The sequence below is a fragment of the Lagenorhynchus albirostris genome, chromosome 2, assembly GCF_949774975.1.
Source record: "Lagenorhynchus albirostris chromosome 2, mLagAlb1.1, whole genome shotgun sequence".
Taxonomy (NCBI): domain Eukaryota; kingdom Metazoa; phylum Chordata; class Mammalia; order Artiodactyla; family Delphinidae; genus Lagenorhynchus; species Lagenorhynchus albirostris.
This window is the reverse complement of record NC_083096.1, coordinates 170,511,929-170,567,920: the sequence shown is the minus strand read 5'-3', so window position 1 is coordinate 170,567,920 and position 55,992 is coordinate 170,511,929. Positions and strand designations below refer to the sequence as shown.

General features: G+C 49.7%; 2 protein-coding genes across 2 annotated transcripts; both read left to right on the top strand.

Annotated features, from left to right (window-relative positions):
• The first annotated feature begins 8,970 nt into the window (after positions 1–8,970).
• On the top strand, positions 8,971–11,440 carry FAM43B (family with sequence similarity 43 member B). Its single transcript, XM_060141212.1, has 2 exons — positions 8,971–11,014; positions 11,131–11,440. The coding sequence occupies exon 1, from the start codon at positions 9,384–9,386 to the stop codon at positions 10,368–10,370; it is 987 nt and encodes a 328-aa protein (XP_059997195.1). The 5' UTR covers positions 8,971–9,383; the 3' UTR covers positions 10,371–11,014; positions 11,131–11,440.
• A 22,849-nt stretch (positions 11,441–34,289) lies between these two features.
• Positions 34,290–54,515, top strand: CDA (cytidine deaminase). Its single transcript, XM_060141210.1, has 4 exons — positions 34,290–34,454; positions 45,254–45,365; positions 50,479–50,536; positions 54,003–54,515. The coding sequence occupies exons 1-4, from the start codon at positions 34,301–34,303 to the stop codon at positions 54,117–54,119; spliced, it is 441 nt and encodes a 146-aa protein (XP_059997193.1). The 5' UTR covers positions 34,290–34,300; the 3' UTR covers positions 54,120–54,515.
• The last annotated feature ends 1,477 nt before the right edge of the window (positions 54,516–55,992 follow it).

The following is a 55,992-nucleotide window of genomic DNA, read 5'->3' as shown; positions in this document are numbered from 1 at the left end:
TCCATCCCTGGTTGGGGAGCTAGAGCCTGCATGCTGCAGCTAAAAGATCCCGCACGCCACAACTAAGACCCGGCACAGCCAAATAAATAAATAAATCCTTTTTTTTTTTTTTTTTTTGTGGTACACGGGCCTCTCACTGTTGTGGCCTCTCCCACTGCGGAGCACAGGCTCCGGACACGCAGGCCCAGTGGCCATGGCTCATGGGCCCAGCCACTCCATGGCATGTGGGATCCTCCTGGACCGGGGCACGAACCTGCGTCCCCTGCATTGGCAGGCAGACTCTCAACCACTGCGCCACCAGGGAAGCCCAATAAATATTTTTTTAAAAAAGAAAAAAGAAAAAGAAATCACCCAATGTCATATCCACAGTATCTTTTTCATTACTCAGGTCAGCCCTATTCAGGGTGGAGGGGGCCACACACAGGCACGAATACCAGGAGGTGAGCCTCACCGGGAGCCGTCGTGGAGGCTGGCTCCAACAGGAACGTCTTACACATCTCCACCTATCTCTAGGTGCCCCACGGTGTCCAGTTTTGAACTCAGCACCCACGTAGTACAATGACTCCTATGATGGCAGAATGTCCAAACCAGAAGGGACTGTGGCGATTAGTCCAACTTCCGCATTTGTCAGAACAAAGCTGCTGAATAAATGCATAAATAAATATGAATTAATTAATCGATTGGTATGCACTGAGGTGCGTTCACATTGCCAGGGACAAATGATAATGAGACCAAGGGAATGCGACACACGAATCTTGAGCACAGTAATGAACCATCAGAAAAGTACTGAGGAGAGATTTTCCTTAGACATGGAGCATTGAGATGAAGTCCCCATTCCTTCCCCAAGCCTCACTAAAATGACAATAAAGGAACAAAAGTGGCATAAACTGACAAAGAAAAAGGAGGCGATGACAGCCGCTGAGAGGCGTTAACAACATGTTGGAGGATGTTGACAAGGGATAGCAAGCTCAGTGGAGTGCAAAGGATGGAAACCCAGAAAGAATCAAGTCGTGTCATGCTGAGGAGCCCCAGAAACCCAGGAACCCCACGCACCAGACATCTCTGGTGACAGCAGGTCAGATGTAACAACCGAGGATCAGTGAGAGCCCTAGGTACCTTCCCCTCTCCGGAGCAGCGTGGAGATCCCACCCCACCCCTGCACCAGAAGACTGGGGCTTTCCTCTCTGGGGAGACGGACCCAACGCGCCTCTGGACTGAGGACCCCAGGCGTGGCCGAGGGCAGGGAGGCACCATCCTGAACACGGATGAAGTGGCAGCCCGCCTACTGATCAGTGAGACCTCCAGGAGGCCCCGTCTCTACTCCACCCCCAGAATGCTGGCAGCTGGGTTTATACATCCCCTCCCCCATGGCCAGGAGGCTCTAGGAGTTCTCCCTGGGGACCCTGGCCAGCCCAAAAGAAAAGACCTACAGACCTCAACATTGGAGGGCTGTTAAAAAAAAAAAAAAAAACCAGAGCTGGATGGTGGTTAAAGTGGTAAAAACAGATTTGGGGGGGAGGGGTGAAGAAAAGTGGGTAAAAACAGATTTTATTCAGGAACGACTGCAATAGAGAAACCTCAGGATGGAACTGGGGTCAATTCCAAATACAACAAGAACAAGGCGGTATTTAGAGCCAAGAAGCAGGGAGGAGGGTCAGTGGAGGGCAAATTACTAAGAGGAAAAGTCAGAGCTAAGAAGGGATTCTGCCTAAACCCACTTGACAGGATCTTTGCTGAGGGCAGACCCAGGTGATCAGCTATCAACAGAGGGGATGATGGGAGGGTGAGGAGTGTGATCAGATATCCAGGGTGGGGGATTCTGTCTAAACTGACTTAACAAGATTCTTGCTAAAACTGGGTGATGCCGGAGGGAGCCTAGTCGAGAAAAGGATTCAGAGGAGCCTGAGCCAAGTTTGGTCAAGGAGAGAGTCTTTGCCAGGGTTTCTTTGTAACCTGGCTGTGTGTGTCATCAGATAAGGAGGCCCATATATGACAAGTCCTGTTCATCCCCCTGCACCTCCAATACACAGAGTTTCCAATCAGTGTTTGTGCCTCTCAGATAGGGCTAGACGATAGTGATTACCAGACATTAGAGGAAAGCTGTAAGCATGACAGTCAGAGATGTACATCTTTTAATTTTTTTGTTTGTTTGTTTTTAAACAGGGAGAAAGAACTCAGGGAGAAGAGCAATGCATGAAACTGAAAAAAAAACTTTCAAAAACAACTGTCATGGACTTTTCTGGTGGCGCAGTGGTTGAGAGTCCGCCTGCCAATGCAGGGGACACGGGTTCAAGCCCTGGTCCTGGAAGATCCCACATGCCATGGAGCAAATGGGCCCGTGCGCCACAGCTGCTGAGCCTGCGCTCTGGAGCCTGTGAGCCACAACTACTGAGCTCGCATGCCAAGAGCCCGTGCTCTGCAACAAGAGAGGCCACCACAGTGAGAAGCCCACACACTGCAGCGAAGGGTAGCCCCCGCCCACCACAACTAAAGCCCACGCGCAGCAACAAGACCAAATGCAAAAAAAAAAAAAAACCACCAAAGAAATAAAAACAACAACAAAAAACAACTATCATTAGAAAACCCTAAAGATTCCACAAAAACCTTAGAATAAGTAAATTCAGCAAAATGACCAGATACAAAATCAACGCACAAAACTACAAAACTCAGTTGCATTTTATTGACTAGGCATGAACAATTTCTGAAAAGGAAATTAAGAAAAAAATTCCATTTACAATAGCATCAAAAAGAATAAAATACTTAGGAATAAACTTCACCAAGGAGGGGAAAGACGTGAACACTGAAAACTACAAAATGTTCCTGACAAAAATTAAAGACAACACAAATAAGTGGCAAGACATTCGTGTTCATGGATTGGAAGACTTCATATTGTTAAGATGCCAATGCTACCCAAAGCAATTTACAGATTTAATGCAAACCCTACCAAAATCCCAATGGTATTTTTTTTTCAGAAAAAGAAAACTCAATCCTAAAATTCATATGGAATCTCAGAGGACCCTGAAAAAGAATAAAGTTGGAGGTCTCACACTTCCTGATTTCAAAACTTATTACAAAGCTATAGTAATCAAAACAGTGTGGTACTGGCATAAAGACAGACATATAGACCAATGGACTAGAATAGAGATGGAAGCAAATGCTTGCATATATGGTCAAATGATTTTCAACAAGGGTGCCAAAACCAATCAATGGGGAAAGAACAGTCGTTTCAACAAATGGTGTTAGGAAAACTAGATATCAACGTGCAAAAGAATGATGTTGGGCCCTTGCCTTACATCATATACCAAAACTAACTCAAAAATGGATCAAAGACTTAAAAATAAGACCTAAAACTATAAACTCTTAGAAGAAGACATGAGGGAAAGCTGCATGACATTGGATTTGGCAGTGATTTCTTGGATATAACACCAACACGGGCAACAAAAGTAAAAAGAGACAAAGTGGACTACATCAGAATTTAAAATTTCTGTGCATCAAAGAGCATGATCAACAGAATTAAAAAGCAACCTAAGGAACAGGACAAAATATCTGCAAATCATATATCTGATAAGGGGTTAATATCCAGAATCTATAAAGACCTCCTACGATACAACAACAAAAAAATAAATTTGGATAGCCATCTCTCTAAAGAAAATATACAAATAGCCAACAAGCACATGAAGAAATACTCAACATCACTAATTAGGGAAATGCAAATCAAAACCACAATGAGAGGGACTTCCCTGGTGGCACAGTGGTTAAGAATCTGCCTGCCAATGCAGGGAACACGGGTTCGAGCCCTGGTCTGGGAAGATCCCACATGCTGCAGAGCAACTAAGCCCACGTGCCACAACTACTGAGCCTGTGCTCTAGAGCCTGCAAGCCACAACTACTGAGCCCACGTGCCACAACTACGGAAGCCCACATGCCTAGAGCCCATGCTCCGCAACATAAGAAGCCATTGCAATGAGAAGCCCCCCCCACACCGCCACGAAGAGTAGCCCCCACTTGCCACAGCTGGAGAAAGCCCACGCACAGCAACGAAGACCCAATGCAGATCCACCCCAAAATAAATAAATAAATAAATTTATTTTTTAAAAAATAGAATTACCATATGATCCAGCAATTCCACTTCTGGTTATACACCCAAAAGAATTGAAAGCAGGGTCTCCAAGAAATACTTATACACCCAGGTCCATGGCAACATTATTCACAATAGCCAAAAGGTGGAAGCAACCCAAGTGTCCATCAGTGGCTGAATGGCTAACAAAATATGCTATATACATACAGTGGATTATTGTTCAGCCTTAAAAATGATGGAAATACTGACACATGCTACAACATGGATGAACACTGAAGACATTACGCTAACTGAAATAAACCAGTCACAAAAAGACAAATACTGTGAGATTCCACTTATATAATGTACCTAGAGTACTCAGATTCATAGAGACAGGGGGTTGAATGATGGTTGCCAGGGGCTGGGGGTGGGGGTGGTGGGGACCGGGGGAGAAATGGAGAGTTGTTTTGTTAGTACAAAGTTTTGATTTTGCAAGATGAAAAGTTCTAAAGATCGGTTGCCCAACAATGTGAATATACTTAACAATACTGAACTGTACGCTTAAGAATGGTTAAGATCGTTAAGTGTTATGTGTATTTCACCACAATTAAAATTTTAAAAAAATTTGAAGCAACTATAATTAATATTTTGAGAGGAACAGGAGATAATATGTCCATGAACAAGAATAGGATGCTATAAAAAAGAACAAGAAATTGCTCTTAGAAGTGAAAAATTATGAGAAGAGACATACCCAAAAAAATCCAAATAGAAAAGTTGGAAGATAAAGTTGAGGTAATGTCCCAGAAAACAGAACAAACATTTTTTAAAATGGAAAATTGGAAAGAACATTTTGAAAAATTAGAGAATCAATCCAAGAAGCCCAACATCCAACTAAACTAGAAAAAAACAAAAACAGAAATGAAATGGAGGGAATCAGCAAAAAGAAGTGTCCCCAAAATTGATTTTCAGATTAGGAGACTGACTTCCAGATTGAAAGGTTCACCAAGAGGTGCCCATAGTGAATGCACATCGTTTGGAACTTCAGACCTCCGAGAGGTCCTAAAAACGTTCAGAGAGAACTCAAGTCACACGCACAGGCTCGGTATCAGAGTGTCGCTTGACTTTTCAACAGCAACCATGGGTCAACTCCTCAAAATCCTGAGGGAAATTTATTTCCAATCTAGAACTCTACACCCAGCAGAACCAGCAATCAAAGCTACTGGAATACATGCTCTACCAAAGCAAGGAAATAAACTCTGTTTGGGAGCGGGGGTGGGGGGGAAGGCAGAAAGCAAGGGAACCAGAAAACAGGATCCAACACAGGAAAGAGTCAAAGGAAATTTCCAGGGTGGTAGTAAAACAAGGTCCCAGGACAATGGCTCTACAGGTCTGTAGGGTAAGCAGTCCAGGTTGGAGCCCCGGGAGGACGCCTCAGGAGGGGTGTCTCTAAGGACCACCTGGTGTGTTCAACCAGGTAGAGGGACATTTTACAGTACCTCTGGACAGTTGGGGGATGAATTAGTGATGAGTACATAAGGAAGTTTGTTTTGTTTTGTTTTGTTTTTGTTTTTTAATAAGGTGATTAAATACCTCTAGAAAAGTAAAAATGTTGTCCAGTAAGGAAAAATGAAATCATAACACACTTCAAGGTTCAGCTATGAACAATAGATACATAGACATAATACTTGAACACTGAATACTGATGCCACAGCAACAAAATGATATAACTAAACTGAGAGGAAGGAAGGGAAAATAATGTGTGGGATGCGGGTAGATGAAATCTTCACCTTCCATAGAAGAGAGGCAATAGATAAAGTTTCAAAAAGTGGGAAATCTGAATTAGGTGTGTTATTTAAAAATAAGGAGGGGGCTTCCCTGGTGGCGCAGTGGTTGAGAGTCCGCCTGCCGATGCAGGGGACACGGGTTCGTGCCCCGGTCTGGAAAGATCCCACATGCCACGGAGCGGCTAGGCTTGTGAGCCATGGCCGCTGAGCCTGCGCGTCCGGAGCCTGTGCTCTGCAACGGGAGAGGCCACAACAGTGAGAGGCCCGCGTACAGAAAAAAAATAAATAAATAAGGAGGCATATGACAGAAGTTCCATCTAAAATGCATGAAAGAGGGGTTGTCTTTGGAAGTGAGACTTGAGACTGGGGAAAGGATGGGGTAGGGGACTGATTTTTTAATTACACGTCTACTATAAGGCAGTTATATGACTTTTTCAACTAATACCAGTATAAATATGCTAGAGCTAAAAATTAAATTGAAAAAAGAAAAAAAAAGTCCAACTACATGCCAGTCTGTGAAGCAGTGATGATACTGCTCTGGTACAAAGCCAGGAGCTCCTACCATGGATGGGAGAGAAGGGAAGGAAGACTTAAGGGAGGGGACAGCCTTGAGCTCTGCCTGGATGAATGGGACCAGGCCAGCCTCTCCAGTCTTCTGAATAGAAAGGACAGTGGGAGCTCTAGGGCAGCTGAACCCTTCCAAGGAACAAGTTTAGAGGAAGAGGAGCCGAAGGCAGGACACCAGGCCCGAGGGTGTCAGGAGGAGCCCCTGAAGGGAGGAGTGGTCCCAGAGCCGGTGCCAGAGGGAGGAAGCCCCTGCAACGGAGGCCAAGGTGAGTTGTCCACAAGGTAACAAAATGGCTAACGATGTCAAATGCTGCTTTGTGGTCCAGAGGACTTAACATAAACACACCCTTGCAGGACGTCCCTGGTGGTCCGGTGGTTAAGACTCTGCACTTCCACTGCAGGGGTACAGATACCCCTTAGTCAGGGAACTAAGATCCCATATGCCGCGTGGCCAAAAATGAAAATTAAAAACAAACAAACAAACAAAACATACCCTTGCACACTGTGATCTCAACGCAGTCCCGTGTAACCCTCCCCACACCCACCCCCCGCCAGGATATTCCAAAAGCAGTGGGAACAACAGAAGCAGGACTAGGTGAGCGAGCCTACACTAGGCTCCCAAGTGCAGCGCCCCACCCCTTCCTGTTCTCTGAGAGGCAGGAGGCTTAGTTACGGGGTCGAATGCAGGCAGTGCTTGGGACACGCTTATACTAAAGAAATGGCCATTTAGCTGAAATTCAAACTTAACTGGGCTTCCTGTGTCATGATACATTAACTCTAGCAACCCCAGGAGGCTACGCCTTCCCAAAAGCTTGGAGATATCTCAGCCTTGCAAGCGGAAACTTTGCTCCTGGCTGCTCCCACCAGCCTCCTGATGCTTGTGGGGAAGAGGACCCCGAGGCAGTGAGGTCCAGTGGGTGGATCCTTGTGCCTCTCAGAGCCTGTCCTCTTATGGAGAAATAAGGCCATGGCTATGGCGTGGGGACAGTAGGAGACCTCCATGTCCTTCTGGAGTGATTTTTTTTTACCACAAGCATGTATTACTTTTATAATCAGCAACAAGCCATAAAGACATTTCCACCTTAAAAATAAAATAAAATGAGGCTGCAGTGGACCAGGTCATCTCTGAGGCCCCCACTGAAGCTAAGATTCTGCAGTTCCAAGTCATTTCCTATTCTTTATTTGCATGTCATTTTAGGAGCGTTCAGTGAGGCAGCCTTGGGAGGGGGAGGGTTGCTTTTATCCCCCCACCCCCCCACCAGGAATTCTGAGCCCAACCGGCTGGCCTGGGGCGAATGCGGCCAGGCTGTCCCCACTCTGGGAGGTCACCTGGCTTGGCCTGGCCTAGCCCAAGCCTCTGGGCTCATTCCTGACCTGGAAGCCTCCCCAAATGACCTGTTCTGAAGCCACCGAAAGGGCTTGGGTGTCGGCTCTGTAGGAGACTCCTGGGCCCCAATCAGAGCAGTCCTGAGATTCTAGGGAGCTTGTGATTTAACAGATCCTGAAAGGGGCAGATGTGTCCCCATACCCAGGGACAAGTATCTCTTTGCCAGTACACTAGGACCCCTCCCTAGTAAGAGGCCCCACTGGAAGGTCTCAGGGGAGGGTGGAAAACGCCCCGTCCATATGCAGCATACGGTGGACTCACAGAAGAGTGAGGGTCCTGTCGTGGGTCACCCGAGCCTGAGTGGAGCCCCAGTTCCACCTCCTGTCAGCTTTGTGACCTTGGGCAAGTTGCTTAACTGAGAGCCTGGGTAGTCCTGCGATAATGACATAATGAATGCAAACCCCCGGAGGTGGCGGCCGGGAGGAGGAGAGGTGGTCACAAACAGTAGTGGTATCTATTTAATCCCGGGAGAGTCAGAGGCTGCCGTTTGGCCAAAGGAGCTTTTGATCTGCAATTCCCACAGACCCAGGACCACTCTGGAAGGTTCCCCACCCTCCGAGAGTACCCTCCCGGCTTTAGTCCAGGCGAGAGCCACTACCGGCTGCTGGAGCTGTGACTGGTCTCCCAGCTCAGGCGCAGGAGCCTGGCCCACGACCTTGGAAGAACCTGGGAGAACGCTTCACCAAGCGACAGTACTTTTCCATTGCACTGCTCGGCCGCCTCATCTGGCTTTCTGCTGCGCAGACAAGAGGCCAAGTGAGCCAGGCCGGCCCATCAGGAACCCACCCGAACTCACCCTCAGAGATGCGGGTAGGGATGTGAGGGGCAATGGGAATCCTAGAAAGAGGAGGGGGATACCGAACGCTCCAGGAGGAGCTTAGAGACCACCAGTGAGACCTGAGAAACTTGCGTTGGCAAAGCCCTCCGGTGGATTTCAGGAGATTCCTACCTCCACCCCTTCCCCTCCGACGATAATGATTAAACCCGATCCACCGCGCCTGTGCTGGGTCTCGGGCGAAGAGCACTGCTAGCCTGCGCGGGGGAGGAGAGAGAGGAGGGCGAGAGGAGGGGACAAGAGAGCTAGCGGTCCCGCCCGGTGATGTAGGCAGCCCGGGGAGGTGGAGCCGCGACGCGTGAAGGAGTCCCCACCGCAGTCGCGCTCTCTCGGTCTACCCCTCCGAGCAGCCAGCCGCCAGCCCCGGCTCCGGCGACCTCCCTGCCGCCGCAATTTGGGCGGCGGGGGCCGTGGGATTCCCCCTATTCGTGCCTGAGGGGCGTCTCCTCCCCGCCCAGCCCCTGCCGCTCCTTGCTTCCCGGACGGCTGGAGCGACTCCCGGGGGACGCTGTTCCCGGACGCTCGGCCGCCGCCCGGGCATCTCGGCTGCCAGCCCGGCTGGGCACCGGGCATCTGCGAAGCTAGCTAGCCCTGCCTGGCACTGGGCATCTCTGGGCACCGACTGTCTCCGGCGCCGCCCAGCTTCTCGAAAGCCCGGGGCCGCGGGCTTCTGCGCGCCCTCCCTTCCCCCCGGCCGCCGGGCAGGACGCCCGTGAGCTCGCGGCGTCCCCAGCCCCTCTGGCCGCCGCCGCGATGCTGCCCTGGAGACGTAACAAATTCGTGCTAGTGGAGGACGAGGCCAAGTGCAAGGCGAAGAGCCTGAGCCCGGGGCTCGCCTACACGTCGCTGCTCTCCAGCTTCCTGCGCTCCTGCCCGGACCTGCTGCCCGACTGGCCGCTGGAGCGCCTGGGTCGCGTGTTCCGCAGCCGGCGCCAGAAAGTGGAGCTCAACAAGGAGGACCCGACCTACACCGTGTGGTACCTGGGCAACGCCGTCACCCTGCACGCCAAGGGCGACGGCTGCACCGACGACGCCGTGGGCAAGATCTGGGCGCGCTGCGGGCCGGGCGGGGGCACCAAGATGAAGCTGACGCTAGGGCCGCACGGCATCCGCATGCAGCCGTGCGAGCGCAGCGGCTCTGGGGGCTCGGGGGGCCGCAGACCGGCGCACGCCTACCTGCTGCCGCGCATCACCTACTGCACGGCGGACGGGCGCCACCCGCGCGTCTTCGCCTGGGTCTACCGCCACCAGGCGCGCCACAAGGCCGTGGTGCTGCGCTGCCACGCCGTGCTGCTGGCGCGGGCGCACAAGGCGCGCGCCCTGGCCCGCCTGCTCCGCCAGACCGCGCTGGCGGCTTTCAGCGACTTCAAGCGCCTGCAGCGCCAGAGCGACGCGCGCCACGTGCGCCAGCAGCACCTCCTCGCTGGGGGCGCCGCCGCCTCGGTGCCCCGCGCCCCGCTGCGCCGGCTGCTCAACGCCAAGTGCGCCTACCGGCCGCCGGCCGCCGATCGCGGCCGCGGGGCGCCGCGCCTCAGCAGCATCCAGGAGGAGGACGAGGACCAGGACGAGGAGGCGGAGGAGCTCGAGGAAGGAGCCCCCCAGAGCGAGCGGCCGGAGGTGCTCAGCCTGGCCCGGGAGCTGAGGACGTGCAGCCTGCGGGGCGCCCCGGCGCCTCCGCCGCCCTCGCAGCCTCGCCGCTGGAAGGCCGGCCACCGGGAGCGGGCGGGCCAGGCGCGCTGAGAGCCGAAGGGACAGGACTTGCGGCCCCAGACCCGGCCGGCCTGATTTACAGCCTCTAACCCCGGCCCTGCCCGCTACGGCTCCCCCTGGCACCCCGGCCCTTGCCTCCCTCGTGGTCTCTGTTGTCGGCGCGAGCCTCATCCTGGCTCACGGTGACGCCTGACACGCCCTTGTATTGGGGAACCAGATGGGGGAGCAGCAGAATTCAGTGCTCACCTCTCTCCCCACCTGAGTCTCCCGGAGCCCTCCACTGTGGATTTGCCCCCTACGCTTCCCACCAAGTCTCTTTACCCATAGACCACGCCCTCCCTCCCCAAACATCCTCTCAAGAGAAGAGGGGGAGACGTTTCCAGAAATCCAGGAGGGTGGCCTTGGATCTTGGCCAGGTGGAGGCAGTGACCAAGCTAGCCTTCCTCCCTGGGATGAGACCAACCCTGGGGAGGCATTCTTGTAGGGGGAAGAGTAAGTAGCCCTGGAGAACTGAGGCCAGGCCCAAAGTGGCAACTGAGTCTGCTGCCATACACACAAGGAAGACTTCTCTATACCTGGCCTCTCTACCCCTTGGAGGACTTCTGGGACTTCACTGCTCTGGCTCTGGAGAAGACTGGGATGTTCCCACCAACCCCAACCACAGGCTAGGCCAGGTAACAGCTCTCTGCACCAGACTGCTGTCCAAGCCTGTGCCCTGGCACCTGCCACCCCCCACAGGACTCCTCACCCCCCATCGTTCTGCATACCGAAGTGTGTGGTTCCCCCCTAGGTGCCCCACAACCAGGACCAAGACGAGACCTCCAGAGGAGGGAAGGAGGACCTCTGGCAGTGCTTGAGCGCACTGACTACCCAGAAAATGGACACAGGAGGGATGCCCCCAAGTTGAGGCTTGTCAGAGCACGAGGGTCCTGACAGCAGCTGGATTCTCATAGCAGGATGAGGCAGGAGGATGCGGTAACCCAACAGAGAGAGCGGGCCCCTGCCCACGTGTCTCTCAGCAAGGCCACTAAAAGCCCAAAGATCTATGTGTCACCAAATGATCACTGTAAATAAAGTGTTCCTGCTTTTTCAGCCTGTCACCACTCCTGTGTTGTGTTTGATGCCAGGCCTGCTGGGGGTGAAAAGATTATCATCAGAACCTTAAAGGGCAGGAGAAGACCCCAGGAAGTATCCCCTTTAGCAGTTGGAGCCAACTCTCAGGATAGGGGGGGACGAAGGGGCTGCTGCCAGGAAGCTGTTCCCTTCATGTCGGGAAAGGAGACAGTAGCAGGTGCCTCGCCTGCACGGCACCTGTGCCAAGCCTGGAAGGGGTGTCAGCTGTCTTTCTCAGCATCCCGGAATGTCTCTCTGCCTGGGCACCAAACACAAGTGTCTCTGGGACATTTGGCAGGGAGGGGGCACTGGGCTGGGGCCTTCTCATCAGCCATGTATCTTTGAGAAGATTCATGTGTATGTATGTCAAAGCAGGTGGTATTTGCTGGGTCTCCTCAAGGATGTAAGGGAGAGGGGTGGGCAACCCAATTTGCTTTCAGAGGAGCTGGAGAGATCTGTCCAGACCATTATAACAGCAGGAGTCCTGAGCTTGGATATCTTCTTTATTTCTGTGCTGAGCTGGGCACTGATCCCAGAGTTGTCCAGAGCCCAGACGAGTGGCCTCTGCAATCGCCAGCAATCAGGATTGTTCTGTTTCCTGGAGCTGCTGGAACAGAGGGTACCACTGCCGCTTCGCCCTGGAGGAACCCAGACAGGATCGGGGGGGGACTCTGAAGGGGAAATCTGGGCTTGACTTCACTAGTTTTGGGGGTGACAGGGATACCCTGCATGTTCATTGCTTCCCTCTTATGCATTGCCAGGGGATTTGTTGGTGTTTCTCCCCATATACAGAAGGAGAGAAGGAAGTGGGAAGATGTCAGCCCCGGGAGAGGAGGATGGGCTGCAAGGCAGCCTCTGGGGTTAGAGACAACCTCACCCAGAAACAAGGTCACAAGCACACCCTCTTTAATCAGATGCTTGCAGCAGAAATTTACTAAATGCCTGCCTTGGGACAGGCACTAAGCTAGGTCCTAGCGGTCCAGGAGTCCCTTCCCTGTGGCTCTTATATTCTCAAGTGAAATGCGTATAATTAAAAGAACACTTGCAATATAATAATTCACAAGCACGCTCCCAGCCTTAGCCTCTGCTCCTCCACTCTTCTCTGGCAGCCTCGCAAAGCATAAACACACACACACACACACACACACAGAACTGCCTCCTTCCTTTCCTTGCTCACAGTATGCTCGCCAGACCTGGAGTTAGAAGACCAGAGTGAAGGGACTGTCCCTGCCTCCTTACCAGCTGCATGATGTTAGGCAACTCACTCAGCCTCTCTGAGCCTCACCTTATTATTGGTAAAATGGGAGGGGGCTAATATCTACCTGACAGGCTGATTATAAGAATTAAATAGAATCATGTCTGTGAAGAAGCTTTGGCAGATAATGAAATGCCCAGCACATGTGAAGAACAACCATTTTACCCATAGGATTCTTCTCTTTACATTAGGATTTTTAGTGTGCCTTCCCCCCACGTCCACTCCACTCTCCCTGGCAACGGTGATTATAAGTTGTTTTCTCTCTCTCTCTCTCTCTCTCTCTCTCTCTCTCTCTCTCTCTCTCTCGGCCACGCTGTGCAGCTTGCGGGATCTCAGCTCCCTGACCAGGGCCATGGCAGTGAAAGCCCGGAATCCTAACCACTAATCCTAACTCCCACAACTCTATTCTCAATGTGTGTGATGGAGGAAGGAGCTGGTCCCCCTTCCCTCCCACAGTGGGTTGAGGATGAGATAAACCACAGGGGAGCCAGCACAGTGCCAACTGCCACCAGGCTACAGACTGGGTATTGAGGGCAGCCCCAGCCAGCAGGCCCCAAGCATCGTTGCTACCAAAGGAGGAAGATGCATCCTGGAAAACCAGACCCGCTCCACCTATGCGCTGACTGCCTTTCTCCCCCGATCTTCGACACAAGCTCAAGATCCCTGAGGCATTGGGCAAGCCATCTGGCGTCCCTGTGCCTCTTTTCCAGCACCAGATTCCCCACCTGTAAAATAAAAATGGGAGAGTTCTCCCAGTCCTAGGTTTCCCAGGGGTGCCCCAGGAGCTGCTGTGGGGAGTGATGGGGAGACAGAATGGGGAGGCCGCCCCCCACCTGCTTTAACTGGAGCATCTCCTCTGTTTTCCCTTTGGGGTTTATGGGATTCCAGTTGAATAATGGATTTTTCTTTTTCGAGTTTTAAACACTGGGTGAGATGCCCTTTAAACTTTCCTTCCAGCCCCCATGCTGTGTGTGTCTTAGGTCCACTGGGTCAACTAGGCCTGAGAAGTAACGCTGGAGTGTGAATGTGTCAATGGAGGGCTTTCCGAGAGCAACAGACAGCCGGGGACAGCTCAGACAGTGTGTCTCAGCTGGGCCAGCCTCTTCCCGGGACCTCTGGGGCCTTATTTCCTGCTCTCCTGATCCCACTCCGGAGGCGCTGGCTTGTGACTGCAGTGACTGCGCCACGGCTCACAGCTTAGAGGATAAAGCTGGCCCGCCGATGCCGTCCTGATTCCTGGTGCACTTGTTCTGCACGTGGACATGCTCCCAGGCCCCAGGCATGGCCAGGTGCTCCCACCTCCAGGCCGTGCCCCTGCTCTTCTCACTACCGCAGATGTCCTTTCCTTCCGCTGCACGTGTCCAATCCTACCCTCTCTTCAAGGCCCAGCACAAATCCCACCTCCTCAGAGCTTTCCTTAATGCACACCCCTCCCCAGCTCCTGCCAAATCTGGGGGTGATCTCTGCTCTCAAACACACAGGACGTGGCCTATCCTTTTCTCGTGGTCCTCTTCAGGTTACCCCCGGGATTCCTGTTTATATGGAAGTGTCTTGTCTCTCACACTGATCCTTCTTCATTTCCCCGCCCCCTTCAGTACCCTGACCATGGCAGGGCAGACCCTGAGGCTCAATATTAACTTGTTGGATGAACACATGAATGAATGGGCCAGATGGAAGAGCCATCATGGGATAGGAAACCAAGGGAGTGGAGAAGTGTTCCTTCTGCCAGGCTTCTGCCTGGAGATGCGGAAGGAGAGCTATCCTCAGACGCCCTGCTCAGATGGATGGCTATTCTCGGGGAGCAAAACGGCAGCTCAAGAGATGAGGCCAGTGGAAGAAACTGAAGCCTCCGTCCCCGGGGTCTGCTCTGAGCTCCAAATCCCCAGGACTGGGCCTTCTCACTCTCTGGTCTAGCCCAGCCCCAGAAAAGGGCTGCCACTCACAGTACAGAGCAGCTCCTGGTGGAGACCAACCACCTCCAGGTGCGCTGTCTGGGCAGCGGGAGGACCATCCAGACAGATGCCATCTCTAATTTAACACACAGGCCATCAGACCTGGGCTTGAGCATCAGATAGACCCGACTGCCCTTCCCAGAGCTGCCACCTGATGGCTTTATAACTTGGAGCAGGTTTCTGAAGGCTTTTAGAGCCTTGATTTTCCATCTGTGAAAACAGGGGTGGGTGAGCCTCGATTTTACATGGTTGTTGGGAGAATGAAAGCTTTGCACTTGGATAATTTATTTAGCACAGCGCCCGACGCACATAATAGTTGTAGCTGCTGCTATTACGTTGATTATTATCATTTTACCTGGAGCTCCCCTTACTGACAGCTCTGGGATGAGGAGGTCAGGTGCCTGGTCCCTGAGACACTAAATATGCTGCTTGTTCATGCCGTGGGGTGGCATCATCTCTAAATCACGGTAGAAGATTCAGCTTCAGCTTGTCTTATTTTCATCTCCAGTTGTTCAACCGACATAAGCCTGATCGCCTTAACACTAGATTAGATCTAATATCTTAAGCTTTTGTGTCTCCTTTTCGCCTTAGCACCCAGCGCAATGCCAGGCAAACAGTAAGCACTTCAGAGGTAAATGAATGAATGAATGAATGAATGAATGAATGTTTAGCTGCTGCCGGCAGCAATGTTGACACATAGTCTTCCCAGCTGAGATGCCAGTCCTTTGTGAGTGATGGGTCAGCCTCCCTCCAGTCCCTGTCTGCCCTTAGCTACAGGCTCTGGAGAAGAGGAAGGGGCTGCGGGCTTAAGGACCAGTAAAGGACAGCCGAAAAGGATCGCGGGGTTGACACGCAGATCTGTCGAGTCTCTGAGCCAAAGCTGTCCTCTCTCTCCCTTTGCTCGACTGCCTCCTGTCCATAAAGCACATATGGGTTTGTCAGCTGATCCAGAATAACTGAGCCTCCTCACCACTCAACCTGAGAGGGAAAGAGGATGGGCAGGTGAGGCATTAAGGGGGAAGGTGGAGTTCAAGCCATCATAAAGGAGACCTCAGCCGGGAAGATTGGGCCAGTACTGTGGCATGCTGGGAACCCTTGACAAAGGCTAAAGGACTTGGAAAGCTCAGGGGGATCTTGTTTTTGTCTGCCCAGCATTCATCCATCTCCCCTTTATGGTAGAGACTGCCTCCCCATTCTCCCCTGCACTGAGACGTGGTCATGTGACTGAGTTCTGGTCAATACAATTGCTGAGTGTCACTCCCAGGGCCTGGACCAAACAAAATGTAACCTTTGCTTTATTCTCCTGCTGGCCGGCTGGATGTCATCACCCAGGGTGTCCTTGGAAGCTATATGATGAAGATGACAGAGCCTCCACCAGCCTGGGTCCCTGAATGGATATGGGAAGTAGAGCCCCAGCCCTGCTAACGATGGGAGCAAGAAATGAAATTGTACTGTGTTAGCCACTGACATGTTGGGGTTTTTTTTGCAGCACGTAGCTTACCTTGACTAACGCACTCTTCTTGAGACCCACTGCCCTGATGCTCCTGGTGAAACCACCATTCTCTGCTCTTGGTCCCTGGGCTTTGGGCAGAGCTGACTTCACACACGTGGGCTCCAGAGGAGAACGTGTGATCCAGGCCTGACCAATCAGAATATCCTGTATCCTTAGCCCCAGAGATTGGTTCTGGAACGGGCATGTGACATGGTCAGAGCCAGTGGAACTTAGTTCTGGGACTTTTGTTGAAACTCTTGGGGAGAGAGATGCTCACTTTCTGCTGGAGTTGCTGAGAGGTGGGGAGTATGTCGTGTTGGTGTTGCTGGCAGCTATCTTGCCATCATGAGGAGAGAGGCCAGCAGGGAAAAGCAGAGCAGGCCACAAGCCCCGAAGCATCACTTGAGCCCCTGGATCTCACTGGACCTGCCCAGGTCTGCCCCTGGAGTTTTCAGCGCCTTGAGCCAATAAGCTGTACTTTTTGCTTAAGCCAGTGTGAGTTGGGCCTTCTGTCGCTTACATCTAAGAGAGCCCTGGCCCTGCCGTCTCTGTTATCATCAGGTCCCCACCTCTGGAAAAGGGGGATTGTTGAAAAGCTTCAGGGTCTGCCAGGGTTGCCTGATTTGGGGACATCCAGGCAGCTCATGGGATCCAAAAGCCCCCAGGTCCTGTCCCTCTCCGAGGTCACCCGGTCTTCCACCCGGGCTGCCCCTCACACACCTTCCCAGTTTTCCCTCTATGGATGGAGCTCACAGTGCCCATCCCTCCATGCCTTCCATCAGCACGTGGCTCTGACCCTGACTCCACGTGCCTCTTCACTCAGTTTCTGGCCTTCGTTCAAATGCTAGAGCACAAGGCTGATCAGTGCAGCCCAGGCTCTAGGTGGTCACCCCAGATCACGAACCCACCCTGGTCCACTCCCCCGCAGCTGGGGAGTCGGCTCATCAGATGTAAATGTGGCCACTAAGCCAATCTCCCAGGACACCTTCCATGTGGAGGGGGCACCTGTGATGAGGGATCGGGATCTGAGCAGGCTGCTCTCAAGAGTCAAAGACCCAGAACTGCCTGTTATTCATTCTGGGACATGGACAAGTCACCTAACCGCTCTGCATCCCCATTTCTTCTGTAGTATGGAGGCAATACTCCTAGGTATTTCTGCCTCAGAGGATTCTTGTAAAGGGCCATTCAAGTGGGATGCAACACGAGAGGTTTGAAAAGCATCAAGCACCGTATGCGGGGCAGGGTGCTTCCTTACCGACTTCCTTACGGAAAGCCGGAGCGAAGCCGCTCCACAACATCCAGGCTGAAGGGTTCCTATTTTGGGGGAGGAGCCCAGGCAAAGGAAATGAACAGGGACCGCCGCAAGGGAGGTTTAAAATAGACATCTGCAGGGATTCCCTGGAGGGGAGAGTTACATGACCAGGAAGCAGCTCAAACAATAAGCTCCCCACACACACCGCCTCCCAGGGTAGGCTGGAGGGATAGCTGGTTTCATCTGTCTGCAGTTAGAGGGATGGCCAGGGAGGGCCCGGAAGACCCTTGCAGCCCAAGCTGCCTCTGAAGTCCTAAAGCAGGAGCCGGAAACAGCAGGCTGGAGCGTGTGCCTCTCGTGTTGTAATCATGCCTGTGATCTTGGATCCCACAGGCCCTGGACAGCTCTGGTGCATCTCCTGCCACCAAAACCAGCCTCAGATTGTGATCATTCAGCAGCCTTTGAAGTAGAGGCGCAGGTGCCAGGAGGTGAGAGGGACATTCCAAGATCCAAGTGGACACTGCCCACAACTATTCCTCTCTACCTCCCTCAGTCCCCAAAGGACACAAACTCGGAGGCCGGCATCACGTACCCTCTGCCAGAATCCCATTGATAAACAGGCCCAGAGGGTGGGATGGGTTCTGGGAAGCGTGCTGCTGTCTTTAGAGGAAGCGTGCACGTGTGTGCACACGCGCGCGCGCACACACACACACACACACACTCCTAGATAACTAATGTTGCAGACTGCCGCTTATTCTCTCCCACCTTTCTCCTGACTTGTGAGCATAAACAAACCCACGTACACACACACAGAGATTTTGTCGTTTGGTTTTCACAAAAACGGGAGTCTTTCTCTAACATCCCACAGCTAGTTTTATCACTTACATCATGCGCTTCCGTCCAGCTCAGGGGATTTCAGTGTAACTCATTCTTCTTTTAATAGCTGCATGATGTATTTGACCATCTCCTGCTAATGTCTGTACAGGTTGTCTCTTGTTTTTAAAAGCATCTAATAAATGTGTGCAGATCCTGGAAGAAGGAGCAGATGTATGCTGAGCAGATCCACATGTGGGCTGAAAATAAACAGGATCAAGAAGAGTTAACATGAATTCCTGGTGCTGGGGTGTCTCAGCCAGAAGGGCCTTTAGAGCTTGTGGTCCAATCTCCTGGTTTAAAGATGAGAAAAGGGATTTGTCCAAGGTCACACTTCTCACTACTGGAAACTCTGGGGCCATAATTTAGGTCTTCTGACTCTCAGACTAATAATATCCTGTCCTCTGTATAAAAGATGTTAAAATAAAAATTGGAAATAGGACCAAGAAAGGTTTGTTTAAACTTACAGATGCCCAAAATTTAGGGGTCAAATAAGGAGATAAGATGTACTCAAATCCCACAGAGATAATGACAAAGGGAAGGAGCCTCTTTTTATACTCTTCCTCTTGTCCCTCTCACCGGTCATACTTGCCCAAACACAAGCTCATTTCTGCCTCAGGACCTTTGCACTTGCCACTTCCCAGGGAGGGACCACACCTCTCTCAGATTTTTACATGGCTGCCACCTTCTCACATACAGATCACAGCTCCAATGTCACCTCTTCAGAGAGGCCCTCCTTGGTTCCACCCTCCCCACGACTCAAACTAACCTGTTCAGCCATCATCTGTCCCATTACCCTGCTTGCTGGCATCATCTGTAATGATCTCAGGCGTGTGTTTGTCTGTTCATCAACAGTCTCCCCTATTAGAATAGAAGCCCCATGAGGCAGAGCCCTTGCCTGCTGAAGACAGCGCCTGGCAAGTCGTAGGTGCTTAGTAATGATTTGAATTGACAGAGCCCGAGTCTCCTGATTGCTTGTCCAGTGGTGCTTCCTCTGCACCAAGAGGTGTCTGTGCTACAACAGGGCTGTGAAGGCTGGTGGCCCTGGCTCCTGGAGAGAGTGCTGGCTGCCAGCTTCCGTAGAGGTTGGGAGGGGGTCGGGATCCTGCAAAGATTCAAAGGCAACAAGTCAGGATGACGTTCTTTCTTCACCTTCAAAGCCAGGACCAGAGCCTCTCTCGGAGCCCTCAGGCTACCACCCTTCTCTGCTGCCTCTACCCTCCTCTCTGCTTGGTCCCTGATCACACTGTGTGCTTCCAGGCGGAGCTCAGGGTGGTCTCTCCTCATCCCCTCGCCCCCCGCCCCAAGCCATCTCTTCTTGTCTCCTTGTGCCCTTCCCATCACTGGTGACTTGCCCAGAGAAGGAAACCAGCCAAGAGGGGGACGCAGACACCTGTCCTCTGGGAGCACGCTGTGGGCACTGCCCGGGAGTTCTAGGTCACTGGAACCCTGGGTAACCTTGGTCAAGTCTCTTTACCTCTCTGGGCTTTGTCTCCTCCTCTCAAAAATGAGGCACAGGAAGGCTACGGAAGCTGGACGGCTCTATAGCTCAAATGCTCTGAAGTTGCCACCTGACCATTGTGTTTGTTCCCAAAAATTGGAAAAGAGGAACCAAGCTCCCTTCTGTGTTTTACATTTAAAAAACCAGGTTCCAGGGAATTCACAGGAACTACACATTTTCACTGCCGTGGGTGCAGGTTCAATCCCTGGTCAAGGAACTAAGATCCCACAAGCCTCCCAGTGTGGCCAAAACAATAAAAAATTTAAAATAAAATAATAAATATTTTTAATAACAAACATAAAAAATCAGGTTCTGTCTGGGAAAATGGACTGGTATAGGCTGCCCTGTGCATGAGGACAGCACGGAGTACAGGTGACTTGGCCGCAATGGCTGCTTCTCCAGAGAGGTAAGCCTCTTGGCCTGAATGGAGTCAGGGGTCCGGGCATCCTGGGTGTGGAGCTGTGTCCGAGAAGAGGGTTGCTGACCTGCACAGGGCGAGTCACCTGGGAAGGCTCAGGCACAGCGCCCTTTCTCAGCCAGGCCCGGACACTCTCCAGACCCCACTGTGGCTTTCCCAGCAGGCAGAGGAGAGACTTACCATCTCTCTAGGGCTTACTGTGCTCTCAGGATCAGGCTGCAGGCCAGAGGGCCACACTCGCATCCATTCAACTTTCTTTTGATAAATACTGAGTGCCTTCTGCACGCCAGGCCCTGTCCTGGGTCCTGAGGAGACGGTGATGAACAGAACACCAAAGACCTTTACCCTTGTGGAGCCCGCATTGAGGAGAGGCCAATGATAAATAAGAAACACAGTAAATGAATACATTCTGTTAGAAGGAGAAACATGTATGGAAGAGAAAAAGTAGAGTGGTGTAAGGAAAGTGGGTGCTACGAGATGGAAAATTCCAAGTTTACGAAATCTCTGGGCTAGAAATGGTCGTGGAAGAGACTGGCGAGATGATCCCCAAAGCCGTCACCTTTCCCTGCAGAGGCGTGACTACACATTTCCCAGCCTCCCTTGCTGTCGGGTGTGGCCATGTGACTACGTTCCAGCCAATGGCATGTGAGCCTCTTTCACGTTCCTGCCCCGAGCAAGCCTTGTTTTTGCTTTCCTCATCTGCCAGCTGGATGGAAAGAACACTGAACGCTAAGGAAGACAGAGCCGAAAACAGTGGGCGTCCTTGAAAAGAGGCGACCCCCTTGCCCCACGTGATTAGACTTTGCATGAGGGATGAGGGGCTTCACCACAGGCTTGAAGACCAAGCAGGTGGTTTGCAAACCATCCCAGGCAGAGAAGAGAAGCCAGCGGCTTTTCAATTTTTTTTTTTAAGCTTTCTCAAAGACATGGCTCTATCCTTTCCTCATCTTCTCCCACCTATCCTGCTACTAATCCCCCACTCATCCATCCATCCATTTATTCACTCAACAAAGATTTATTGAGAAGCTACGCTATTCCAGTCACTGTTCTAGGCACTGGGGTTAGAGCAGTGAACAGCACAGACAAAAATCCCAGCCCTCAAGGGGCTTCCATTCTAGCAGGGCGAGAACAGACAATAAACAAAATAGTGTAAAGAGAGCTCTGTTACTAGACCCATTTTACAGATGAGCAGCCTGAGAAGCAGAAGTTAAGTAACTTAAGCTGATGCGATTTCTGTTTTATAAATTTTTTTACATTTATTTTTATTTATTTATTTTTGGCTGTGTTGGGTCTTCATTGTTGTGCGCAGGCTTTCTCTAGTTGCAGCGAGCAGGGGCTACTCTTCATTACAGCGCACGGGCTTCTCATTGCTGTGGCTTCTCTTGTTGCGGAGCATGGGCTCTAGGCACACGGGCTTCTGTAGTTGTGGCACGCGGGCTCAGTAGTTGTGGCTTGTGGGCTCTAGAACACAGGCTCAGTAGTTGTGGCACACGGGCTTAGTTGCTCTGTTGCATGTGGGATCTTCCTGGGCCAGGGCTCGAACCTGGGTCCTCTGCATTGGCAGGCAGATTCTTAACCACTGCACAACCAGGGAAATCCTTATAAATTTATCTTATTTATTTATTTTTATTTGTGTCCGCGTTGGGCCTTTGTTGCTGCTCGCGGGCTTTCTCTAGTTGCAGTGAGCCGGGGCTAATCTTTGTTGCAGTCCGCGGGCTTCTCATTGTGGTGGCTTCTCTTATTGTGGACAGAGCATGGGCCCTAGGCACGCCGGCTTCAGTAGTTGTGTCACGTGGGCTCAGTAGTTGTGGCTCGCAAGCTCTAGAGCACAGGTTAAGTAGTTGTGATGCACGGGCTTAGCTACTCCACGGCATGTGGGATCTTCCCGGACCAGGGCTTGAACACATGTCCCCTGAATTGGCAGGCGGATTCTTAACCACTGCGCCACCAGGAAAGTCCCAGCTGATGTGATTTTGACTGGATGTAATAAAAGGAGTGCACCTGAGAGCCTGGTGAAGATGAGCTTGACGTCATTTCCCTTGGTGGGAATTTGGTTCCTCACAGTGGGGACTTAATTGCCTTTGCAAAGCAGTGGAGATCCTGAGGCTTGTGGGCCAAGGATTTCTGTTCCACTCTGCCTCTTCGTAGCCATGTGACCTGGAGCATGTTTCTTACCCTTTCTGATTCCCCGTTTCCTCACTTATAAAACATGGATAATAACATACTAACTTCCATGATAGATTGTTCAGTAATGGCCTCTGATGAATTATCTCTCCTTGTGTAAGTCCCCTCTCACACTGACTCTGGGCTTGGCTGTGGGACTTCCTCTGGCAATGGGACATCAGCAAACGTGACTCAGGCAAAGCCTTGAAAAATGCTGCACACTGGGACTTGCTGTCCTGGAACTCTGCCATCCGCTGGCAGAAGCCCAAGTTGGCCTGCTGGAGACAGCTGACCCGGTCAACAGTCAGCACCAACCTCCAGACATATGAGCAAAGCCACGTTAAACCTCCTGAACCCATTTGTTCCCTTGGATGATTGCACGTGAGTGACCCCGGGCATGACCAGCAAAAGAACGGCCCAGCTGAGTCCAGTTCAAATTGCTGGCCTACCGAATTGTGAGCAAGTAAAATGGTCATTCCTTTAAACCACTCCATGTTAAGGTGGTTTGTTACACAGCGGTAGATAATGAATACAACAGCCTCAAGGTGTGTTTCTGAGGACTGAATGAGAAAATGTATGGAAAGCATTATATCTTGTTTGGCATGAAATAATAGCTCAGTCAAGTGTAGTCATTATTATTATCATATTATGAAGCCAAGTTTCTTTGCTTTGGGGACCCTCTCTGTTGGCCTTTCTAGTTACCCCAGTGTAAGGTGAATTGATATTGAAGAATTCTGTGAGGTCACCTTAAATCTGCCTGTGGTGGCTGCAGATTAGGAGGTTAAGGGCTGCCTTGGGTGGACTTTAACCTGACTACCCTTTTTTTTTTTTAAACTGACTACTTTTTTTTTTTTAACCAGACTACTCTTTTTTTTTTTTTAACCTGACTACCCTTTTTTTTTTTAACCTGACTACTCTTTTTTTTTTTTTAACCTGACTACCCTTTTTTTTTTTAACCTGACTACTCTTTTTTTTTTAACCTGACTACTCTTGAATGCAGGGAGAAAGGAATTTCAGACAGAGACCAGGTGGCCCCAATGGGCAGTTATATAAGGTTAAGTAACCAAGGTGGACAAATCTACTGTGGACTCTTGGGTCTCTTCTGGGGCCCCAGAGTTTGCCCTGAACTGTACTTTGGGGGGCTTCTTCCCTCCCTTTCACATGGTTTTTGAACCTCTACAGTGTGCCAGGCCATGGGTGCCCAGGAGATAAGCTAGACATCCATCTGCCATTCTAGACAGACAGTCAGCCCATAGCTAATGTTACCAGATAGTGAGGCACCCTCTGAAGGAAAGTGAGTGGGGTAACAGGAGAGAGTGGTGGGGAGATGCAGTCAGGAAAGGCTCTCAAAGCAGATGCCGTTCGAAGGCCCCTCGGGAAGGGACATCGGGAGAGAGAACAACCTGCGCAAAGATCCTGTGAAGAGAACGTCCTTGGTGTGCTGAATGTGGCTAGTGGGTGACGGAGACTCACGGGACATGAGGCCAGAGAGGTGGGCAGGGCTGCATTAGCCACGGTGAAGGCTTTGGGTTCTATTCCAATTAGTGGAAACTTCGGGGTTCTTTGTGTTTTCAAAAGCTCACGCAGACCCATTTTTAAAGAATGGAATCGAGAGAGGGAGTAAGAGAGGAAGCAGGAAGACCAATTAGAGGTGTAGCTGTGAACCGGTGGTGCCGTAGACCAGGGTTGCAGCAGTGAAGATGGGGAGGAGTGGCTGAATTCAAAACGTATTTTGAAGGTAGAGCCAGAGCCTGGTGGTGGAGCGAATGGGGGATGAAGGAAAGCAAGGCATAGAGGGTCACTTCTAGGTTTGCGGCCTGAGTAACGGATCATCCCTTTAACTGAGGCACAGACCAGGGCAGGGCCAGGGACAGGTTGGGGATCGGGTGAGGACAGAAGTTTTGTTTCAGATCTCCTCGAGTTACGATGCTAATAAACATCCAAACGGAGAGGCCACGTGGGCAGGTGGATAAGCAAGACTATTTCCAAGAACGAGGCACGTAAGTTTGAAAGTGATGATTCTCGATGGCATTTCAAGCCATAATTCTGGATGACATTACCTGGGAGAGGAGAGGAGTGAATGTGGACAGAGGCAGAGACCCCTCCGTGCTTGGCGGCTGAGCAGAGAAGAAGCCAAGGATGGAGACGGCAGAGAAGTAGGAGTGAAGCCAGGAGAACGTGGTCTCCCTGTGTAGCAAAGGGGCCCTCTGCACCCCCAGAGCCCCACCCCAGGGAGAGCAGAAGGCCCATCTCTTTGAAGAACCAGGTTTGCTACGGGAACGCCCCAAGCTCCACTGAGCCGCCCAGGGGCAGGAGGAAAACACAGCTGCGTTTTTGCCACGTGTCTTACTGAACCTTTTGTCCTCTCCCTGGATGGCATTTAGGGTCATAAAAATCTTGGGTCAGATCTTGGTTCTGCCACTCTCTTGCTTGTTGAAGGACCCTGTGCCACAGATTTCATCTCTCAGAGCCTCGGTATCCTCATCTGTACAATGGGCAGCCCTCCTCCCCTACAGGGTGGCTGTGAGGATGGCAGGTGTGTCACAGCGCCCAGCGCAAGACCTCACACTTGACAGGAACTCGTCAAACTCTGATGTCCCCCATTTCACGGCTGCCCAATCTAGTCAATCACTTGGGATGCGTTGTATCTGAGACTGGCAGGGCCTAGAATACCCTCCCCTGCATCTTCCTCTGCAGGCCCCAGAACAAGCCCCCATACATGTGACACTTTAAAGATTTTACCTTTAATCACTATAGGGAAACAGAAGTGGACAGCATCTCTGAGCCATTGTTCCAGCTGTTCCCTCTTCTTGGAATGCCCTTCCCTACTCAACTCACTGGTGAACTACTTGTCCTTCAAGATCCAGCTGCAGTATCCCCTCCTCTCTGGGGCTTTTCCTGCTGCCCCCACCCCCAGGCAGACAGACTCCTCCCCCTCCTCCCCTGTGTCCTTGCAGCCATGACCTGTGAGGGGAGGGAGACACCGCAGACATATCCTTGCTCACCTTGGTCAGAGATGCACAGAGGGTTGCCACAGAGGGTGCATCTTTGGGTCCAGCTCTCCTGCTGCCTCCCCCACGGGCCAGAGACCCCTGGAAGGGAATAGGATCTCATGATCTCAGAGGTGGGAACTCAGCCCTTTGGACTCCCCTGGACCGTGTTAAAAATTAATCTGCAAGAAAGGATTTTCCCCTACAGGTTTCATAGGGGCATGGTCCTGCCGGCGCCTTGACTGCCGACTTCCAGGTTCCAGAACTATGAGATAATAAATTCTTGTTGTATTAAGCCACGAGTTTGTGGTAATTTGTTACAGCAGCCCTAGGAAATGAATACACTGCCTAAGAGTCTAAATAAAATGCAAAAGAGAGGCTCTCATTAGAATCAAATACCCATCTTCCCCTGAAAGGCCTTGGTACTAATCCATCATGCCTCCCCTTGTCATTATTTCAATGCAAAACTCCTGGGTCCCCTTTCCCACACAGCTTCGTACATCTCCTTATTTGATGTTATCTCCCACCCTCCTGACTTCCAAAAAAAAGAAAAAAAAAATCAATCTGCAAGTGCCTGGTGCTACCCAGAGTAGGCCACTGTGCAGAGAGTTCCAGAAGAAGTTGTTTCTCCCCCACCAGCTCTGCCCTCACTCCTCTGTCCCTGGGCTCTGAGTAGGGAAAGGACTGGCCTGGGAGCTCCCCTGGGATGTTTGGAGCATGGGGACTATTTTTAGGTTAACTAAGGTGATTAGGCTGGTTTCAAACTCGTTAGAAGGGCTGAGAAGCAGACTCTATTCCAGGAATAATCCCCAAACCTCATTGCAAAACTAGCCCCTCAGGGGAGCTTCTGCCACCACTGCTGACTCAAGAATCTCACTGTCCTCGTCACAGTCAGGAAAGCTGCCGAGGTGGGAAGCAGCTGACACTCCTGTTAGCACCGAGAAGGTGGGAAGTGGACTGGCCCTAGGGCTTCCTCCACACCTGCCTCTGAAGAACTGAAATGCCTCCACTGCAGTACACCCAGAAGAGCCATGTGTCTACCTCCTCCCAGTGCTCAATTCTACTTTCCATTTCTGGTTTGTTTGCATCTTCCTGGCAGAAGCCAGGTGACATATGGAAATCCTAGCTGCAAGAGAGCCTGGTAATGTCTTCTCTAGCCTTCCAGCCTCTACAGTAGAAGTCATTATGAAGAGATGCTGAGCAGGGTCGGTCTTCAGTATTTGCCACAGTTCACTCCTTAGCTCCTCAACATCAATTTCCACCCTACTTTCCATGCTGAAACGTCCATAAAACAACCACAGCATGTTACTGCCCAAATTAATGCAAAGGTATCTCAAAAAAGAACATTCTTATCCTTTCCTTAGGAAAAAAAAATCCGAAGTCCCAGCAGTAACTGCACCCAGCTCCCACTCCGGGGAGCTTGAGTATGTTCATTTCTCGAAACTCAATCCCACAATATTCCATATTCTATAATCTATGCACTGAACTGTACAGTTTACCACCAACATTTGACCCTATACAAAATGGTAGAAGAAGAAAGAGAGACAATTAGCACCATCACTAAATATATGCATGGCGTAGCGAAGAAGGAAGAATATATAGATAAGTGATATAATTCTCATTTCCGTTACTGGTCATGAGGCATTTATAACATCCTTCCTCTACTATCCATTCCATTTTTCCTTTGCCTTCAGCAAGCACTTCATGTGGTCAAAGGTTTTTACCTGGTGGGATCACCTGCGCTTCATTCAGGAGGAAGCTGAGCCCATGATTGTCCTACTCACACTGGGTTGCTGTCATCTTCCATTAATTTTTAACCATTGGCCATGGAACTAGAAGACACCCCAGAGGGTTTCATGGGATCCAGAGACACACTTCTTCTCCCTGTTCCCACTGTGCAGCAGCAAATGTATTTCCCCCCTTGATAACCAGAATCAGTCACTCTAGTCAACACAAAAGCACCCCACCCACCCACCATTTTTTCCCTGTTCATCCAGGGCATGAAGAGTCTGAAACTGCCAGATGTCAGTCTCAATTTCCAAATCAGCGGGACCTCGGTGGTGCTCTGGTGGAAACATTCTTCCTTTGCATACCAAGACCTCTAAACTAGCAGAGCCCAAGGCCTTGGGAAAGGGGAGCAAAAATTTTTTAAGTGATCCAGCCTAAGATTCCCTGACCCATGGATGCTGGAAAAGAGAGAAACATCAACTTGCATTGGTTGCTGAATCAGAGCATATGCCAACTTGGGCCAGCACTTAAGATTTGTACAAAGTTGTCTTCTAGCCAATACTAACCAAGTACCAGTAGGTCATGTCACCAACCCATAAAGCCAGATGATTCTGGTGATAAGAGTTTGTGGCAGCACCTGTGAATCTCATACTCCTCCGCCAATTTCTTTACTTCTTTCGCTGAAAAACGTCTCTGGTCAGCAGCAATGCTATTTGGACTACCATGGTTATGAATAAGACATTCAGTAAATCCGCTAATGATGTTGCTGGCAAAAGCATGGCCAGAAGAGAATGCAAAACCATAGCTAGAATAAATGTCTATTCCAGTGAGGGCAAATCTATGCCACTTGCACAATGAAAGGAATCCAATGTAACCAACCTGCCACCAGATGGCAGGCCAGTCCTCTATGGGTCAGGTACCATAATGAAAGTTCAGAGCCACTGCTGTTGATGGTTGGGCACACCTGTGGTCGGGAGACTAAAGCAGAGACTGCTAAAGTCCACCATGCTCTTCTTCCTTAATAAAATAGCCCTGATGTTATTCAGGTCATCAATGTACCCAACCAAAAAAAGTGTTTCCCAGTATCCTTTGCTACTAATAATGAGACCAGATAACTAAGTTATGGCTAATGAAGTGTAAGTGGAGGTGCACACTTTTTATTCTTCCACCATTCTTCCTTCCTGCTGCTTGGAATGAGTTTGTGAAGGCTAAAGCTCCAGCAGCAATCTTGAATCTTAAGATAAACTTGAAGATGGAAGCTACAACTAAGAAGGTGGAAACTGGATCCCTGATGACTATGGAGTCCTAGACTAAAAGAGAGATAAAATTGTTTCTTAATTAAACCATTATTATTTGGAGTTTTCTATACTATAAGTCAAACTTCATTCTAGTTGATATTTATAGTAACTAAGACAGCAGGGCCACTCTTATTCAACATAGTTTTGGAAGTCCTAGCCACAGCAATCGGAGAAGAAAAAGAAATAAAAGGAATACAAATGGGAAAAGAAGAAGTAAAACTGTCACTGTTTCCAGATGACATGATACTATACATAGAAAATCCTAAAGATGCCACCAGAAAACTACTAGAACTAATCAATGAATTTGGTAAGGTTGCAGGATACAAAATTAATGCACAGAAATCTCTGGCATTCCTATACACCAACAATGAAAAATCAGAAAGAGAAATTAAGGAAACACTCCCATTTACCACTGCAACAAAAAAGAATAAAATACCTAGGAATAAACCTGCTTAAGGAGGTGAAAGATGTGTACTCAGAAAAGTATAAAATACTGATGAAAGAAATCAAAGATGACATAAACAGATGGAGAAATATACCATATTCTTGGATTGGAAGAATCAATATTGTGAAAGTGACTATACTACACAAAGCAATCTACAGATTCAGTGCAATCCCTATCAAACTACCAAAGGCATTATTCACAGAATTAGAACAAAAAATTTTACAATCCGTACGGAAACACAAAAGACCCCAAACAGCCAAAGCAATCTTGAGAAAGAAAAATGGAGTTGGAGGGATCAGGTTCCCTGACTTCAAACCATACCACAAAGCTACAGTAATCAAGACAGTATGGTACTGGCACAAAAACATAAATATAGATCAATGGTACAGGATGGAATGCCCAGAGATAAACCCACATACATATGGGCATCTAATTTATGACAAAGGAGGCAAGACCATACAGTGGAGAAAAGACAGCCTCTTGAATAAGTGGTGCTAGGAAAACTGGACAGCTACATGTGAAAGAATGAAATTAGAACACTCCCTAACACCATACACAAAAATAAACTCCAAATGGATTAAAGACTTAAATGTAAGACCAGACACTATAAAACTCTTAGGGCAAAACATAGGAAAAACACTGTTTGACATAAACCACAGCAAGATCTTTTTTGACTCACCTCCTAGAGTAACAGAAATAAAAACAAAAATAAACAAATGGGACTTAATTAAACTTAAAAGCTTTTGCACACCAAAGGAAACCATAAACAAGACAAAAAGACAACCCTCAGAATGGGAGGAAATATTTGCAAATGAAACAACAGACAAAGGATTAATCTCCAAAATATACAAACAGCCATTGGAGTTCAATATCAAAAAGACAGACAATCCAGTTAAAAAATGGGCAGAAGGCCTAAACAGACATTTCACCAAGGAAGACATACAGATGACAAAGAGGCACATGAAAAGATGCTCAACATCACTAATTATTAGAGAAATGCAAGTCAAAACTACAATGTGATATCACCTCACAATGGTCAGAATGGCCATTATCAAAAAATCTAGAAACAATAAATGCTGGAAAGGGTGTGGTGAAAAGGGAACCCTCCTGCACTGTTGGTGGAAATGTAAATTGATACAACCACTATGGAAAACAGTTCCTTAAAGAACTAGAAATAGAACTACCATATGACCCAACAATCCCACTACTGGGCATATACACTGAGAAAACCATAATTCAAAAAGAGAGATGTACCACAGTGTTCACTGCAGCACTATTTACAATAGCCAGGACATGGAACCAATCTAAATGTCCATCGACAGATGAATGGATAAAGAAGATGTGGCACATATATACAATGAAATATTCCTCAGCCATAAAAAGAAACGAAATTGAGCTATTTGTAGTGAGGTGGATGGACATAGAGTCTGTCATACAGAGTGAAGTAAGTCAGAAAGAGAAAAACAAATACTGTATGCTAACACATATATGGAATCTAAAAAAAAAAAATGTTACTGATAAACCTAGTTGCAGGGCAGGAATAAAGATATAGACATAGAGGATGGACTCCAGGACACAGGGTGGGAGGGGGAAGCTGGGGCGAAGTGAGAATAGCATCGACATATATACACTACTGAATGTAAAATAGTTAGCTAGTGGAAAGCAGCAGCATAGCACAGGGAGATCAGCTCCTTGCTTTGTGATGACCTAGAGAGGTGGGATAGGGAGGGTGGGAGGGAGGCTCAAGAGGGAGGGGATATGGGGACATATGTATGCATGTGGCTGATTCACTTTGTTGTACAACAGAAGCTAACACGGTATTGTGAAGCAATTATACTCCAATAAAGATCTATTAAAAAAAAAACGATGGCAGGGAAAATCTAAAATATAACAATAATTACAGTAAGTGTAAATGGATTAAGTATCGGACCAAAAGACAGAGACTTTTAGAAGAAATATTTTTAAAGCCAATAATACGTCATTTATAACAGACTCACAGCAAAGGAAGAAAAGATTAAAAAATGAGGCAAGGGCTCTTATTGTAGGGCCCATGGACTCCCACTGAGTCATTGGATAGAATTCAGGGAGCCCATGAACTTAGAAGTAAAAAAATATGCCTTTAATTTTACTAACTTCTAACTACAGTTTAGCTTTCCCATCATTCATAAAGGTAGACAACAAATCACAGAAATATTACAGTACCTGTGACTTTGCCACCAATGTAACTCATAAATATTTTCACATCACTTTATTGCAGTATTCCAAAATACATTTTACTCCTATCATGACTTCAAAATCACAGTAGTTATTAGGCTTACTGTTAGAGCTTGTTATTTAATGCACTAATTTAAAAGTACACAAATATTTTAACTATTCTGATAACTGTATTTCAATACAACTGGCTTGCTTTATAATTCTAAGCATTTAAAACATTATCTTGAAAAGTTTTATAGGGGAGTTCCCTGGTGGCCTAGTGGTTAGGATTCTGGGCTTTCACTACAGTGGCCCTAACCCTTTAAAAAAACACACACAACTAGTTTACTAAAACTGACTCAAGAAGCAATAGAAAACTCAAATAGCTCTATAATATTTAAAGAAATTCAATTGATCGTTTAAATTTTTTTCTTAAAAGAAAACATGAGGTTCAGGATGGTTTTACAAGAAAATTCTTCCAAAAAGTCAAATAGATTACTCCAACATTTTACAAATTCCTTCAGAGGCCAGATAAGAAGGTTTTCAGTGGATATTGAAAACTTCATTATAAAATGCACAGAGAAGAGCAAAGGCTCAAGTGGCAGGCGGGGGTGGGGGGAGGTGAGGGTATTTGGCCTCCAGAAATCAATACTTATTATAAAGTTATAATAAAGACAGGTATGGTATGGGTGTAGGAGTGAAAAAATTCACTGATGGAACATAGTAGAGTCCAAAACAAGTCCCACTCACATATAGACTTAGCTATGGGGACTTCCCTGGTGGCGCAGTGGTTAAGAACCCCCCCCTGCCAATGCAGGGGACACGGGTCTAGGAAGATCCCACATGCCACGGAGCAACTAAGCCCGTGTGCCTCAACTACTGAAGCCCGCGCACCTAGAGCCCGTGCTCCACAACAAGAGAAGCCACCGCAGTGAGAAGCCCCTGCACCGCTACAAAGAGTAGCCCCTGCTCGCTGCAACTAGAGAAAGCCCGCACGCAGTAATGAAGACCCAACGCAGCCAAAAATAAGTAAATAAATAAATTTATTTAAAAAAAAAAGAGTTAGCTATGATCATGAGTAACTGTTTATTGAATGAATAAGTGAGTGAATGGTATTTGAACTCTAACATGGGGACTCTGGGTGGCTTTTCTCACTGAGCAAAGGCCTGGGGGCGGAGGTTGGGGAGGCTTTGGGGACCTTGATAATCTCCATTGTCACTCAAAACATCTTCTTCGATATTCCTATTCTTTGATCTGGGCAATTAAGTTTTCTTAATTTTATGTGAAGTGGAGATTAAAGCATGTTTAGAAAATGCCATTAATATTGTTCATCTTGGGAACTCCCTGGTGGTCCAGTGGTTGGGACTCAGAGCTTTCATAGCCGGGGCCCCAGGTTCGATCCCTGGTTGGGAAACTAAGATCCTGCAAGCCAAAAAAAAATGTTTTTATATACATATTTATCTGTAGTTGATCTATAACTTAGCTCTAACCAAGTTTCCAGGCCTACCCTCTCCTTCTATCCAGATGACCACCCCAAGCCCCCTCTATAAGGAATTCTAGAGCTGCTGCTGGCTCTCAGGCTCCACACAGCTGGGTTTGTAATGGTCACTGTCCCCCTTTACGGCATGGGTAGGTAAAGAGCTTTGAAGGCGCCAAGGGCCATCAGTAGCCTGGAGGTCGTCCATGTCCTCTTGGTACCATGGAGCCAAGGAGTCCAGCCCCTGGCCTGGGCAGGGCTGGGCTGAGCTGAGCTGGGGTGAGTCAAGACAGGGCGGGGGACAGATGCAGGGTTGCTTAGTCAGGCCTCTTAACAGGCCTGGCAGGCCAGCAGGGCACCGTAAGTCTTTTCCCAATTGTGATGCTACTTGGCCACCAAAAGCTTTAGAATTATTCCCATGTCAAGTGGGTGCACATGGTCCCAGGACATCCTTTGCTTTCTTTCCTCGAGCCTTGGGGGAAGGGCCTTTGGGGTGCCTGGGCTGTACAGGGTTAGAAGAGGCAGGAGAGCCCTCTCGCTGCTTCCTCCACCTGCCCTGCCTCAGATCCCGGAAACTGCTCTAGATGCCGAAGGTATAAATCCAGGAGGAGAGTGCGACAGAGGGGGAGGGAACCAGCTGCTTCTCTGAGGGCCAAATGTGTGGAAAGGAGGTGTGGGGAATCTGAAGGAGGGAAGGGAGGGAAGGCGAAGGGGAGACTCTACAGCTGGGTGTTTGCCTGTGTCTCCACGTGGCTGAGAGCTCCAGGCTCAGGACACAAAGATGCTACACTGCAGAGCCCAGAGATGTCAGCGTGCAGGGCATGGAGCTGCTGCTGCATTTCCCACCTCCCCTCCCTTTCCCTTTCCCCACACCACCCATTTAAGCCCTAAGAGAAGCTGCAGATTCACTCCTGTTTGCTGCGGGTCTGGGGACATTTGGATGCCTCTGGGTGCCCTAACTGGTATTCTGCCCTTCCTATGTAATCTTGGCCAGGTCACTTAATGACAAAAACCCCATTTGCATGGAGTCACAAAGGATGCTTACATCATGACGTCATGGGATCCTCCAACCATGCTCACTGTAACAAATTGTATCTCATTCAATCCTCATTACAAATGCTACATGATACTGTTAGTGCACCCATTTTACAGATGAGAAAACTGAGGCTTAGAGAGGTGGTATTAACTTCCCAAAGTCATACAGCTAATAAATGGCAGAACTGGAATTCAAACTAGGGTCTACTAAACTCCAAAGCTCGAGTTGTTCTGTAATCCTAGAATGCAGGACAGAGATGGTCACTATCCCCACTGTACTGATGAGGAAACTGCCTCAGAAAGGCATGTCACCTGCCAACAGTTGTACATATGGGAAGTAGTGGAGCCAGGATGCAAACTCATTTCTTTTACCAGCAGCCCAATGTCTATTTTGCCAGCAACAACAACAAAAAGTGAGGCGTCCTGAGTAGATGATCTCAGAGGTTCGCTCCAGCTGAGATCACAGTAGCACCCATCCCCTGACCCTCTCACCCATCAGTCTGTCAGCAGTGGGAGTGGTCCCCAAGGGAGAGTGTGAAGCACACGTGGACACAGTGGCATCCTTCCACACTGGGACACACACCACACCCTCTGTCCCCAAACCAAGGGGGGCTCCTCTCCCTCACCTGGCCCCGCCCAGCATCCCCAGAGGCACGCACCTGGGAGACTCTAGGCAGGGACACACCCCGGGGGAGGAGCTGCTGTCGCGGTGGGGCCCAGCCCACACTGGCTGGGAGTTCCCCTTCCACTCCTCCGCGGGCCCCAGGGGACCGACATGGCCCAGAAGAGTCCCAGCCCCGCCCTGGAGCCCGAGCACGTCCAGCGGCTGCTGCTCTCCTGCCGGGAGGCCAAGAAGTCCGCCTACTGCCCCTACAGTCGCTTCCCCGTCGGGGCCGCCCTCCTCACCGGGGACGGGAGGATCTTCTCCGGTAAGGGCGGTGCCTTGGGGGTCCCCCTTCGTGGCAGCCTGGGTGGGAGGCCAGAGGAGGACAAGAAGGAAGGGCGGAAGGAGGGGCACTCTCTCCCCTCTTCCCTGGGCCTCTCCTGTAACTCTGCCACTCACCCCTGCCCTGCCTTCTGTCCCAGACAGTGAGGATGAATATTCGGCTCAAATCCAGTGGCTTTCCGTTCTTGGAGGACTGGGAAGCTGAGGAGAGATGGGGAAGGAAGTGGGAAGGGGAAGCAGGAAAGGGATGCATAAACGCAGAGCATCTGCAGTCCCTGAGCTGGGAGGGAGAAGGTTAACACTTTCTGAGCCCTCCTCTACGTCTGGCACCCTACAAAGGCTTCCACTGCTACAGGCAAGTCCTCACCGCCCACGCGCTGAGCCAGGTGTTATGCCCATTTTTTCAATGAAGAAACTGAGGTCCGGAGGTGACATGACTTGCTCAAGGTCACACAGGTTGCTGTGACCAGTGCTAGGGTCCCTCAAGCCCTGCTTTCTTCCTGTCACCTACCATCCAGGGGGATGGCTGGGGGTGAAATCGAGGAATCCAGGGGTTACTCCTTAGTGGGGTGTGGGCCTTACAGAGGGTCTTAAGGGAAAGAAGGCAGTCAGAGTTTGGGTAACCAGCCCTGAGTGCCGGCCTGGGGAGGGAGGGACAGGAATCTGAGTTGGCACTAATCTGTTCCTAAGCTCCTTTTCTTTGGTTTGTTGTTTTTATAGAAAAGCTCACTTGAACAGAAATTCAGACTTGTTTTTGCTAAGCTTAGGGACATCCTCTTTTAGGACAGTGGGGAACGGGGCGGGGCGTGGAGGTGGCCGGAAAGCCGTGCCCCTCCCCCCTCCCATTCCCACCATCGCCCTGCCCCCAGGGCAGATGAGAATTGGCCCAGAGTGATAGATGGGAAGCCCCAGCCCTGCTGCCAGGAATCCCCCTTCCGCCTGCACAGACCGGAGGCTCACTTGTGTGCCTCTCATTGGTAACCCCACCCACACCCACACCCCCAGCATTCCCGGGCCAGGTGTGAGCCCCTGCCTCCACCACTGCTCAGCTGCGAGTCTGGCTGGGAGCCACACCTCCCCCGCTATAGTGGCCCCTTGATGTTCATCTTATCTCTTGTCTTTTGTGGTTCTTTCTGGTTTCACGAGTCACCTGGGTCTTAAACATCTCTCAGCACCTTGAGCGTGTGCTACCATGTGAAAGGACCGGGACTCAACGTTATGCATCTAACCTTTCCAGTCTTTCAAGGCAGTTATTATATCGGCCCTTTGCAGAGAAGGAAACTGAGGCTCAGAGAGGTTAAATGCCCAAGATCACAAGCTGAGATGGGAACCCAGAGCTCCCCTGACTCCCAAGTTTGCTTTCCTGTGGGGAACAAAGAATCTCTGAGTGTCATGTGGAAATTCAGTCCTGGCCCGGGGGCTCAGATGAGCATTAAACATTAACCACCACCTCAAACAACGTTGCAATCCACACCAACCCCATGTCTCAGGGCCTTGAACATGCAATCAGCCATTGATTCCTTCCAGCGCTTCCATGTCCCCTCCGATGGTGTACAGAGAGGGGCCCTCCCCATCCTTGCATTGATTTATTTATTCAACAAATATTTGCCGAGCACCAATTACTAGGTGATGTACCAGGTGCTGGAGATACCACTGTGAGCAGAAATGACAGTCCCTGCCCCCCACGGAGGTCCCCTCCTCTTGCACAGGCCATGGCTCAAAGTGGGAGCCTCAACCAATGATTGTAGGAGAGAATGGATGAAGTGAGCAGAGGTGTGGCCTATTTAAAGGGCAGGGAAGGACCTGATGTCACCGGGAAAAGGGTTATGCGGTGGGCACTTATGGAGTTCTTATGGGATGGGGTACAGGCCCTGGAGGAGTTAAAGGCTCCTGGGTTTGCATCCTGGCATTGCTGTTTCTCACCTGTGTGACCCTTCACCCTCCTGAGTCTCAGCTTGCACATCTGTAAACCGAAGATCACAATACCGGCCTTTCAGGACGGCTGTGGACAAAGCTGGTGCTTCTGGCCTGGCGGTCCTCCCTGATTGTTGGTGCCTGGGCTGCATTAGTCATTAAAGATGTTGAATTTCACCCCCGGTCGTGAGGCTTTAAACGAGCTAATGCCTTTAAAGGAGCTAAAGTGCTTAGCACAGTTTCTGGACCCAAATAAGAATATCACGAATGGCGGCTGCTTCTACTGTTCATGGGGGGGGTGGTGATGATTTGCAGGCAGATTGCGGAGCACTTCTGAAGGCCAGGTAGAGACACTGAGATTTGATGAGGTAGCAAGTAGGGAGCCGAGAAGAGTCACAGGAAAGTGGGGTTTGAGGACAATGAGGCTGGCAGGTACTCGAGGAAGACTGGGACAGAGGAAAGAGCGTCAGGGGGACAGTGTCTGTCTTACTCACTGACAACATGTTGCCCGGCCTATAGTTAAGGTTCGTTGAGTGCGTGAATGAGTGGTTTGGCCTAGGACAGCGGCAGACGGGACGAAGAAGGAGGAAAGATCTGAGAGGGATTATACAGGACTAATGGACTGGGTCTAGGGTGGGCAGTATTAGAATAAAGGAAAGGAACATGGTTCTAGGATTTCCAGCCACGGAGACCAGGGAAAGGATGAGACAGAGCTGGATTGTGCTGGGGGCATGGTGGGCAGGGACCCACAGCCATATTAATAACTGCAATGGATTAAGCATTCTCTAAGCACTTCTATGAAAGATCTTTTGTAATCTCACAGCCACCACATGAGAGGAGACAATGAGTGTTGCATGCATTAGTCAGAGCACTTTGAGTTGCCAATGCCAGAAACCAACCAGAACCACAATGGGCAAGGGTAGATCTTGCCTCAGGGACAGCTGGATCCAGGAACTCTAATGCCACCATGCTCTTCTTTAGCCTTCTGGATGCTGGTTTCTTTCTCTTATCCTAAAAGTGGGCTTTCTCCAGGCATCAGGGAACATGAGTGCAGGCATCCCTAGTTTACATTCTTACAGCCTTAAAAAGCAAAGAGGAAAGAACTCTTCCCCACTAGCTCGAGATGGAAAAATTCCAGGGAAGGGCTTTGATTGGTCCATCTCCAATCACATGCACATCCCTGGGCCAATCACGGTTGCCGTGATGGGGTCGCGTGATGGGGCCAGCTGATTCACACACATATTCCTTCTCAGTGCAGGGTGGGTGGGTCTATTACCACAAGAAGGACTGCGGAGGTGCCAAGCAGACCAAACCAAGAGCCAACGCACATTTTATGAATGAGATAACTGAGGGTCAGATTTATCTGCTTCCAAATTCCTTGCTTTTCCTGCTGCCCCTCGCTGCGTGAGGATATGTGGATACACAGAAGGGGGCAGAGAGAGCTGTGCTGAGGAGGGGGGACAGATGGAGGGCATTTACCAGAATCCCTGGATCTCCTTACTGAGAAGGAAAGGGAGGGTAGATGGCGGTGAGGCAGGGCTTGGAGAGGAGGGACCTTGAACAACCAGAGGAAACCTGATAGGGCATCAGGGGGTGAATTAGAGATGATTAGGAGGCAGAGAGGGCACAGCTGAACTTAGACACTGAGTTTACAACTCGTAGCAGGCCAAGTCTGCCCAGTTCTGGAACTGTCTCCAGCTGAACAAAAGACCAGCCTCCGTGGAGTTTGCACCCTCAGAGGCAGCTGGTGTTCTGTCCAATTCAAAAGCAAGTCTGAGAGCTTTGCTGTCACAATCTCATAATGATGATCTTATTTCTTCTATTACCCCTGACCCCGGCCAGGGCCTTGTGCCCCTCGCAGCTGGGCCACCAGGATGGTAGTTAATAACTACAACAATTACCTTCTGTCACTGCTGTGGGGAGAGCGAAAGAGAGAGGAGGAGCTCACCGGAGAAGAAAGAGATGCTGGGGGAAGGGGCAGTGAGGACACAGAGAGAAGAGTTAAGATGGGACACAAGGGGGCTGGGGGGACGAAGTCAGCCCGGGGCCCCCAGCCAGCGATGGTGGATTGCCGGGTGGGAGGGCATGGAGGAGACTCATGGAGGACCACCCTGCGGGCATCACCCAAGGGATGGGGGAGTTTCTCTCCTTCAGCTCGTACTTTTGGGGTGGTGGTCTGTCTCTCCCTTTCCGCAGAGGGATTGCAGCACTCCAATGTTTCATTGACATTTGGCGGGGAGGCAGGGGGAGCACTTTTCTGGATCACGTGTAATTAATTTGCGAGGAAAAAACCATGTTAAAAAACAAACAAAAAAAACGTTTAAGGACATCCTGGTTAATTGCTGAATTCAGCTCTTCTTGGCTCAAACTTTAAACCTAATCCTTCATCTGTCTTCCCCCGACCAGCCCCTGATTCCCTCCCTGGGCTCCCTTTCTCCCCCAGGACCACCCTTTGGAGCTCTATATGGCCCCGCTCCACAGCGTTTGACCCAACGCAGGCTCCCAGCCCCACCCATAGCACTTCTAGGTGAGTCAAAGCAGGCTTCCCTCACCAGCTTCCTCTCCTTACAGCCCTGCCCACCCTCCACGCCTCGCTCCCGCTGTGCCCCCCACCCCAGCTTCGTCCACTGGTCCTCTGCACTGTCACTCGAAAGCAGCTTATTACAAAGATGAGCTTCACTAAAATCCCTCGTCTCTATAGCTGAGTTGGAATAGGATCCATTTGTGAAACTGTGCGTTGCACTTGCAGCAGAGGCAGGAACATGGTGAGAGTGGAGTATTTCTTCAAGCACGCGAACGTGACAGTTCTCTAGTCCAGTGATTCCCACGTGTGGTCCCAGACCCACAGCCTCAGCACCTCCTGGGAACTTGTTAGAAGTGCTAGTTAACGGGCTCCAACCCAGAACCACTAAAGCAGGAGCTCCAGGGGTGGAGCTGAGAAATCTTTAAGAAGCCCTCCGGAAGGTGCCGAGGCCCACTTGCTTGAGTGTGATGAACCCCCGCTCGAATCTTAAGATCCCTCGGAAGGCAGAGCGGACGCAGAGAGGGGGACGTGCTCTCCGGCAGTGCTCTCTTCTCTGGGGGACTGGGTCCCAGTCACCTCCTTGTGAATTTCTTCCCTGGCTGATGTCTCGATGACATCCGACTCCAGCCCTGCCTTAAGCAACAAACCTCCTCAGAACATGGCCTCACTGAAATGCCACAGAGAAAGACACTTCTTTGTATCTGTCATGCCAGGATGTGAGTTGACTCCCTGACCCCCCACCTCAGATTTACCCTCTGTAAAATGGGGTTAGAATAGGATCTGCCTTACAGAGTTGTTAAAAAGGTTAACAACAGAGTGCAGATGAAGTGTTCCACGAGTGCCTGGCAGATAAAAGGAGAGCAATAAAAGAAAAGATTAAAACAAAGCAATGAGTAATAACAGCACTATCATCTTAGTATTATTTCTGGTCCAATCTTATAATTATGGATTCTAACTTGGTGCCGTCCCAGCCCGTCTCTCCTGTGTGTTTCAGAGTCAGTGAAGGGAACACAGGGAATGGAGTTGGTTTGCCTGTATAGATGACGTTTTGTGCCCTGGGCTTTAGGGAAGCAAAACAAAATTGTCTGGCCTTTCAGGATCAACAGTTTATGGGTTTCCTTCCTCCCTTCCTCCGCCTCTTTTTTTCTGTTTTTTTAGAAGCGAGACTTGGAAATTACACTTGAACTTGCTAGAGGCCCCACATACAGTTATTCCTTTGCATCTCAGAGATTTAGCACTAAAGGGGGAAATTCCACTCTTTCGATAATAAGTAACTGAGAGCCTCGCTGGCCTCACTGTTTTAGGCCCTGGGCACACTGGCTGTTCCAGGCCCTGGGCATACAGCAATGTACAATATAGACAAAGTCCCTGCCCTCAGGAATTTTTACTTGGGGGATAGTGGGGGAATTAGATGTTAAAGACATTCATTTCAGGAAAGTGTGAAGTGTTAAAACAGGATAAATGGATTAAGAGGGTGGGAGGTGAGGGGGGAGGAAACAATTTTAGATAGAATGATCAGGGAAGGCTTCTCCGAGGAGATGACGTTTGAGCAGAGACCTGGGTAGAGTGAGCCATGTGCTTATAGGGGGATGAGAGTTCCAGGCAGTTAGAACAGCCGGTGCAAAGGCCCTGTGGCAGGTATATACTTGGGGAACAGCTGGATAGCAAAAGGAGTTGAGGTCCAGGAGGTAGGCAGGTTGGCACCAGATTACGAGGGCCTTGTAGTCATGGAAAGAATTTCAAAGTTGCCTGAAGGACAGAGACAGGGCCACTGTGACACCTTGTCTGGAAGGAACAGAAGCTCAGTCATACAGGCCTTCCACCACCAAAGCCTTGACTTTATGCAATTAAGAACAGCAGCTCCAGGGCTTCCCTGGTGGCGCAGTGGTTGAGAGTCCGCCTGCCGATGCAGGGGACACGGGTTCGTGCCCCGGTCTGGGAAGATCCCACATGCCGCGGAGCAGCTGTGCCCGTGAGCCATGGCTGCTGAGCCTGCACGTCTGGAGCCTGTGCTCCGCAACAGGAGAGGCCACAACAGTGAGAGGCCCGCGAACCGCAAAAAAAACAAAAAAACAAAAACCCAGCAGCTCCAGCTGCTGAACACGTACTCTGTGCCAGGCTTTGTGCTCATTGCTTTACACGCGCGATCTCAACTCATTCTCACTAGAGGCCTGCGCGGAAGGTGCTGTCATCTTCATTTTACAAATGAGCACGCTGAGCCTCAAGGAGGTTCAGTCCCTTTCCCAAATTCTCAGAGCCAGGAGGGCAAAGGGTCCCAGGGCAGAACAAAACCTACCGGATCTTTCTTCAAAAGTCTATTTGAACAGTAGGGTATGTGAGGGCACTCCCTTCTAGAACAAACTCTCCCTCTCCTTAAGTGGCCCGTTGAAGTTTTTACACACAGTGAAGGAAGAGTTCTCTACATGAGGTCATTGTGAACTTCCAAAGCAGACACAGGCAATCATCCTGAGAGGCCGGGCCCTTTGCAGTCCGGCCATTTGCTTTAACATCACATCAGCAAAACCCAAGATTTATGTGAGTCACGTCTAATGGGAAAAGTGTCCCTGAGGCAGGGATGAGGCAGGGGTGGGAGGGTTGCTAGACGGGAAGTGGAGTGGGGAGCAGCTCTTCTGCTTCTGGGAGAGGCAGAAGTCAAATGCAGCAAGGTCACAGGTCGGCAAAGGTGGGAGGGGCAGGCAGGTCTGAGCAGGCAAGGGTATGTTTAAAGGAAGCCATTTCCAGCAGGCATCAGGAACCTGTCTGGGGAGACTAGGTAGGGAGCAAGAAAGACTCATTCATTTAACTTTCACTGACCTAGCAGAGAGCCTGAGCATTTAGGGGCCACTTGTCCAGGCTACAATAACTCACATGTGAATATGAACAAATGCTTTGCCAAAGTAGGCAGTCGATGAATATCAACCACTCCTTCCATGGTTGCAGCTCCCTGATGGCTCCCTGCCCTGTATCCCAACTGTATTAACTGATTTCTGCAGGGTTGCAAATGATAGGAATACTATTTTTTAAACTATTTTAGGCAAAAGGAGGGTGCACTGGTTCCTATAACTAAATGGTGGCAGAGCTGGAGTGTTTCTGGGCTTCAAGGGCAGCTGGCATCAGGAGGCCGGACTCTTTACCCACCATCTCTCATCTGAGTGTCCATTCCATTGCCTCCTATTGGTGTTCTCCATAAAGAAGGGAAACTAGCTGGGCCCAGGCCCAGCTCCTGGTGTTAGAGAGGGACTGATGGTCCCTCACACAGGAGAACTCTGATTGGCCTAGTGTGGGTCAGGTGCTCAACTCTGATTGGCCCAGTGTGCGTCAGGTTTCACCCAACACTTCCACTCACATCCCATTGGCTAACCCTATAGGACTACCCCAAGCTTATAGGGGGGCTGGGAAACATGGTCTCCAGCTGGGTAGGCATATGCCCAACTAAACTCCAACGGATTCTATTGAGAGTGTGAACACTGGGAACGACTAGTCTTGGCCACAAGACCCCCTGTGGCCTGTAAGTATCCATACATCTTTCTTCCCACACGTAGGACCCACTTATAAACTTTCTGAGGGTGAGAACCCAAAGTCCACCCAGTCACTGCATCCCGCTCTAAAAGCAGGATCCCTTGGTGGTGCACAGCCCACCTTCTCAGGTTGGGTGTGGCCTTGCTAATCCAGTGGCCTGAAAACTAAAAAAAAACATCTGCCCCCCACTTCACACCCACTCTGGCCATACGCAATGCGGAGCAGGAAAGGCTAACAGTCATCAAATCTCCCATTAGGAAAACAGAACACCTGTTGGCCACCAGTCTGTGCAGTTATCAGACCTGCTGGGCAAGAAGTGTGAAAACTCCCTGCCCCGGGGTACACCTTGCCTCCCCTTTCTGCCCTGGGGGTGACCCCCTTGTCCACGGCCCACTGGGGCCCCTGGCTTTGCCCTCTGGGAGCTTCTTCCTCGACCTTATCCTCCTCAGCCTTACCTCTGAAGTGGGTGTCAGAGAGAATGCTCTCCTTGGGGGCACACAGCTCTCTCAACTTACTGCTGATGGTGGAGTCTTGGGGGCCCCAGATTTCTTTAGGAATGGAACAATCACAGGCTTTTGTAGGCCAGACTTTTGGTTTCTCTGGCTTTCCAAAGCTATCAAAAACTTAGAAACCTTCTGGTCTGTTTGCTTCCACTTTCATACAGGAGTAGCACACCCGAAGAATCCTTTCTGTGCAATAGTTCTTAAGCCCGCCAACTCCCTTTTTTACTAACTGGCTTCCCTGCCCAGCCCAGCCCTGCTGCCTCATTTTAATGGTGGCAACCTTGAGGCACCTGAAACAATGACTGGGTGGAAATGACAGCCTGAATCAGATCTTTGCCACAGGGCTGATTCACATTGCTAGGTAGAAAAGTCCTAAGAGTGTGTACCATGGTTTGCCTTCCAGGTTATTGCAGGGTGGGGTTTTACCAAATAATCTGCCACAGAGTAGCAAGGGCCATCAGCTCTCCATCTTGCCACATCTGTATTTCTTTCACATTATTGCCCAACTGCTAAGTCAAGACCACATATTTTTGGTTTTTCTTTTTTTTTTTTTTTTTGGTCAAAGCTACATCTTATTTTTAGCACCCATTTCTGTTTTGGTTAGATACAGGTTAAATTACTGTAACAAAAATATCCCAAGGGCTTCCCCGGTGGCGCAGTGGTTGAGAATCTGCCTGCCAATGCAGGGGACACGGGTTCGAGCCCTGGTCTGGGAAGATCCCACATGCCGCGGAGCAACTAGCCCCGTGAGCCACAATTACTGAGCCTGTGCGTCTGGAGCCTGTGCTCCGCAACAAGAGAGGCCGCGATAGTGAGAGGCCCGCGCACCGCGATGAGTGGCCCCCGCTTGCCGCAACTAGAGAAAGCCCTCACACAGAAACGAAGAGCCAACACAGCCATAAATAAATAAATAAAAATAAATATCCCCAAATACAATGACTCATACCTGACAGAATTCTCTTTTTCTCTCACATGATGATTCAGAGTAGGCAGCTGGTCCAGGGCAAGTAGGCAACTCAGCTCTGTTCCAGGAGTTGGCCAGGGTCCCAGGTTCCTTCTGGGCTGTTGCTTCTCCATCCCTGTGAATATAAAGCGTGTGGTCAAAGCTGTCCCGCCCCAACCCAGCCTATGGAGGGGAAAAGAAAGGAAGTAAAGGGCAAGCAGTCTCTTTACAAAAGATGTGATCCAGAAGTTTCCTACCTCACTTTGGGCCACATCCCATTAGCCAAAACTTAGTCACATGGCCGTACTCTGCTGCAAGGGAGGCTGGGAAATATAGTCTCTGTGTGGCCATGTGATCAGCCATATGGGAATGGGAATCACTTGTATTACTTAAAGGAAGAAGGAGAAAATGAATACTGGGGAACAATGAATATCCTGCCTCAGGGAGAAGGCAAGCTATGAAGAGTGACATACTGAATATGACAGCCTGATGGTCAGGGGAAAGCCCAGCTCCTGTGGCCATTGGTTCATGGCCTCACCTCCCTGAAAATGCAGAGTCTGTTAGTCAGCCAATCTGGCTATGCCAGTGCTTTGTCACCTGGAAGCAGCCCTTGCCCATTGCCCCCAGGAACACTCCAGAGAACACCCCTGGGGTGGAATCCCTTTGTGCAATCACAAACATCTTTTGCAAAGCTTGAGAACTTTTGTTCGTTAGTTTGTTGGTTTTGACAGTTTTGTTTTGCAATACAACTCACAGAGAACCCTGGTTGAACTCTGACGGCTGGTATCCACACCAAAACTTTTGGAGACTTCCTTGGCCGTCGGGCCAGTGGTTAAGACTCCACGCTTCCACTGCAGGGGCCACAAGTTCAGTCCCTGGTCGGGGAATCACGATCCCACATGCCGTGCCACGCTGCATGGCCAAAAATTATTTTTAAAAAAAAATTTTTTTACTCAGGTGCAATCTTTGAATCAGGATCACCACCGCACCCCACCCTGTGGCTTCTGTCTCTGAGACCCAGGGTGGGGGGCTCTGCTCATCTTCTTAAGCCTTGGCATCTCCCTTGGCCCTGACCTGACCTTTGATGGGGAGATGAGGCTGAGTTAATCTGCCCTGTGATGCTGTCGCTGCTTCCAGGCTGTGCTTCGAAATGCAGGCATCAGATAAGTGATGAGAGTGGGAGGTTCTTGGGAAAAACCACTGCACCAGTGGGTCACAGAGTCTCCCAACGCTTCTGGTCAAGTTGCCCTCTCCTTGCCCGCACCTTGTTCCTAGTAGCGGGTCCCTCCCAGCACTGGAATGGGGTAAGCCTCTTACTCTACACATGCAACAGGAAGTGGCTCTGCTGCAAATAGCACTGGTCTCTCCTCTCTTCTCAGGGTGCAACATAGAAAATGCCTGCTACCCACTGGGCGTCTGTGCTGAACGAACCGCCATCCAGAAGGCCATCTCAGAAGGGTACAAAGAGTTCAGGGCAATCGCTATCTCCAGGTGAGTGGGAAAGGCTGCTCACAGCAATATTCATTCATCTATTCAGCCAACACCCACCACACACCAGTTATTCATCCATTCATTCATTCATCTAACATGCGTTTATACTGCGCTTCCTATGGTGTGGGGCACTGTAGGGCTGGGCTGAGTGCTGAGGGTAGAAGATAAATAAGAAATGGACTCTGCCCTTGGTGAACCTGAAGAGCAGGTAAACAAGCAAGACAACTCTAAGACAAAGGCAGGCGCGCTCTTGTTCTAATAACAGCGCAAAACACAACAGAATCCCTGTAAGATACAATAGGAAGGCAGCATAGAAACAAAGCTAGAGGGACCTAAAAATCACCTGGTATAGACTTGCCTGGCCACTATACCCATTTTACAGTTGAAGAAACTGAGACCCAGAGATGATGAGCAACCTTCCTAGGAATTAGTGGCGAAGCCGAGACAGATACATATCTAGAGTCTGACTCCAGGGCTCATTCCACTGTGCCATGCTGTGCCAGGAAAGGAAACCTTCTTCCCTGCTCTCCTTGAGCTGATACTGAGATCCGTCCTTCACTGTGCCAACTCCTTCACTTGGCATCCATCACCTCTAGGTGCAAGAACCAGGATAAAAGGACAAGCTGGCGGGGTGACACCCAGGCAAACCCAGGCTATGGTCTAAACTGATGAGATTCCAGCCCAGGTTCTGGCTGAACAAGAGCACTTATTAACTCTCTCTCCAGGCCCCAGGCATAATTATCCAAGCTCCCACGTGTGTGCCCTCAAAGGGAATTCGTTGAGTTCTTACTGGCCCTGGACCCAGACTCAGTGGCTTCAGGATTCAAAGCATGTGAATGGGCTCTTTTATTTATTTGGACCCCATTATGCTTCTGATTTAATGACGAATTGCTTCTCTGTGTACTGTTGCATTGTCTATGAGAGAGAGTTCTCGTAGCAAGATAACGGTGCAAGGAAAATAACTTGGGAAGTTTTGAATCCACCCGGAAAGAGACTGCAAGGCTGACCAAGTGTTGGTCTTTAGGGACATCCGGGTGCATGGGTCATGGACTAGGTGTGAATGATCTCTTCATTGTGGTGGAGATGCAGGACCTTTCTGGCGGAAATGTAGGGGCTGAGAGCAAGGCCTATGGCGTCTGTGTGACAGAAACCAGCCCCCATTTCTTTTTTATTTTTTTTAATATTTATTTATTTATGTGTTTTTATTTGGTTGAGCCAGGTCTTAGTTGTGGCAGGCGGGCCCCTTAGTTGCAGCGTGCGAACTCTTAGTTGTGGCATGTGTGTGGGATCTAGTTCCCTGACCAGGGATCGAACCCAGGCCCCCTGCATTGAGAGAGTGGAGTCTTAACCATTGTGACACCAGGGAAGTCCCCCCATTTCTTCTATAAGATCCTAAATTTGGCCTCATTCTGGCCCCCAAGGTGGTCCACATTATTGAAGGTTTTCTTCCCTGAGTAACGGAAGTCAAGGATGCACTTCTGGAGAAGGGCCCCAGCTTCCAAGAGCTCTCCCTGTGACCAAGGTCTGTCCTAGCTTCCCTCCGGCTTTGGGAGGAATAGATGAGGCTGCCCTGGGAACATTTTGTGCGGACGAACAGAGATCAGGATGTGAATTACACTTTATAAAAAGAGGGTGGGGGTAACTCAGTTTCAAACCTGATCCAAGAAAATAATGATATTCTGGGGAAAAGGAGGCCAAAGTCAACAAAAGGATAATGGCAAGGTGGCCCTGCTCTGTTTAGAATGTTCCAGATGAAAGGCTTTTTCTCTTGGTCATTATCTACTCTTAAAAAGCATGACTGAGTTTCGTTAGTGATGATTAGCAAATGTCCTTGTTTACACAAAAAACGCATTTTTCCAGCACCCAACAGCTCCTCTCCAGGTACTCTGCCTGCGCCAGCATTCCCGAGCCAGAAAAGCAGTCATTACTGCACTAATGATTTGTTAAATTGAGAGTGTGGGTTTAGAGGGTGAATGGGAGGCGCCAGCTCCCTCGTTAACGATGATGAGTGTGAACAGTCTCAGAGAGCCCCCTTGAGACCTGTAAAGTGGAAAGTGCACAGCTCAGGTGGGATTTTGCTGACAGAGAGATAAGCTTGCCCCACTGGGGTCCTAGCTGTCATCATCAAAGTCGATAGGTTTCCAGCCTGTCAAGTCTGATAAGCTGGCCTCAGTGTGTGACTAAGGTCAGCACAAACCACAGGAAACTGTCAACACCCGGCACAAGGTGGAAGAGGCAAAGGGCAGCGGAGAGGGAGAAAGGGAAAGGGAGGAGAAAAGGTCCCCGTGCACCCAGGACCTTCTGGGATGCTTCTCCCAAGCTTTTCATTCTTTCTCTTGGCTGGAACGTTGAGTAATGCTTAGGAGGCCAGGCTCCCGGGTTAATGAGACCTGGTTTCAAATCCTTCTCCACTACTGACCTTGGGCACATTGCTTCAACAATCTGAGGCCAGCTCTTCTGTAAAGTGGAGAGTGATGCCTACCCATTGGGCTGTTGGGAGGACTCGGGGTGTGCAATAAATTAAAACTATTGTTTTAACATTATCATTATTACTTCTGCAAGCTGCAGAACTACCAAAGGCAGAGTAGACAGATCCTGGGTTCAAATCCTGGTTACCAGCTCTGTGACCTTGGGCAGGTCACTTCACCTTTCATGACCTTTAACACGTAGATGGTAAGAGTACCTACATAGCTCCTGTCTTATAAGGTTATAAGGGGTTAAATGAGTTAATATACATATGGCCCTTAGCACAGTGCCTGGCCCAGAGAAGTGCAGTGTAAGTGTAAGCCATTATTATTGGGCTGTCTGCCAGGATGTACCATCTTGTGACTTTTGGTGGTTGAACCTGAGACCAAATCCAACATTCCAGTTGAATGCATGTTCATACCCCACCTTGAAAACCCCAATGCAGGTCACCCTCTCCAAGGGGCTGTCCCTCGGGCACTTAGCCATGCATGTCACAAGATTGGGAAAGGAAATGGTGAGCTTGGTAGGGGCCAGATCATACAGGGCCTTCTCAGCCATGGAAGGGAGGCTGAATTTCACTTAGAACACCTCTCCCGTAACCCTAACCACAGTCTGCCTGTAGTTATGACATTGGCACACAGATTTTATCTCCCTTCCAGATGGCAAGGTCCTTGAAGTCAGGGATTCTCTGATTGGTCTTTGTTGCTCCCTCCCATGCTTGCCTATCATAGAGCAAACCCTGAGCCAACATGTGTGCAATGAAATAAAAAATAACAGAGTCCAGCCTCCAAAGAGCTTATGAGAGGCTCTGGCTGCAACATCAGTCACCTGGAAACCAGATGGGTTAATCTGGCTCAGGGTGCATCCTGGGCAGGGGTCCCCACCCTCTCACGTTCCCATGGGATCACTCTGAAGCTGAGAGTGTGTTCAGAGAGGACCCACCTTTCCATGAGCAGAAACTTCCTTTGACTGGACCTCCACATGTAAAAGGGAGTTGTCATGGGGATTAAATAAAATAGCACCCCTCCACTCTCTCTCCCCTCAGCTGCTTTATTCAATGCATAGCATCTGTCTCTGTCTCCACTTGATACATGTTTGACTGGTTGGTTGATTGGTTGGTTGGTTACCTGGCTCATCTCACTAGTCAAAAGCTCCTGAGAACAGTGAATTTTGCCTGGTTTGTTCACTGCTGTATCCCCAGCACTGACAGTGCCTGGCACATAGTAGGTGCTCAATAAATAAATGTCCGTCGATTAACATGTGATAATGACTATAAAGTACTTCGGAGGATGCCTGGCACATTCTAGGCACCTATTAAACAATATGATAATTATTGTTAATACACAATAAGGCAAATTAATTATACAATAGTACATAAAGCACACAGTATGTAATAAAACTGTATATGACAAGGTACTAAAATTATGACAGAGCTTATATATGTGAAGGAAGAGTGCCAGTGATTAGCAGAGCGATAACAATGTGTGTATAGCATTCTAAAGTTTACCAAGGCCTTTGCACACCTGATCTCATTTTATCTTCTAAGCATTCCTACAAAGTGGATGACATTATTCCCCACATTTTATAGGCAAAGAAATGACCCTTGCATGGGTTAAAATGACTTGGTCAAAGTCACATGTAGTTAGCAAAAGGAAGAACTGATCGAGAACCAAATTTTAAGTCCTGTAATCGTCCAGACGTATCACAGAGCTGTGGGTCTCAGAAGAGCAAGGGTGATGGTGGCCACCGGCTTAACCTCTGGTGCTTCATCAGGCTTGGAGGCTCTTACAGTTTACTCTTTCTTTAAACACCATCCTTTGTCCTGCTCAGGGCTGGAGGACTGCCTTCAGTTGCCTTCGCTCTCAGAGACAACCCCTTGGCTGTAGGCTTCTCTTCTCTGACTTTCTCCGATACAGGGAACCCAGTTTTCTCATTGACTCACATATGTCTCAGGGCCTTTGCACATACTACATCCCTTGCCTGCAACACAGAAAACCCCAGAGCTTCAGAGTAGCACTCTGTTACTTCATCTCACTGAATATATGTTCTTGAAGGTAAAATGGTCACTCTGACACTCAGGTTATATTGAGAATTAAATGAAATAATGTCTATCGAGTGCCTGGTAGAGAGCTTGGGGCAGAGCAGGTGCTCACTAATGGTGACGTATGGACTCTACACTTCCTCCAAGGACCGGGCCAAATGCCACCTCCACCATAAAATATTCTCTCTCCCTCCCTAGTCAGGGAGGGTCTCCTAGTTACCATGCATTCTTACTGCATTTTGTTTGAAATGATAACTCATCTAGTTTTCTATGTCACCCACTGGGCTGAGCAGTCTCCTGAAGGCCAGAGACAAATTCTCCTTAACCTTTGTGTCCCTGCGGCGTTGGTGAGAGTAAGTGCTCACTAAACGTTTACTGAACTCGCTGATGAAAGTAATGGTCCTGCCCGTGGCCTTGCCTCTTGCAAGTGCAGAAAGCTCTGTGCGCTTCTTCTCAGCCTCTAGGACGCAGCACACCTGTGAACCAGGAACTGCCTGGTGGGATTTGACTTAATCTGGAGGAGGGTAGGACTTGGGGCCTGAATTTTAGCAATTGTCCTCTGGCCTCCGAAGAGACTGATCCGTGTTTGATTCTCTGCTTCCGCAGTGACTTGCAAGATGATTTTATCTCCCCATGTGGGGCCTGCCGGCAGGTCATGAGAGAGGTAAGCAGCTTCCCTTTCTTTCTGGAACGGATGCCTCCCTGCTCTTCCCCAGGCCTTGGGAGCTGAGCCAAGCTGCCAGCGAGGAGACACAGCAACTGTCCTGTTTGCTGAGTTGGCTGATTCCTAAGGCCTTCCCAAGCTTGCGTGAATCACTGGAAATTATTCTTTCCTTCAACAAATACTTACTGAGTGTCTGCTCTGTGCTGGGCATTGACCTTGCTCTGGGGAGACAGCAGTGAAAAGACAGGCCAGGCCCGGCACTCACAGACTTTATAGTCTAGTGCAGGAGACAGACAAACAAGGAGCAAAATAAATCAACAGTAGAGTTTCTGAGAGGGATGAGGGCTACAGAGAAAAGAATGCAGAAAAAAGGAGTCGAGAGTGACAGAAGGGGCAGCTGAGTCTAGGTCAGTGTCAGAGCAGCAAACTACAGCCCAGGGGCAAATCCAGACTGCTGCTTGTTATTGTAAATAAAGTTTTATTGGCACGCAGGCACGCCCACTCACTCACACGTGGTCTCTGGCTGCTTTGGTCCTACCACAGGAGAGATGAGGAGTTACAACATGGACCTTATGGCCCGCAAGGCCTAAACTGTTGACTACCTGGCCCTTTATGGAAAAAAGTTTGCCAACCCCCTGCTTTAGATGGCCAGGAAGGGCCTCTCTTGGAAGACGGCATTTGAGCAGAGATATAAATAATGAGAAAAGATGAGGCAGACCAAGGCCTAGAGATTTCCAGGCAGAGGAAGCAGCAAGTTTAACGCCCATATACTTGGTGAGTTGGATGAGTCGTATGAAGGACAAAGAGGCTAGAACACGGGGGCAGGGGTTGGGGTGCGTGGTGATAGGAGGTGAAGTCAGAGGGGTGGGCAGGGGCCAATCACGCAGTAGGCTGTGAATGGAGGGTATGTTTTATTCCAAGAAGAAAGAGAACTGAATCATACACTTAAAAATGGTTAAAATGATTTTATGACATTGAAACAAAAGTTGGGGGAAGAAAAGAATAAAGGGAATTCACTGGTTGTTTTTAAGAGGGAACTTAAAGGATCTGATGTACTTTTTACAAAGATCTTCTTGGTGGAAGACTTCAGTTTCTTCAATCCTAAAAACAAAGGGGTGGATCTGGCCGTGGCTTCTGAATCTGGGCTCAGTGAAGTCTTTGATGTGTAAACGTACATTGGGGGAGGGGGGATGCCCGTGGCTTTGGTGGACTCGCAAAGGGGCCTGTGTCCTCCAGAGTCCCCAGAGGCTAAAGTCACCAGTTTAAAGAATCCCCACGCCCTTGGGCTCTGATGTGACGTCATTGGCCCCTGTAAATACAGCATCTCATTTAATCTCCACCCCCCCACACCTGGAGAGACGTGTGGGTCATTACCCCCATTTCTCAGAGAAGTGAAATGACCTGCTGAAGGACATGCAGCCGGTCAGTGGCGAGCTGGCATTCACCGCAGTTCAGGCTGACTGCAAAGCCCACGCTCCCCGCGGAAGCCTCCCTGCCTTTACGGTCCTATAAATGGAACAAATTATTTTCGGCCCCAGTGGAGATATAATGATGCTTTGCAGCATAGGACCTGCTTGTTCCATGGGGGCTTCTGCTCTGGGAACTGTCTGAAATGGGGGGAAGTGGGGCTTCCTTCAGTTTTGCTTTTGTGCCTTGGGGGTTTCAAAGCATCTCTCGAACATGCAAATATCTCCGTCCTCCTTCTGCTTCTTGCCAGGACTGCAAATCAGGCACAATTAGCAGAACTCATGTCCCAAATCCAGATGAAAAATGCCACCACGAAGGCACTGAATTCACAACAGGCACTTCATCTCCCGTTAGAGGGGCACAAACGGCTGCCCAGCACCATGGTGTGTCCAAGGCCACATAAGGAAAGCACACCAGAATGCCAACTCCCTGACTCCCGAGGCCCCGCCTCAGTCCAATTGCTCATTGCTGTTTTCTCCAAACAGATTAGATGCTGGCAGATGAGAGAAGGGGAATGGAAAAGCTGAAGGAGGGAGAGGCAAAGCTGAAACCAAGATGCAAATAATAAGAGCTGAAGCTTGGGGGCCAGGGGCCTGGTGGTGCTTAAACTCACCTCCACTCAACTCACACCCATACCCTCAGGCAGAACCTGCCAAGCAGAAAAATGTCCTTCCTTAAAACATTAATTTTAAAAAGCCAGAAAAAGGAAAGAAATTGGGTCATTTGTAGAGACACGGATGGATCTAGAGACTGTCATAGAGTGAAGTAAGTCAGAAGGAGAAAAACAAATATCGTATATTAACGCATATATGTGGAACCTAGAAATATGGTACAGATGAACCGGTTTGCAGGGCAGAAATAGAGACACAGATGTAGAGAACAAACGTATGGACACCAAGGGGGGAAAGTGGCGGGGGTGGTTGGGGTGGGGGGGATGAATTGGGAGATTGGGACTGACATGTATACACTAATATGTATAAAATGGATAACTAATAAGAACCTGCTGTATAAAAAAGAAATAAAATTAAACTTTAAAAAGATAATAATAAAGTAAAATAAAATAAAAAGCCAGAGACGGATTGTGCCTGGTAATAAGTTGGTGATTCAGACTGAAGCGTAAACAGCAGACGGCAAAGCTGAGCGGTCACTAGGAAGAACAGGTCATCAGTAGGAATGGCTTCCATTGATGGAGTATTTACTACGCGCCAGACACCGCTTGCAGGCACCTCCAGGACTCAGCACTGGCCAGGCAGAGCCTCGGGCTGTTGACTCCAACTCCAGGACTCTCTCCATTACACCACAGCTGATTTAACTCTCCACCTAGGACACCTATCTTCCTGCCTAATAAGTCTTTTGTCTCTAAAACCACTTCACAGATCAAGACACACACAGAGACCCAAAGAGTTTAATCATTTGCCCCACATCACACAGCCAGCATGTAAGAGGAAGATGGGGACAGAGATTTGGGCTAAAACTCTGCTTTCCTGACGTTACCCTGCAAAACCTCAGTTTCCTCATCAGTAAAATGGGGATACTATCCCCCTCCCTCAAAGGGTAGATGGCGAAATCCTGCATGTTCCATGTCGGGTGTGTGATGAGGCAGGCATGCCACCTCTCCTGGCTGTCAGGACTTATGGAGAGGCTCTAAGGGAAGCAGATATTAGTTGTTCTTTTTCACAGCAGGACGGGATCTGGCCCCAGGGGTTAGATATTGTTCTTGTAAAGCCCTGGGTGAGTCCTTAATCAGAGAACGGAGCATTGATCGCCCATTAGCAACGTGCAAGCACTGTGCTAACTGCTTCACGTGCCATCTTTCATGGGCTCCTCCCTCTATGCACCAGGTATAATTATTGTCATTCCCATTTTACAGGTGAGAACACCGAGGTACAGAGACGCATGTTAGACAGTAAGAGGTAGAGCCAGATTCAAACCCAGGTCAGCCCTCAGCCCTCACCCCTTGGCCACACTGCTTCCCTCACACTGGCTTTGTCTCTTCCAGTTTGGCACTGACTGGGCTGTCTACATGACCAAGCCGGATGGCACGTACGTTGTCAGGACAGTCCAGGAGCTGCTGCCTGCCTCCTTTGGGCCCGAGGACCTGCAGAAGATCCAGTGAGGGACGGGGAACACCCACCGCCTGGGAGACCCTGGGTTCCCACACGTGCTTAAGGGGACAGCCACCCAGAGATCTTCATGAAGATGTACTCACAGACCTGGGGACGCCTGCCTAGTGGTCCCCAACCCCACAGGCGCTGGGCAGAGATGACTTTTCCAAATTACACTCAAGCAGTGGGGTTTCTACTGAAGTGATACAGGGTTTCCCTCCAGCCTGGGCCTACAGCCCCTCCTTGCAACCCTCCTGGTCCTCCCTAGGACTCAGAGCGCCCCCGTCCCTCTCTTCCGTCCTGCCAAGTCTGTGCTATCCTGCTTGGTTCTATCCTATCTAAGGTTCTATCCTGCTCTGAGCGACTTTTCTAATTATAAACATTACAGAACATACTGATTCGGGAGAGCACGTTTTGTTGTCTCAATCCTTGCTGTAGCTCTTAGGAGGGGCAGGGTGATTCGTCTTTATAGAAAGACCTGGATTCTTTCTTCTGGGAGAGGAAACAGGCACCTTGGACCTGTGTAGCTGGTGTGGAGAGTTTTTGGGCTTCCTGCCCCTGCCTTCTCCAGATGGGAGGCCGCTGGGCTGGATCTTACTGCCAACGGCCGTTTCTAGAGTCGTCCTGGGCGCAGTTAGACCCGGGCACTGGATGCTGTCACCCCCAAGTATAAAGGGGGAGGCGTGAGTTTGTCTAGACAGCAGAGCAAATGTCTCTATGAGGACCTACTCTGTGTCAAGTACTTTTGCGTGGATTATTTTGTATTTTAAGTACTTGACAACTCGGCGAAGTAGCTATCTCCCCCTTCTTACAGATGAGGGCCCTGGTTGAGTAACTTGCTTTAGGACTGCAGCAAAATTCAAACCAGAATCCAGGTCCTGTAACTCCCACTATGGTCTAGAAACAGTGCCTGCTCCTCGCCACGCACTGGGATGTGGCAGGTCTGGAATTGGAACCAGGTCTGTCTGACTCTGAGTGTTTTTCCCATTCTCCCACAGCTGATGTCTGGCTGCCCTTATTTACCGAGTCTCTTTTATATGCCAAATACTGCAGAGGGAAAGATGTATAAGAAACAGTCTCTGCCCTTGAGAAACTTGCCGTCTGATGGGGAGAGAGAGGTATAAACAGGACTAATGCACAGAAATACACACTGTGGTCCAGGCGGGTACCAAGTGCAGGGTGGGCATAGTTGTGGGGGGCATGCTGCCTTCTGGGGAGTGAGGAGGGTCAGGGAGGGGACTGTCTGTTGGTACAGTTAGGGAGGTGAGGGCTGAATAAGGGAAGGAGCTAGGCTGGCCCTGTAAAGGGGGCTGACAGCTCTGGGTGTCCTCCCTGGAGGAGTTGGCCTTGGGGTGAGCTTTGGTGGCTGGGGTACGAATAGGGTGTAGAGTTTCCTCTTTCCCAGGCAGGCAAGTTGCTGGGGACACAGGAAGTGGACAGGTAATTCACCCCTTCCCTGGGAGTCCTTTCTACTGAGATCAGAGCATCTGCAGGGGTTACTGCCCGTTAAGACTGGCTTTTCCATTACACACCCAGACCTACCTGCTGCCATCCTGCCTTTCTTCAGAAGTGGCTGCTGTGGCCTCCAGCACACTCCTCTGAATGTCCTCAATAAAGAGGAGTGGAGAAAGAAAAAGAGGAAAGGAAGGTGAAAGAAAATAGGCCAAGATGTTAACATCAGTTAAACTTCTGCTTGATGCGAGTCTAGATTAGTGGTTTTTTTCCTTTGTACATGTCTGTATTTTTTAAATTTCCAAAACATTTTTTTTTCTATTTAACAAGAAAAAAATCGTATAGCACAATGGTTAAAAGTTTGAACTTCAGAGTTGAACAGCCTCCAAACCTTGTGGCTTTGGGCAAGCGATTTCATTGCTCTGAGTCTCA

What these genes read in the sequence shown, in the direction of transcription:
- FAM43B (XM_060141212.1), top strand. Translation starts at nt 9,384, where the DNA reads ATGCTGCCCTGGAGACGTAACAAATTCGTGCTAGTGGAGGACGAGGCC.
- CDA (XM_060141210.1), top strand. Translation starts at nt 34,301, where the DNA reads ATGGCCCAGAAGAGTCCCAGCCCCGCCCTGGAGCCCGAGCACGTCCAG. An exon ending in AGGGCAATCGCTATCTCCAG is followed by an intron (nt 45,366 to 50,478) that starts GTGAGTGGGAAA and finishes CTGCTTCCGCAG; the next exon opens with TGACTTGCAAGATGATTTTA. An exon ending in GCCGGCAGGTCATGAGAGAG is followed by an intron (nt 50,537 to 54,002) that starts GTAAGCAGCTTC and finishes TGTCTCTTCCAG; the next exon opens with TTTGGCACTGACTGGGCTGT.